Source organism: Cenococcum geophilum (genome assembly GCF_001692895.1).
Source record: "Cenococcum geophilum 1.58 unplaced genomic scaffold K441scaffold_4, whole genome shotgun sequence".
Lineage (NCBI taxonomy): Eukaryota > Fungi > Ascomycota > Dothideomycetes > Gloniales > Gloniaceae > Cenococcum > Cenococcum geophilum.
In genome coordinates, this window is record NW_027137562.1 from 4,146,834 (window position 1) to 4,218,922 (window position 72,089).

The following is a 72,089-nucleotide window of genomic DNA, read 5'->3' on the forward strand; positions in this document are numbered from 1 at the left end:
ATTTTAGTAGAAGGATCTACTCGTTGCTTGCCTCTTCCTTTAGTACGGTTTTAAATATCCCTTAGCGTTTTAGGTCATTGTATTCTTTTTCCATAGCCTTTTAAAAGCCGGTAGTTAGTGGATGCTTTCTTAGATCCTTAAGATTCTTTAGTTTAGGAGGAAGATTGTCCCAATATAGAGATAAGGATCTAGTTCGGTTAATGTCCTTTACTAATCCTATAGCAAAGCCAGCGTAGTAACTAAATAGGGTAGATAAATTGGCTAGTGCTACTATATACACTTAACGTTAAATTTGTTTAGATTCTTCTAGTAAAATAAGGTTAGCAGAAGGTTTAGCTAAGACTTTATTAGCTTATGGAGCTGTATTTAACGGTTCTAGTAAACTACTTAGCTGGGTAAGAATTACTTTAATTATATCTAAGACATCGTCTTAAAGTCCTTTTAATATAGTGTTTGTTTCTAGTAGATCTAGAGATACCGTTCTGCTAAGAGTTGGTAGCTACTTAGTATCCTTTATAAGAGGCTCTGCCAAATCGTTTAATTTAGGTATAGTCGTTTAATCTATATTTAAGGTAGGTCTATATAGGATAGATTTATCCTTAGATTTATCTTTAAGAGGTTTTAGTAGACTAATTATCTAAAGGGTATCCTCTAATGCTTTTCTTAGCAGGTAGTCGATGTTTTAACCCTTGGGGTTATAGAATGAGGTCTTATTAAATATAACATCTTTAGTTTAAATAACTTTGTAGAGACTTAGAATCCAAATTCGGTAGATATTAGTTAAATCGTAGCCAACTAGGTGTCTAATTGATGCATAGGGACCTAGCTTATCTCCCTTTTTAACTTATTTATCTAGCGTATAGGTCTTACAACTATATACGTATATATAGGTAAGTAATGGCGTCTTACCGTAGGCAATTTTGTACGGAGTTTTTTACCCTAGTTGCTTATTCGGCGTTTAATTGAGTGTATAACTAGTAGTAAGGAAAGCTTCTAGTCCTAGAGATAGGGGTAAGGATGCCTCTAGCTATATAGCTCTTAATCGTTCCATAAGGGTTTGTCCAGATCGTTTTGCTCCGCTATTTTGTTCCTTAGTATATAGTGCTCGGCATTTAAAGGTAATACCTTTATCTGCACACCACGTCTATAGGGTATCTCCTATCTATCTAAAAGCTCATTCATTATTACTCTAGAAGAAGATAACGTCTTAGTGGAATTGTATTTTAATTAATTAATAAGTCTCTCGGATATTAGGTAGGATAGTAGCTTTATCCTTATTCTTAGCAGTATATACAAAATTAAATTTAGAATACGTGTAATAGAAGTGTATTACGTATTTGTCGCCGTTATATCCTAGTTCTCCTAGGGTAATAATATTAAAGGCTAGCCGCTCGAATGGTTGAGTGGCTAAGAATTTATATTCTTGTCTTTAAGAGATCTGCTATGTATACTTTACTAAAGAGCAAACTTCACATTCGATTTTAAGCGGTGCTTATTTATTAATTAGCTCTTTAAGCTCTACGCCATTAACGTGCTTAGGAAGCTACTTAATAGCGTTAGGTCCTATATAGCTAAGTATTTTATACTATTTGGTAGCTGTAGCTCTAACTAGTTTACGGGCTATTCTGCTTAGTTAGTGTCTTCTTATTAAAAAGGTCGATTAAGTTATTAAATTAGGGTAGGCTGTTTATGTATTAGTGTCCAGTAGCCCCCTAGTCGTTTCGCATAGCATACTGTTTTGCCAGTTACTAGATAGTATAGTAGGTTTTATCCTAAGTCAAAATAAATATTGTTATTAGTGGCTCTTAAAAGCGCTACGATATTTATAAATATAGTAGGTACTAGTGCTATATAGGATAGCTTCATTTTTAAGTTCCCAGTAGGTGTATTAATAGTAATAGTTACTATTCCGTAAGCTTAAATCTTTTTAAAATTTCCGCTAGTAATTAAGTAGTCGTCTTCTATAGCTAGGTAGGAGAAGGTAAAGTCTTCTTAGTTATTATAGACGTGGGTATCTACACCAGGGTTAAGTATCTAGGTGTTCTGGAGTTTAAATAGAGTTTAACTAGTACTAAATACGGCAGTATAGCTAGTCGGGGTTTTAGAAGGTAGGGTTTTAGAATTAAAATCAATTATAGATTTTGTATTCTTCTTTACTTCCTATTCTCTTTTTAAGATAAGGTTAATAATGCGTTTAATCTAAGGTGTAGATAAGATCTTTTTATCTACTTCCTTTTAGATATCTAGGTTTGGCTCCTATCCTTAAGGGCGCTTCCGTTTAATAATATAGAAGCAGTTACTAAATTAATGCTTAAGGCCCTATACGCATATCTTATTCCACTTAGAATTGGAATTAAAATTGCCGTTAAAATCTAAATTAGAATTTGAATTGCCTAGGGTTGCAAAAGCATAGCTATTAGCAGTGGTAGTAGAGGATACCACTTGCTGCATACGGTGGTGCTCCTTAAATTCCTTAATGAGATCAATAATAGATGGTGTGGCTTCGTCCTTACGTTTTTTATAAATAAGGTCTACTTTTAGAGCTCCTACGAAGCTAGAAGAGATGGGCTTAATTACTTAAATGAAGTCATAGTATGGCCTAAATCCCTACACATCTGGTAGCTTTAATTGCTCTATAAGCTTGTAGACGTTCCGCTAGCTATTTAGCTATTTTTTAATGTTCTGCTTTTTATTATAGGCTTTTAAAGCCATATACTGAATTAGGGCGTTATGCTTTTAACCTAATATAGTAGGAGCTAGAGCTTTCTTAAGTGCTTATAGCCGTTTGTATACTATATTAAGGCCGTTAATAAGTAAAAGGTAGGCTACTAATGTAGTGCGAACGATATAGTTGCTGATATCGTTTATAGCCTATTTTTACTTCTGGTATACGCGTAGACCGCCCTTATACTCAGCGTAGAGCCAATTATAGGCAATAAGTCGGTTTGGGTCTAGCTTAGCTATCAATATAGCATTAGGAAGTACGTCCGCTAGTAGAGGTCGATGCGGTAGTTCTAGCTTTAGAAGCTCGTCTTTTATAGATAGGTCAATATATTACTATACCTCGTTAGTTATAGCTATGTCTTAGATAATAAAGAACCATTAAGTCCAATCCGATGGCTAGTTAAGGATAAGGTTAACTTTTAATTCGTTAGTACAGTAAACCCCCCTTATTACAATATAGGGTATATAACGATATATATCTATATTACGATTTACCCCCCTTAATTAAGCCTTTTTTGGTGTAATATTACGATAATCTGACTTTTGACGATATCGTTAAGCACCTACCACTAATATCGCTATAAGCAGTTTTTAATTCGTTAGATTTGGCCTTTACTTACCATAAGTTCAGCCATTAAATACATTACATAACGATTAAAATTTATTAAAATTATACCCAGACCTTACTCTTTACACTTAATTCTACTATATTTATTATAGGAAGACATAAAAATTCTAAAGCGCAACGCCGTTATGGCTTCTCTAATTATGAGCGTTAAAAAATACGTGCCTACTACTAAAAATACCCCGGCCTACTACAAAGAGAGCTTACTACCTAGGTAAGCAACTTCCTCCGTCGCAAGATTAATTAATCCTTAATATTAGAAATACTAAGTAATAAATTTTAACACCTTAATAGAGTTAAATTGCTATATAAGAGAGGTATATGGGAGCGAAGGAGAGCTGCCAAACATCCTCTTTTAGAGGAGGCTCTCTTTGAGTGGCACCAACGCCTATAGAACTCTCGCATTCCTATTACTGGCGATCTTATACGTGCTGCCGCCACTTAGTTATGGCATCGAATACCTATATTTGCGGAAATGGTTAAGCCAAAGTAGTTATAAGGATGGATGGAAGGCTTTAAAGATTGCAATGGTATTCGCAAGAGAAAGCAGCACGGTAAGGCTGCCTTAGTTAATATAGAAGGAGCAGAAGATCGCATGATAGAGCTTTAAGAGATCGTTGCTTCTTATCTACTAAAGGATATTTACAATATGGATAAAACAGGGCTATTTTGGAAGGCTATACTAGATACTATATTGGCTACTGAGGCTTAATTAGGAACGAAAAAGGAAAAGGCAAGAATCTCTCTTGGCCATTGGCACATTGCTCTAATGCAGATGGTTTAGATAAGCTTCCTCTCCTCACAATTAGCTTATTATAACGACCTCGCTACTTCGCATCTAATCGCATTAATATAGCCTTATTAAATATTATATGGAGGCACAATAAGAAGGCGTGGATAACAACGGTGATTATGCTCGATTGGCTTACCTGGTTTAATAAAAGGATATAGGGCAGAAAAACTCTCCTCTTAATTAACGGCTTCAGCGCTTATAAAGCAGCCGTTTGAACACTTATTAAGAATGACTCTCTTAAGAATACATGCGTTGAGTTCCTCCCTCCTAATTGTACCTTAGTATACCAGCTGCTTGATTAAGGGATAATTGCAAACTTCAAGCTATTCTATAGGCGATCCTAGCTGCGATTTATGGTAGAGCACTCGCTTTAGGATAAGGATCCTATTAAACAGATGCATGTCCTATGGGCCATTCGATGGTCAATCGCAGCTTAGGGGGAAGTTACGCCGCAGACGATTGAGAACTGCTTTATTAAATCTACGTTATTCGGCTCTCGTATTAGCCCGCGGCCTTGCCCTTAAGATTATATAGATCCTCCTGTGGTTAATGAGATACAGTAACTGGTAGAGCAGCTATATACAGTAGGAAGGATTCGCGCTGTGATGGATATTTGGAATTTTATTGAGCTGCCAGGTGAGGAAGTAGAGGATTTACTAGAGAATCTTATTGAGAGTATAGCAGAGCTCTACGCAGGGCCCGATCGCGATATGGAAATAGATGAGGAAGTTATTGATTAACCTTAAATTAAGCTTGATAAGGCGCTTGCAGCCTTACAAAAGCTTCGACTTTATGAGGAGCAGCAAAGCGACTCCGAGAGAGACGTAATTACGGCTCTATCAAGGCACGAGCGTCGAATCCAAGGGCGACGATCTTAAAACACCAAGCAGCAGTTGATCGCGATGTATTTTGGTGTAGCTGATTAATCAATTACGGCTTCGCGGGTGTAGATATAATATCATTACCTAATTTTAATTTTGGGTGCATTTTATATATAAGTATTGAATATAACGATACCCCTTTTATAACGATACGCCTAGCTGCAAAACCCATATCGTTATAAGGGGGGTTTACTGTAGTTATCATTTTTAGGATTTTGACAGGTTAGGCAGGGTCCAATTAGCGTCTTAGCAAAACCTTATTTTAACATTCCGAACTTTTAATTTAATTCGTCAGTTCGTTCGTCGGTCGGGTACGTACGTCAACTGGGGTCAATCGTCCGTTCGTTTAATAGATGAAAAAGCTCGAGACACTTGCAAAGGTGATAGAAGTAGTGACTTCTTAAATAAGGTAGTAGATTAATTGCTTAGCAGGTAGTGCAATCCGGGCTCATAACTGTAAGCTTTTGCAGTTTGGGAATTAAACGAGCAACTTAATTGTAAAATGTAGCTCTAGAGCCTCTCTATATACACGAGGAAGGTACAGATAATAAGATGAAAGGGGAGACTACTACGTAACTAAAACAGTGTGATACGTAAGCGATACGCAGTCGATACGCAGGTGATACACATGCGTTTTGGCATAGTACCGGTAGTCGGTTACAATCTTCGACATGGCCGGTGTCACGTTCGATGACTCTTGGAAAAATAAGCTCGGGAGTGTCCCCGTGTTTCGTCAACTCTCTGGCTACGCCATATCGAATCGCAGGTTCCGTCTTACAAACAAAGGATACATGGGCTTGGTACCTCCGGCGACAAAGGAAGGGGATATTTTATGCATAATCCTTGTAGCCGACATGCCTTTTCTTCTCCGCTCAGTTGAGAGGGACAAACGCGAAGCTGACTGCGGTGTCAAGTCAACGAAGAAGAGACAGAAAATCTACCCGCATATAGGCTTGTCGGCGAGTGCTATATTCATGGGATGATGGATAGTGAAATGACGGACGTTGTCAGATAAAGCACGTAAAGCTATTGATGAAGGGTAGGTTGATCGATCCTCGATCTATGTGTCTCCCGATGTCCGTGTCAGGGCCCTTGGGGCTTTGAGCTAAGAAGAAAAGATTTTACAGCGCACGTGTCCCACGCCTCATAGAGAATACAGATTATCTGACAGACGTAGGTCCGCAAATAAACATTAAGATACGTTAGTTATTTGAATATCTTAGCAGTAATGACGACCATCAATCCGGTTCCCGGGTTCTCTGTTGGAAGGGTCCGAATGGTCCGTGGATCCGTGTGCAAGGCAGCAGTTCTTCAAGCCATCTACGACCCGATCTATGCGAGGCTTGTCCAGAGGATCTGTGTGGCCGAACCTGGGCTGGCGTCGGGACCTAGCGACACTCCAGTGTGGGTATGGAATGTCGCCGCAGGACAAGTAAGCAGACGCTCGAGGGCCATCTGGATTCGGTCTGGAGCATGGTCTTCTCACCCGATGGCAGCAAGCTGGCGTCGGGATCTAGCGACACCACAGTGCGGGTATGGAATGTCGCCACAGGACAAGTCGAGCTAGTGTTGTTATCAATATATATTGATTAGTGTCAATATGAAAATCTTAATCAATATGCCCCCGAACTACCAAGAGTGGTCGAAAAATGGAGTCCATTCCCGCGGATACTTGTTCTGTAGTTTCGAAATGATGCGCGTCTTTTGAAGTGGGCATTTTGCTTCTTTCGAAGAGTGGGCTGGAGTTGAGTATGGGTGCTATTGTGAACAGCTAAGGCACGTTCGGATCGCGGCTTTTAAAAAGGTGAAGCTGACTTTAAGCTGTGAAAGTTCTGACTCGCAGAGTGATTCCCGCGGGCCGTGAATGAAGGCAAAGCTATCGTGCCCAACCAACGAATGTTTATGCCTACGCCGTCGGCCGTGAATGTATTTGGTGTAAGAGAAGATGCAGGAGTTGAATTTCAGATCCGAAGTGATGTTAGCTCGAGATTTCTGAGGATGCTAACGCGACGATGAGACCCGAAGTGTGCAAATGCGACGCTGGAACTTTGTGTTGTGCGATAGTACTGGTTCGGGTATGCGTCCAAGGGCGGAACTTGGTAAGCAAGAACTTGCAGAGTGCTGGCTTCGACTAGATCTGGTAACGTGATGACGAGACCTGAGGAGGCGGTTGAGATGACTGGGTCGTATCACCTGGCGGAGATCGCTCCTCCTCGAAACGTACAGCTATAGCAGTTTCGCGATGAGGAATGCTGGGATCAGTATGCTGTGTTCAGTCGTGGAGGAGTGGTGTGAGTCGGAGGTTGTTGAAGTCGAAGGTAGACGTGGAGGTGAGGTGTAGACATGAAATCGTGATATGCTCCCTATCAATCATGAAGTCGCGTGACATTAGCAAAGGTACATGGTGGATTGGTTCTTTTCGAAGGCTATTGCGCTGCGGTGGATATCAGCTTTACGTTTAATATCGGATTGGAGATTTATATCTCTTAGAGTTTTGCAAATGCCATCGCTGACGATATGTCACAAATGACTCAAGAATTCCGAAATATGATTATAATTACCATTGAGAGACATATAAGAGCACACTCTACCTAAAGGAACCCTTTTTGTACACTCACTGCTGCTTCGACTTCTTTGCAATCCTCGTGCTCCTCCGCGCATTCGCAGTGGAAGCTCCGCGTTTGTGGCCTTGCAATGGACGTTGGTATGCCGACTTCTTGATCCTGCTGGATGCTTCTAGCTTTGCTTTCTTCACATCTCCTTTCTTACTACTCTCAATCACCTGGTTGATGAATCTCACTATTATCTTGCGCTGCCAAGGGATCTCGGGACCAGCAAAAATACTGTCACCATTGAATGTTAGAGCCTTGAACTTCTTCATCGCAACTTCACCAATAAGCATGCGCTTTTCGAGGTGGTTGATCTCTATGTTCAATAGAACGGGTGCGTCTGCCAGGCGGCCCATAAGATGCTGATTTTCCTGAATGTCCTCAGCCACATGGGCGCACGCAAAATTTGGGATTTCTTAGATTTCGAAAACTTCAAGGTACCAGAGAAACCCGAAGACGAGACCAAAGTCTTCATTCATGAACAAATCATCAAATACTGGAAAAAAGAGCTGGCTTCGATATGGGTATCTGATGGATCGAATTCGAGTTCCTTCAACGCTACACTAAAAAGCCGCGAATGGACCCTCCTCATCTCGCGGTGGACATGACGGATATCTGGGCGGAGCTGAAGGCGAAACGGTATGCTGCGAAGGAGCAGGCTGCTGTTTAGTAAGTGTGGACTCATAGAGATCTCCTCCTGACGCAATCGTAAATCGGAGTGCTGATATTAGAGCGTGCTGAGGTGCCCTTGGCTGTACCACCATATCTCTAGTGTTGCCTCGATGGACTGAGAATTCTGATGGTAAGTCGAAGGGATCTGGCTTCGATCCGGTTGGAGGTTTTTTGCTTTTACGTAGAGGCGGTTTGTTGGTTTAGGCAGGTCAAAGGGAAACTTGTAGCTTCTCGATCTCAAGGAGCCTTAATTGTCCACATGGAAGCTATTGTAATCGAAGATAAGCGGCTGCTTGGGACAGGAAATCTCCAACCTAAGATCGGGTTACTGTTAGAATGACTTTTTCTTTTGAATAATTACAAAGAAGTGTCCTCCAAATACCTTATGAAAGCAAGTAGTGTTGTCTTTGGCGTCTCTCACAGATTCCCCAATCGTATAATCGAAAGGCTGTCTAGTATTCCCATCAACACCTGGAATCTTCAGCGAGCTGATCGCCTTCTGCTCGGATTTAGGAAGAGTCAGGATATGAGCCATAAACTCATCCATTGCAATGTGACTAGGCGCTGCATCCATACTGTTATCCGCAAGCATGATATGCCCCAGCTTTTCGATGCGTTCAATTGTTGCAGGCCGTATCCCATTCTTTAGCTGATCTTGAGCAAGCCGAAGAGGTTTTAACCGGCGTCCGACCGGGTGCGCAAGTATCCTCCGAATATCAGCCTCGGAAAACATTACTTTGCTGAGCGGATTCCGCATGACTCCGTCCTGCGCTTCGATCGCCTGAGCGAGCTCGTCCATATCCCAGGCGTAGCTGTCTTCGCTCACGAAGAACTTCTCCTGTGGGATGTCTTCAATTGGGTCCATAAGCAAAGTCTCCGAGTTGACGTACTTTCTGCGCAGGTATTCCCTCTCGACGTGTGCCAATGCCGCAGCGGACGACTGCTGCATGGAATCCGGGAGCACTGCCTCGAGAAGCGTGTTTCGCGCGACCAATCTCTGACGTATGGCTTCAATCTCTAATGGCGGGTTCTGAGATGTGCCCCATCGGAAGAAGTCTTCGAAGTCGGTGATGATCATCTCTTGGGCTTTTTCGGGGGCTGCTAGTATCTCTCGTGCTACTGCTCTGACGGCAAGTGGTTGTGACATGGAAACTGCGGAGGCGACTTTACCATTACTGATGGCTTGAAGTTTGGAGAGCATTTCATCGTCGTCTGTGGGTATTCTGCCAAGTGCTTTGACGGCCTGCAGTTCTTCTTGGAGGAGTTCAGCTTCGCGCCTTAACGATTTGTAACCTTCCTGGAGAGACTTCTCCGCCGTAGGCCAATCCACACGCTCCATACCGAAGAAAAAGACGTAGAAGTTATGGTCCCGGTAACGTAGCGGTATTGAACTGATGAGGATTGGACGATGAGGTTAGAGAGTCACGTGATGCGGGGAGTTCCCTCAGGCCGTCTCAAATTATCATCCGCCTCTTCTTCATGTACTTCAACAAACTCAACACTCTTGTTCACCTTACTAGATATCGTACCCAATCTCGAGACTCTAAAACCTCCCGTGAACGTCATCCAGAGACATCCCGCAATGACTGCTGCCTGGTTGATTGCCTCGTCTGCAAGGCCGAATCTGGGCGTCAGACTAGGTAGAGTCGATATAAAATACTTATCGTGCACGGCCAACTCAGTCTCTTGACTCGTCATGTTGCAGAACCCGCATGCATGGATGCCTCACTAAGGCACCACGTTCGGCTAGGCTTTCGGCATCACATCAATTCTGCCTCGTCTTCTGCAGCGTGCTTCGCGTGCATATAGACTGCTATTGCATTTCGGAATGCCATTATTACGATATTCAAAACGCCCACCGGCTTCTCGAGGGTTGACTAGGGCCCTTCTCACGTGCGTTAAGCTCTTGTTCCATGTCGATGATTCCAGCCTCTCTTCTTACCACCCTACATTTCGAAGTAGCCCCATGATCTATTCAAGCTGTGAGAAATGCGATGGAAGCCGTCGTTAAAGGGTCCAAGACCAAAGGATACCGTACCGGTGCCGGCACCAGTTCAGATCCAGGCACCTGTACATAGCCCGGATGAAGAAAACCGCAGGTGGTGGCATAATGAAATCAGAGTGGCTTCGGACGTTTTGAGCTTCCTTACCTCTGGATTCCCTCTGGTCACTCCTATACACATCCAGTCTCTACAGCAAGCGACGACGTTCTACTTATCGGGTTTCCAGAGGAGCCAGACCCAACCTCTGTCATGGGATGGTATTTTGAGCAGTCTCATTTCTGAACATGCTGTGTTGGGGTTCCACACCTGGGATGTGGCAGTAATTGCGTGTCTACATGCAATTTCACTTCCAGCGGCCACCCGTCACGTTCTTTCACTGGTAAATTTCGAACCTGGAAGATACTTGCGATGTATTACTCTCGCGGCGAGAATTCACCCCAGCGTAGTATCCCACATAGAGCTACAATCGGTGGAATGTCTACTACAACTCAATTCCGGCCGAGGTCGCGACTACGAAGACTTCAGACAGCTATTAGAGGGCCCAGGAATGGCGGCAGCAGCTACATTATTACGTCTAAGCGTTATTCAGGGCATACTTGCGCAGTCCGGAGTCTCGAACCGTCTCAACAGCCAACTACGTTCTGCCCAAAACCCGAAGCAGATCACAAGCGCCATATCAATGATTGATAGCCTTGTGAGAACGGGTGATGCCTCCTGCTGCAATACCTGGCTTGCAGTGCTCAACGCTCTCGACTGCCAGGCTAGTCTCAGTGAACAAATGGATGCATTAGTCAAGGCTATTTCGGTACTATCTTCGCCTAGGGCGCCGCGGAATGATCACAATTCCACGCAGTACATGGTTGATCGTCTTCTCGAGGTCTTGCCAGCAGCTCAGGCAATGTTCTCCTCACAACTTGAGACTGGTATACCGGAGTATATCGGAATGCTCATTTACGAACTCGGGCACGCCGTTCAGCAAGCTACGTGGATGCATCAAGACATTCCACCTAGCTTTCTCTCCCAAGTTCAGCGTTTTCCATCTCAAGGGGCCCTGGAAGCTATTTTCGAGCAACTCCAGGATCTCTCAGGTTCCTCAGATGCAGCTGAAACTCGTCTCAGATCGTACCTTGCATCATCTCTAGGTAGCACAACCGGAGCCGGCACTAGAACAATAGCTGTAGCCGCGATCCGGGAAGAAGTCGAGTTTTGGAAACATCCACCTGACACAGTCCGTGCTGACTTTGCTCGAGCATTATCCAAGTTCCAAAATCTCGACTACTCGCTCTACACAGCTTGCCTTCTTGCAATGCTGGAAGAGGATGACGAGTTCATCGGCGAAATCAAATGCATAGTTTCCATGGACAATGAGGAGTCCTGCCTGAGATTTTCGAATCAACTAGCACATAGGCGTCAGCTCAATCAATTGCAAGATAATTGCTGGCTCATGCTCCTGGACTATCTGGTGAGAAAGCAAGACCGTTCTTACCTTCCTAAAATGGCAGCCTCGATGTCTTTAGATCTCTGGTTAACGACCATCAGAAGTCTCGCCAACCTGTTCGGCCCAATACGCAATGATCTTTCGCAGTCCGGCGATGGTTTGACCAGAGATCGATTAGACTGGTGGGATACTCTCCAGCCATATACGGCCGCCATCCGTCATCTTCTCGAAATAGATGGGCGACCGCGACAGTTTACCTGGATATTCTTTCCAGAATCACAAGACCGAGTGCTGAGCTTCTTACTCACCGTACATGAGGCACAGACCATGACGAGCCACCGAAATCTTTTGGCGCACCTATTCGTGGACCTTGAACCAGATGGCAGCAACCTTGAACGCATGACCAATTGCATTTTCGCGTTGAAGCGCACTTCTCCGAAAGGAAAAGAAATATGTGAACGTGTACTATTAAGGAAAGAAGGTGGTAAAGGTAATGCGTGGTCCATTGTGCCGGTCACTCTGCTACTTGCAGTGTGGATTCACAGGCCACAATTGCAACCCGAAGACAAGGCCGGCCTAGAGGCAATACGAAAATTGAAGAACCTTTCTCCGACGAGCCGATTTCGCTCTTCCGAGTTTCAGGTTGTCTGTAACCAATTCCAGACCGAGTATGAGGCACTCATAGAGCGCGCAAGGGAACTAGAGAGCCTCCGATTTCGAATGCAGTATCAAAACCGCACGCAATTATCTTCTCTTCTTGAGAAACTTGAGATAGAAGACACTAGCAGAGGTAGAGCCGCTGACTCTGCAGTCCCCGATGAGCTTCTCGATTCCGTTGAACTAGTCGGTGATGCAGAGTACGAGATATCTTTCCTACTCACAGGCCTTGATAACCTTCAACGACAAGCTAGAGGCATCCCTGCGACAGCGCGCGTTCTTCTGCTTCGGCTTAATCTTAAACCCAGAAAAGCCGTTATAAAATTGCAAAAGCCGCGACAGCTCGACGTAAATTTCTATCCTAGCGATCAAGGATCTACAGCAGGACACGGCCTCTTCAAACGCTATCTGGTCAACAATCTGGGCTCCCTGTTGAGCCAAGACCGTCCGTCAGTAAAAGCAATTCACTCCGCCACTGAAAAGCTTATAAACGATTCCCCGTCGACATGCCTGTCTTGCGGTGGTGNCATGTCGGTCAAGCTGTGGAAGGCATCAACTTGCTCGGTCAATTGCACCAATGCTCTTCGGAAAGTTCCGCTCGAGATTAGGCTCTATCAACTCCTTGTTGACCCATCGTCAATCGACCTTCTCCTTACCAGCGTCTACCATGCCGCCATAGATGCGAACCTCAAGCTCCTTCCTGGTTGTCCGGTTCCAAAAGCTAATATTAGAGCTGTTATAGATTCCTTCCCACCTTTGGCCACACTACAGTCTGCTACGGATCTTCAAGCCGCCATTAGAGGCAGTGATACTTGGGGCAACGACCGCGAGAAACTCCTCTCCTGGATCTGCCTAAGGTTCAGAGGCTTCATGCTCTCCGCCCCCGACGGTTTCCGGATCCCAAGCATGCCGCATACACAGCAATTCCTACTCCCAAACTCTCACCATGAAAGAGAGCACCTGTTTAACTCGGCAACAGCCTATGGTACCGGGACTGGTGTTGTCTTCCACGGAACACATTGCTCACGTCTTTTCTCCATATTGACAGACGGTCTCAGAAACATGAGTGGCACGGAATATCAAATGAACGGCGCGGCGTCCGGACCAGGGGTATACTGTGCCGATGAGCAGTATACATCGTGGTCATTTTCGGGCACCACGGGGCAGAGCTGGAGGAATAGTGCGCTCAGTAATATGCAGGTCATGTTAGGATGCGAGTTGAAGGGATACACGGCGTCTGGTGTGCATGTAATAACAGATGATACCAGATTGTTGGTGAGATATGTGTTTTTGCTGCCGCCGGGATATCGGACCCCTGTGAGAGCGCATGTAGAGCCGGCGATGAGTGTGGCGTTTGCGAAACTGCGGTCTGGTCTGCTTACTTAAAGGCTCCTTCATTTGCATTGCTCTTTCCTTACATGATTCGCTAGAAGTTTTTCAACTCTTAGTCTTGGTCTCCAGAGGCGATACATATATTTAGGCAGAATCGCATGCGTAATCTCAGTCATGTCTTGGCTTGGGGAATTCTAGCCATGTTTCTTTCAAACCTGCTAAATATCTACGCTACCGCCGCAACTGGGAGATAGTAGAGCTCCCGAGTCCCGTCCTCGGCATCCACGCGTCTTATTGTGCGCCCCGTCATGCGTCCGATTGATTCTGGGGGTGTCTCAGTCTCAGATTCTGGCCTTGGTCCTTCCCATTTGTAAATTGGCGTCCACTTCCTGTACTTGTACATCAGTCTTCGAACCTCATCTAATTTCACGAGTTCAATCATTTGAGCCGGGTAATTTATGCCCTTTGGATATTTCTCGAAAGCCTTTAAAAATGAGTCCATGGATGGTGCTGTCTTCCTTCCATTTTCCGTAATCTCGTTAAGACGCTGGAGGATTGAGTTTGTTAAGCGGTCGATCTCGTCTTCCTCCAGTGCGACAAGTGGGTCATGAGATTCAGGAGCGTTCTCAGGCAGTGCACAAGCGATACAGATCATCAATGGCAGACTAAAGAGCCCATATACCACGTCCCGAGCACGCAGAATAGCCGTTAGATGGCCAGGCGATCGGTTAAGCTGGCCTACGATGACGATTTCGCAGAATGACCGGATCAGTAGAAAGATAAGGGCGGTATCCATAGCCTCGGCCAATTGTATCTGTATCACGTTAGTTTTAATACGACATCCTAGTAGTACCTCGACAAACCTTATAATGATTAGTATGCGAGATGAATCGTTTCTTGTACTCATCCAGTATCGCCAAATGAATAACCACAATGAACATAACTGCAGAAAACGCAACTTCAAACGCACTTCGATCTTTTGAGATTTCATTGATAACACCAGGATCTGCGAAGCCAAGCCATGTAAAATCCAGTGCAAACAGCAAGCATAGTTGGTACACGCCAAGTAATACAAGCAGCGCAAACACGGCAGCGGAAGCTGTATCTTCTCGCCGTAAGCTGTGGTAGCGTCTCATGACTCTGCGAATGCCCCAGACGACATAAATATCGGAGAAGACGCGGAAGATGTGGAGGATAGCCGGGAAGATGATGTAGTTGTATAGAACGGGCGTGCGGCAGTATCGTATCAAGATGTCAACCCAATGAAGTATAAAGAATCTTTTGTCATCACCCAATGAGCAAGAGTCCTATTGCAGATATAAAGAAAGGCCAAAGAATTGAACTTACACGGAGAGAAACACCATACCCACATAGAGCATTAACGCTTGCGGCCAAAGTTTAGGCCTTCTCACTACCGTGATGCAAGTCGTAATAGTCACGAGACCAGCGATTATTGCGTCGAAAACGACTAAACCTAGACCACCGAGGGCGATGGTCCGCGTCGATTCGTGCCATAGTCCATTCATATTGCCCCTCGCGCGAGCGCTTTCTACGAAAGTGAATTTTGTGGATTTGGATGAACTACTAGGATATCACTCGTAGGTATGGATGTGGATTTGACCATAGAGGATCGTTGCAAAGTCGAACTCTACGATCCAGTGCAGTCTTCAATCTCAGCCTTGTCTTCCGGCTGGGCCCTCAGCAAAAACTCCGTTCAGTCTCCAGGTTATTTGAAATACAGAGCTTTCCCATTTCTGCCTCCTGGTATTAAACCTGCCAGAACTCGCCCGCATTATCACTGAGGGAAGTTCCGGACTGTGGTGGAGGCTGTGCCTATGACCTGGCAAGATGCGCCATTCGTTTAAGCGAGGGTCTGGCCCCATCATTTCACCCAATTATATTTTTCGCGCTTCAGCCTTGCAGCAGTCGCCCTGTTTCAGTGTTAAGCCTTAGGAATGGCCCAAGGGCCTCAGCTTTCTACTTTACCCCTCTTCCTCGGGGTCAGTGCTGGCACCGATACGAACCAATACGAACCGATAAAATATCGGTTATCGGAAATATATCGGCAATATGATATTGCCAATATTGGTTCCTTTTGGGACTAGTGGCTACCCCCCATAAGGTCGCTAAAGTTTTGGGGGCTCTGTCGCCTAAGTAACGAGATTTTAGGCGGTCTATGCCCCTAGACCCGCTAAATACCGCCTAAAACCTNAGCAACCTTATNGGCACCCTATNGGGAGAAGACNGCTAGCTCNNTCCTCNNNACGCCTACCCCCTCCTCNACTAACAGCATTAAAAATNNGNGNTAATTTAACTAAAATCCTTAATTTCTTAAATTTTAGAAGATATATTATATAATATTATATAGATAGAAGATAACCTTTAGGTATAGCACAAAATTTTAATATATTAAGAAATATTGCAATATTATCGGAATATCGGCAATATCGGCAATACCGATATTTTATCGGTTCGTATTGGATAAGATTTTATCGGTGCCAGCACTGCTCGGGGTGTCGGCAGGCTGCACGGTGATGGCATCAGAAATGCTCGATTGGACGCCCTCTTAGATGCAGGTGGAAGAGCGGGAGGTGACTCTTTTTCCGTTGTTGCATGCATGTACAAAGACAAATTACGGCTCAGTTATGTCAACGTTGAGGTTTTATCCCTTCACCCGCCAGATTTCGTCACTATGTTATCGATAAGATCCAGCCAATCAGAGCCATAGAATTTAACCACTGCGAAGTTTGACGTTCTCGCACGGACCACCTGCTCCGGGGACGCTGGCGGGTGAAGGGATAAACCCCGACGCCCCTCCCCCCGAACTAAATATCCGGTGGCGCGCAGCCTTTCTTTACCCTCATTGGTTCCAGGAAGCCAGTCTCAGACTCTTCGTTTCCTTGCTTGGACTTCGTATAATACTAGTCGATTGCAAAGCTAAAAGTAGAAGGTGGAAGTTTGCAAAGCGGTCATGCCGCTTATTATTTCAAAGATACTCGTACATAATCATATCTGACACGTCACGAAGGAGTTACCGATACCCCTTTCGATAATAGTAATGACATGGTAGTGCATTGCTAGAAACAAATACTTGTGCTAATGCCAGCTCTTGCTCTCCATTCTCTTGAAGCTTACGACTGATCTACCGGGAAGATTTCGCAAGGCACAATACACTTCTTCGAGGTCATATCCGATTTCCCATCCCCAATCTTCTGAAGTCCCGGGACAACTACTAGATCCACCGAATAGACAGCTCCCTTGCAATCTTCCCCATCTTCGATATCTTGGAAGTCTGCTCCAATCTCTACGCGTTCCCCGGATTTCGGGAAAGAGAGTTGCAGCTGTGCGGGGTGGACACCGAACTGAATGGCAATCTGGCTGGCTAAGGTCGCCATTTGACGGACTTCGTCCTGCAGCTCTCCCCGAACTTGGCTGTTGGACAGCTTGGACACTTCGAGGAACATCGCCCAGATGCGATCGATGGTGTGCTTCGTGTTCTCGGCGCTAAGTTGTGCGACGAGACTTTGAGAGTGCGAAGAGTTACCAGTCAATGCCTCGTTGATGGTCTGGAAGGTTGCAGAGCGCCATGTATTTGCGGTTTTGTCATGTCGAAGTAGAGCAATAGCTTCGTCCTCCGAAGCTATAAGAAGTTAGATGGCAATATAAACTACAATTTGTTCATGATCAAACTTACGCGTCCGCTTTTTGCCATCAAACAACCCCCTCCAGGTAAGGTAGACGTTCGTGACCTCTGTGTGCCCTTTTCCAGGTCCAAAGGCGCCAAAGCCAAATGGTGTAGAGAAAAATTGTTCTTGCAAAATCTTCCAAATAGCGGTCTTGAGAAGGTAATGCGATCGTCCACTTCCGACACGTCCTATGAAACCGGTGGGATCAAGCCGAGGACCAAGTGTCCGACCTTCTGGGACTAGGAACTCTCTGTTTCGAGGAGACGTTGTTGAATCGATTAATTGCCTAAGTTCATTGAACTTGAACTTCAGTTTATCGTCCGGCCATCTTTCGTTGTCACTCTGGCTGACTAGCAGCTGCGCGACAAGCTTCTTCATGTCTTCGTTGAGCCGGTTCACTTCGTGCTCATGCTTCGAAGTCATCTCAGCTACCCTTATGTCATGATCATTCTTTGTTCTCCGTTCGGTGTCGCGGTGTGCATCGTTCAACGTCTTGACGGTCTTTGAGTGATCCATGGTCATCCTCGCAACCAAATCTTCATGTTTCTCTAGCGTATTCTGCTTCTCCCTGGCATGTTGAGAAAGTATCCTATGCTTCTCGGCTTCCATATGCTGGATAGTCGAATCTGCTTGCTGCAGTTGAGATTCTCTCTCTTGTAACCGAGCCTGGGTGCCTTCGAGTCTCTTCTTGAGGTCGTTGGCCTGGGCTTGGGAGTTTTGATATGTTTGTACATATTCGTCCAGCGAACGCTCCACTTTGCGCTTGTCACTCAGGATCCTTTTGCCCCATGAGAAAACACCGTCGAGGGTCTTGTCTCGCTGCCCCAGAAGATTGGTCGGGGCATCGACATCGCGGAGGAAGTGGTCGATTCGCTTTTCGTACGCTTTTCGGACCGACGAAGCACTTTCTTCGGGTCTCGATTTGAACAATTCCATGTTCGGTATGGTACAGAGATGCGAGGAAGAACTCACTGAGCGATGAAAGAGCCTAGTCGATAGAGTGGAGTCCAAAGCGCAGTTGAAGCCGCGATGATCTGGTTTGGAATAGTGGACCCGGCACTGGAAGCTCGCCGATTTCGTATCTCATGCGTATTTTCAGGCAACTGGTGGCATATGCGGGACTTTCTTCTTTCGAATCGAGGTGACGTTGCTCTACATGAGGCAGCTCATGCAGGTGCATTGTATTGGGCTGTTCAGCCTTCGCCTAATGTCGACTAAAATGGTCTACATCTCCTCAATTCCGGTGGTTAGCGCAGCCACTTCCGCACGGCCTTTTTGTAGGGAGATTTTGGTATTTTGCTGTTTAGGGGAAAGTTGACAAAACACGCTACGCAAAGCACCCTGAGTGGTCTGCACTCAGCCCTCGATAAGCTTCCCGCAGCGGGGTCTTTGATGCCTGCTTTCCCTCCAGAAGCTTCAACTCACGTGATATTATCTGGACTCCCAGCTCCGCTCTTGGGCGAAGTCTCTAAATCTTTGGATCTCATTTCACGAGTATCTCACGAACGAAATGGCAACTCCTAACCAAGGACCACGTATCGTCGTTGGTCTCGATTACGGCACCACAAACACAGGTAATGGATCTACCCAAGCATATCTTAATCCTTTCTCAATCTAATGTTCAACCACCAGCACTCGCATACCTCAGTTTAGATGGACAAACTACACCCTCCGTGGCCGATGTGCAAGTTTTCAGAGATTGGCCTGAAGGAAACACGCAGAAGGTTCCATCGGCATATTCATACTCCGACTGCATCTGTTCAAAACGATGCAAGCAATGGGGACACAGCATCGATGACGACTCCCTGGTTATGCGATGGACAAAATTGGAGCTTGAGCCGCGCACCACGCTGAGAGAACTAGAAGTGCTCCGAGACTTGGCAAAAGGACTCGATCTCGTCACGGACCTCCATACCCAGGACGACGCATCTGTGCCGCGACACTTATCGAGGGACGCTGAAGAGGTAGTCAAGGACTATCTATCTAAAGTCTCAAGAAGATGGTATCAAGACATTAAGAGCAAAGGTCAATTCACTTTGGACCGCGTTCCGGTTGATATGGTCGTCACCTATCCCGTGGATTGGTCCTACGAGGCCATGAACAAGACCTACCGCGCTGTGACCGGTGCCTTTCGAAAAGGAATGTACCCGACGCTAAGAGATATCTATTTCTCAACGGAACCAGAAGCGTGTGCCCTCAATACAATCTTAGAGTTGCTGGCGCAGGATCGCCATTCACTTGTTCCGGGAGACTGTTTTGTCCTTTGTGATGCCGGAGGCGGCACTATTGATTTGGCGTCGTACAAAGTGGAGCAACTCACTCCATTAAAGCTCACAAACGTTGGAGGAATATCGGGAGCAAAGTGTGGCGCAACTCGGGTCGACCAAGCGTTTTTGGAGTGGTTGCAGCTCAAATTCGTCAATCAAATTTCGGAACGAGATGTCACCCTTGCAGGCCCACTTGTTCTCAAGCCACTGGGAAATTTGCTCTTGAAGCGGTTCCAGAACATCAAATACCCGTTTGATGGGAGGCTGGTTGTCGATATTCCGCATCCCAGAAATATTGGAGGTGTTAGAGTGGTGGTCAGAGGGCAGCAAGAGGGAATACAGAACGGGCAAATTAGTCTCACTGCGTAAGAACCGAACGACCCTATTTCCTGTGTAGGAAACGCTGACAATGCATAGAGATGAAGTCAAATCGTTTTTTGAGCCGAGTATAGCGGGAACCGTGAAGTTGATCCGGCAACAGGTTGCTAAAATCCAGCATCCACCAGATGGAAGTGACCCTGGCCAAGTAACTGTAAGCCTTGTATCCCTTTGCAATTACCTCTACGACTAGTCCCATAGATCTGACCTTTCTGTGCCAGAATGTCTTTCTTGCGGGTGGCTTCGCAGAGAACCCATACCTGTTCAGCGAAATCAAGAGTCGATATGCCGATAAGACAGATATTAATCTATTTAGAGCGACGGACTGGTGCGTGTGTTCTTCACAAGATATAATGAGCATATCTAACATACCCAATAGCTGGAGTGGCGTTGTGAAAGGAGCCGTCCTACGAGCAGTAGACATTGGAATGAAACTCAACATCAAAGGCACAGCATGCCCACGAAACTACGGCATCTGTATCTCGCGGAGGAAAGACAGGACATTAGACCGAATTACATGGCTCGTCCGAGAGGGTGATCTCATACCCTCCGACAAGGGCATTGAAGCGACATTGGTTGGTCAATGCCGAATCTCGAGCTTAGATCTCTTCCATGCAAGGCTTGCGAGAGTGGTTTTCGTGGCTACGGATATGGTGAATCCCCCGACAACGCTGTCGAAAATTGATCAAAGTATGTTTAAGCCCCAATTCCCTTCTTCACGCCACACAGATCGTTTCATGAACTTATGGTTAACACATTTACAAAATGAAGACAAAAATGAGGTCGTCTATCTGAACGTAGACGACATACCACCTGTCGCCCCCCAGCGTCGCTCCTTGGACGTGCAGATCCGAATACTGAACGAGGTGAAAGTGCGGGTGAAGTGTAGTGGCCATACTTTAGCATCCTATGATACTACTTTATGACTGTGTCATTGGCCTTCGTCAATAGACGACCAGTGTAGAAAATGGAAAGTGGAGAATCGTCTGCCGAAATCCGGCACACTTGCGAGATAGCGAACGCTTCTGACGTCACCTCGATACCCAAAAGATAAAGCTAGGGCTACTGGCCATTATTTGAGCGTTTTGAGCGAAGATGGAAACTCCCAAAATAACCGGTGTTTGAAAACTAGGCGTACGCGTATTCACTGTAGATAGATAGCACCGGTCTAGTAATTGGAATCTAATGAAAACGATAACGATCCTGATCTTGATCCAAATAATGAGATCTGTTATAGTCTCTAGAGGACATAATTGGATCGTTAGTACGCTGCGGACGCGTGATCACGCAGTAGCATTTCCAGATATCACGTGCCGTGCACGTGATGGTCCCACATGTCACTCAAATCCACCTTATTTGTCTTTGAAACAAGAATGTGAAGAGTTCTGCTACTTAATCCAGCGGTTCTCGGTTCTCGGCCTTCTGTGGCAGCGTGCATAGCTCGTACCGGATAGTAAAGTTCGCAAACCAAGCGAACTGCCGCATGGCGTTCCGGGCTAAAAAAAAAACAAAAAGCAACCGACATTCAATCGCCAACCACAGCAAAAGGCGATAAGGTTGACAATGCAGCCCCCGTCAACCATTTCCGGACTCAATATAGATGTTTAGCATCTGCGGTCTTCCCTCTTAGCCTCGTATCTGCCCTGCATGACTTGGCAACATGCAGAGACCCCGCCATTGCATTCATTGGTTCATCGCTAACGAGCACCCGGATTGCAAGCGCCTCTGCATAATCGACGGCTTTCAAACGCGCCCACTTCCACTCACGGTGGAAGTCTGAAAGTCTGCCAACTGCTCCGACATCTCCCCACTCTCGCGCTGTCTTTTACTGCCAGGCGGTTGGGATTTGATCCATTCCCTTTCTCCGCAGTCGCTCAAACTCTTGGCAGACCCCCAAAGCCCAAACACACCGAAGTGCCCGGCGCACACTCACCAAACCGCTTCTCAGGCAGTCCTTCTTGTTATCCCTACTCGTACGACTACGACTGTGGATACGGTTACTACCATCACCCTTTCTCCCAATCATCGATATAAATTATACCCAATGCACCGAAATCTCCTGCATGTACTCCTGTGACAACACCTGTGTGATCCTCATCGACGACATTGACCGAGAAACTGCCGGCTCCGCACACTACTCTATCATCGGCCTGACCCAGAGCATCTCCTTCCTTATTTCCCTCCTCACCACCATCTTTATAACTATGGGCTGGTTCGGATCTAAGCTAAAGAAGAAGCGGGCCAGCGACCAGCAAGTTGCGACGGTCATCAAGGGGATGTACAACCCGCCCGGTTCGACCGAGAAAAAGAAGTTATTCGAAGTAAACCTCGAGGAAGAGTACAATGCCGCAAAGGACGTCGCGCACTGCTCGCAGCTGCTGCGGCAAATGTACAAGCTGGACTTCGCGATCTGGGGCATGGAAGGCAGCTCGGCGGCGGAGATTCCGCAGCGTGAAGAGATGAAGGATCGGGCGAATGCGCTGTTTGAAGAGATTAGGGATATCGTGGAGAATTGGAAATCACCGGGGGGACTGGGCAGTGTTTGGACAGCGGACGAGGAGGAGCTTGTGGATGAGATTAGCAAAGAGGTCTGTAGGTATCCGGTTGAGAGGTATGAGTTGGGTACTAGGGCGGCGGCGAGGAGGAGGTGAGCGATATTTAATTTAGCAGGAAAAATGATGACTTGTTTAATTCCGCAGATCCTCGTTTAGGTGATTGATGATTAACGGTGCTTCAATACCATCTAAGAGAGCCTGGGAGCGCATATTTCGTATTGTCGTCCGACGTCTCTCTCGCGTGGGAAGCCCCGGCGTGTCATTGGAGGAGGCGAACCGTTCTAACACGAATTCGATGGTTTTTAGATACTAGATAGATCGGTGATGGAGGGGTGTTTCTAAAGTGCAGAATGCCCAAATACCGTGCGCAAGCCACCACCGGTGCCCCGGTGGACCCGATCCCCGATGTTTACTATATGGGCGCGCCATTGTCAACAACGGAGAACGCGTCCTCCCTTACCATCGACCATTGCCTCTCATCGTCGCCATCAATTTTAAAGCCAGAGCCCTCAGCCAAACTTCTATACCGGCCGATATCATGGTGTTTTCAGCTCTCTCAGCATGCCGCCTATTTGCACCTTATTACCGCGCCTATTAAAATTAACAAATCTACCGTTGAACCTTCCTATATTAACTACCGCCCACCTGCTTCTCCGTAACCCCCCCCCCAACATTAAATAATAGCGGGTGGCTTTGTTCTTAATTACCTTAAAGATTAAAATAGCATAGGAGGAGTAGTAGAAGGGCTAGCCATATATAACGAACTTCTGGTCGCAGCAAAAGAATCTAAAGTTTAATCTAGAGACCCTAACGCGCGAGGACTATTACTACTATTAACAATGGCGTACGCAGAGTGGAAGCAAAGGAAATAACATCTATAATCGTCCTCTTATAATTGCGGTAGAATGCGGTATAAGATTTAAGCTTAGCGAGTTCTATTTATCCAATTACGCAGTACCTAATTATGTTAAAATTACCCCCTATGGCAATTACTCTTAGTATAAGCATAGAATAGAAAAAGCGGATAAATTTAAACGGAATAGGAAGCTAATAGAGTTAGCTGGTTCTAAAATACAGAAACGGTATAAGCTAAAGGATATTAAAAACGCGATTAAATTAAATAATGACCTAGCTGCGTACGCTAAATTTAAGGACCCTAGTAGTACTTTTTTTAAGCTTAAAGACGTCTATAACGCTAGCGCAGAGTAAAAATTAAAGAACACTTATTCTGCACTACTTAGTGCTAGTTTAGAGGTTAATATATAATAGTTGGAGCTTGTAGAGTTTTTTAAGGGAGGTAAGTTTGCTATATAAATTTCCTAATTAGGCTATTTCCGTTAACTCTAAGTAACTTTAAAAAATCTCTACTAATATTATTAACTAAATAGAGAGCTATAACTGTCGAAATGTAACTACCTAACGTTAAGACGGTATTATAAGTATAGGTATAGTATGGGCAGACATGTCACGGGACACCCCCGTGACACCTTATATACGTCGTCCACCTGCTTCCACCAACTCAGCAACCAGAGATCGACCACGAGACGGCAATCTAACAGCAATCTGCGGCAATCTGACGGCAATCTGCCGCATTCTGCCATATTCCACTAAGTTCCACCAAATCCTGCCAAGTTCTGCCAGGACCACCACCTAAATCCTATTCTGCTCCGTGCACGAGTTGACCAAGCAACCAAGTCCACTGTACCCTTTCTTCCCGTTTTCCTACCTTCTTTCCTTACGCAACGTCTTGACCTCCTTACACAGTTTATGTACATAGCTTAATAATATCTACCTTGCTATATATTATCGCCGCTTATGCTTACTCCGTGACAAGACGCCTCTAGGCTTAAAACCCTTACCCGCTATAGTGCTTGGCTTATAATAATAGACACTACTTATAATATAAATTCAGTTAATTGGTACCTATTTACACTTATAGTACGCAACTCCTATAATAGCTATTAACCTTATATATTCTTCCTTATAAGTTACTAAGATGCTAATATAATATTAACCTATTTAAATAAGGTTATTAAGTGGTAAGTTATTGTCTGTACAAGTAGAGGTTGTAAATTGCATTACGCGCAGAGCGTATGCGGTAGGGGCTGTATGGCGTAGCGTAGGTCACCTGACCACCTACGGCCCGATAAATAGCCCGACCTTTACTACCCCTTTCTTTCTCTTTTAGTAGACGACGACAGACACGAATAAACCAAGAACTAGTTACCTTATATTGCAATTGCAGTACCCCCCCGGGTGATACCGACAGTTATCTTTTTAGTTGCGGTAGGCCTCCCACTTAATCCCTTATGCAATACTTAAACCCCTATTTTATGCAGTAAAATTATCTAATCTAATATAGGTATAGGGGCTATAGAGGATAGAACCCTTAATATTTTATTACTAACGATTCTGCTACTAACGTGTTTTATTACTTATCCGGTAATATTAGTCATCTAATAACCCTAAAAACTACTAAAAAGTAGAAAAACTGCACCTTAATATCTTAATAACGGCTTAATAATAAATTCCAAAATTTTATAATTGGCCTTTTATACCTATATTAAGACTTTTAATAAAGTTCTAGTATAATAAGCCCGGCCATTATTAAAATATTGGGTTTTAGCCCCTAATTTTAAGCTAAATTGCGATGTTTTTAGAGCTACTTAATAGATTATTTTTTAAATCTAATAAGAGGTTTAAAATATATATAAAAGGCTAATTATAAAATTATAAAATTTATTATTAAGCCGTTGTCGAGATATTAAGGTGCAGTTTTTCTACTTTTTAGTAGTTTTTGGGGCTACCGGATGACTAATATTACTAGATAAGTTATAGAACGCGTTAAATAAAAAGCCATTCAAGAGGCTTTTCTGGGTCCTCCTATATTTACTAAAGTAGTTTAATACCTTCTCTGCCAAAGACACTTTAGTAAGACTCTTAAACGTAAATTTAGCGGCAATAAATGACATTGCGGCACTACCTTTTAGCCCTTATATATTGGCAAACGGAAAAAGGTTATATAAACTTAATCAGTATAGCTATTAAATCTCTGCCTACACCTAACTATAAGGCGGGCTTAGATTACATTTAAAAGGAGTTAATTAAGAAGATACTGTTTTAGACGTAGTGTAAATAAGAATATTTAATAATATTAATTTAAATTAGGACAATAAATGTAGTGGAGGCCTAGCATAAAGTTCTAAAATACTCGTTTAGGAAGGAAGAGCTCCGTAAAACCTTACTTACTAGCTATAATAAGTACATTATAATTACTGTAAAGGATTACAATATACGCGTTCGTGCTGCGGAGCTTAATTTTCGAATAAAGCGGCACCCTATAGTCCTTAAACAGCCCTAGATAGAAAGCCTTCCTTATCTAGTATAGTTATTAATTATTAACGAGAACGACTATAATAACTCTTATATAAATAGCGTAGGTATATATTTAGGTTATATTTATAATCTAATATAGAATAGGTACTACTTAATAGTCTAAACACGTAATTTTATAATAAGGTAAAGTAACTTCTAGTGGTTATAAAAAGGATCTAATTAGGATATAGACTAAGAATTTTCTCTAAAATAGGTAGATAAATATTTTTAGTAGAATAGAGGTTGTATAAAATATAAGTTATATTTTAGATAAAACTATATTATATCTATAATCTAACCTTAATAGATTATTAATAAAGTCCTTAGTAGCCCTAGCAGCTCTATCTAAGATTTAGATACTACTATAATAGCTATATATAGCACTCTAGCAAATAAAGCGGCAGCTTTTAGGCCATATTTTAATCTAAACTTAGATAGTAGTAAGGGTGAGGGTTTTAGCACTTCATCGGGAAAATATTCGCAGGATGAGATTCAAGTAGACTTTGATTTTCGCGTTTCACGTAATTAACATGCAATTTGACCAACTCGACACGCAATTAACTAACTTAACACGCATTTAACTAACTTAACACGCAATTTAACCAACTTAATACGCAATTAACTAACTTAACACGCAATTTAACTAACTTAATATGTAATTAACTAACTTAATACGTAAATTTAACTAACTTAATACGCAATTAACTAACTTAATACGTAATTTAACTAACTTAATACGTAATTAATACGCAATTAACTAACTTAATATATTTAAAAGTTAAATAATACGCAGTTAACCTACTTAGCAACTTTAAAAGGTAACTATATATTTCTTAACATGTAATTAAGGTAAAGTTATATACTATATATTTAACTATTATATATTATCTAATATAATCTTATACAATCTTATATAGTCTTATTACTTAGAGGCTCTGCACAAGGCTCTGCACGAGGCTCTACACAAAGCTCTACACGAAGCTCTATACGAAGCTCTACGTACAGAGGCTCTGCACAAGGCTCTGCGCGAAGCTCTGCGTGAAGCTCTGCATACGGAGGCTCTACACGAAGCTCTGTATCGGGTCCCCGCTATATTCCCAATAGCGTCTATACGTGTCTCTGCCTATATAGCCGCCTTATTTTTTACCCTTCCTTCCTTCCTTACATCCTCCCTACCTAGGGAGGCACTAAAATGGCAGCCAGTAGAGGACCGTTGCTAGAACTAGATGACTATTGCTAGAACTAGATAACCGTCGCTAAAACTAGACGACCGTTACTAGAACTAAACAACCGTTACTAGAACTAGACAACCGTCGCTAGAGCTAGACGATCGTTACTAGAACTAGATAACTGTTATTAGAGCTAGACGACTATTGCTAGAGCTAGATAACTATTGCTAGAACCAGACAATTGTTGCTAGAACTAAATAACTATCGCCAGAATTAGACAACCGTCGCCAGAACTAGATAACCGTTACTAAAACTAGACAATTATTACTAAAACTAGACGACTATTACTAGAGCTAGATAACTATTGCTAGAACTAGACGACCGTTACTAAAACTAGATAATTGTTACTAAAACTAGACGACTATTATTAGAATTAGATAACTATTGCTAGAACCAGATAACCATCTCTAAAGTTAAACAACTATTGCTAAAACTAGACGACTGTCGCTAAAGCTAGATAACTATTACTAGAACTAAATAACTATTGCTAAAACTAGATAACTGTCTCTAAAGTTAGATAACTATTACTAGAACCAGATAACTATTGCTAAAGTTAAACGATAACGACTAGCTAGTAAACACTATAAACGATTTAATTAATTAATTAAATTAAGGTAGTATAGATAGGTAGGTATAAACAGGGAGATACTAATAAGTAGGTAGATATAGATAGGTAGGTAAATATAAATAGGTAAGTAGATGTAGATAGGTAAGTAGATATAGATAGGTAGGTAATGCAGACAGGTAGGTAATATAGATAGGTAGGTAATATAGGCAGGTAGGTAAGTTAATAGGTAGATAGGTAGAAGAGAACTATCGCTATATTATATTAAATTATCTAAAATAATAATATTTATTTTGCTAGCCTTATAAATAGCTTTAAAGTAGCTTTTATTTATTTAAAATATGCTATTAGTATAAAAGAGGTAAATATAATTATGGTTGCCAAATGCGCAGATTACTGGTAGGTTGCGCGTAGGTTACGCGTAGGCTGCGCGCAGGCTGCGTGTCAAAAAAACACAATATAGGCTAGTCGGTCGAGTTGCCAAATAACCTCAACTGCGCGCCAATTACGTCAACCACTAGCCATTAAGGCCATTGAAAGGGTACTATATTTTCCCGATGTTATAATACTACTCTTTAGCTAAATATTATAAAGGGGCGCATTTTTGGTGCCCCCGCTTAATATACTAAGGTATAGTACTTTAGACTTAATAAGTGCTTAGGGTAGGTTCTGTTTTTTTAATATTAAGGTAATATCTAGTATATATCTAGCTTATATCTAAGGTATAACCTAAATATAGCTCTATAGCAAATATTTCCTTATCTATATTTTACTAGCGGAGATTTTTTATAGATAGGATTATACTATTAGGAAAACTATAAGTTATAAGTGCTATATATTTTTATTATATCTTAAATCTAACTATAATAGAATCCAAATGCCAAGTATACTATTTGTATTTAGGAGAAAAAATTTGTAAATAGTTATAGAGGATTAATTAAGTATATTAAGTCGCATTTCCTAATAAGATCCTAGATATATTTAACCCCTAAAAGTAAGGTAAGTTTAGGCAATTCTAATTACTATATAACTATAATTTAACCTTAATATAGCTTAACCATACTATACTGTTTAAGGTTATTAGCAAGTCTAATAAATAGAAATATTTTTTATGCAGGACTAGTAATAAGAGTAAGTTTACTAGGTATATTTCTATTATATCTTAAATTTAATATAAATAGTATGCTTATTTTACTAGGCTATATATATCTAGTTTAACAATATATACTTATAGTCTTTAATTATATTACTAATATATTTATAATCTAACTATAAATAGAACTTTGTTTTACCTAATAAGGCTACTAGAGGTTGCAAATAACTTTAATAATAGGGAGACGTTTAATACTAAAAAGGAATACGTTATGTAGACTAAATAGGTTAAAGCGTTTATATTTAAGTTATATTATAGGCATAGAGTATTGCGCGGAGTATTAGGGTTAGGCTTTTTCTTAGATATTATAATATCTTTATATCTAGGTAATAACCTCTACGCTTTATACTTATAAATTTAAAGGTTTATATTAACTAAGTTTTTATTTTAATTTTCTAAGCTCTAATTCCATCTTCTAATTTTATAGTTTTATTGCTTTTGCTTTTGCTTTTATATATAAAACCTAGTGTCACACGGGAATGCAGGTGTATGGTGGTGTGAGGACTCCATAAGGTGGAGTAGTCTCAAAGGATGAGAATATATACAACAGGCGAAAGCAATCACGTGATCTCAGGAAGCTCCTGTGGATGTCCACGTACTCCCCCCCCCTACCAACACCTAGGCTTCTTACTTACGAATATTTAATTAGGATTGCTATAGCGTTAACTATTATAAGAATTAAGCTTATTAAGTAATAGTTATACGAAGTAAAGACTATAAGCTACTTTTACGTCCTAGATATAGTTAGCTTATAAGCTGGATATATTAAGGATATATCTAAATAATCCTACCTAATAGTGAAATAGGCCTAGGAGAAAGCGAAACCTAACTATTATTTAATACCGCAATAGAGGAAACTAAAAGTGTAAGGTGATAAAGTTACCGCGCCTATATATATTGTTCCGCACAGTTATACCTAGTATCTTACTAGTTACTTACTTACCTTTTAGGGTTTGTGCCGTGGCTACATCAGCATTTTGTTGGGGTGCCAAGATCCTGGAGGCCTCCTGCCAGGATTTTGATTTTCCTGATCGTCCTGGTCGTCCTGACAGGCTCCTGCCAGGATCTTTGATTTTCCTGATCGTCCTGTCAGGCTCCTAACAGGAAACTAGTATTTCCTAATCGTCCTGACAGGCTCCTGACAGGAAACTAGTATTTCCTGATCGTCCTGTCAGGTTCCTGGCAGGATACCCCCCCAAAGCAACACCCTATGCACACCCCTCAAGCAACACTACTAAGGCTCTGCACGAGGCTCTGCACGAAGCTCTACACGAAGCTCTGCACGAAGCTCTACAGAAGCTCTGCACGAAATTCTGCACGAAGCTTTGCACGGGGCTCTCACGAAGCTCTACACGAAGCTCTACACGAAGCTCTACACGAAGCTCTACACGAAGCTCTACACGAAGCTCTGCACGAAGCTTTGCATGAGGCTCTACGCGAGGCTCTCTGCGTACAGAGGCTCTGCACGAGCTTCTGCACGAAGCTCTACACGAAGCTCTACACGAAGCTCTACCCGAAGCTCTACGTACGAAGGCTCTGCACGAGGCTCTGCGCGAAGCTCTGCGTACGGAGGCTCTACACGAAGCTCCGCATGACACACATTACTATCGGGTCCCCGCTATATTCCCGATAGCCTACACGTGCCTCTGCCAAGTTATCCCTTAGTAGCCACCTTATTTTTTACCCTTCCTTACATCCTCCCTACCTTAGGAGGCACTAGAACGGCAGCCAGCAGAGGACCGTCGCCAGAACCAGACGACCGTTGCCAGAATGAGATGACCGTCCTAGAGCCAGACGACCGTTGCCAGAACCAGACGACGACCGTTCGAACGACCAGCCAGCAAACACCACGAACGATTCAATCAATTAATCGATCGAATTGAACCAGAGCTTTAATATCGGCCCGTCACCGAATCGAACCAAGGCCTCCTAGGGAGGCACCCCAGACGACTACCGTTCGAATGTACAGCCAGCGAACGGCCATAGAGAACGATTCGAATCAATNAGAGCCTTCGATCAGGCCGACTCCTCCCCCAAATTAAACCAGACACTGACGCAGGCAGGCAGGTAGGTAGGTAGGTAGGTAGGTAGGTAGGCAGACAGGTAGGTAGGTAGGCAGGTAGGAGAGGGCCGTCGCCAGAACCAGAGACCGTCGCCAGAGCCAGACGATAATCGTTTAAACGACCAGCCAGCGAACACCACGATCATTTCAATCGATCGATCGAATCGAACCAGAGCCTCAATATCATCCCGTTACCGAATCAAATCGAATCAAGGCCTCTTAGGGAGGTACCCCAGACGACCACCGTTCAAACGTACAGCCAGCGAACGCCCATAGAGAACGATTCGAATCAATACAATTAATCGCAATCGAATCAAGCAGAGCCTTCAATCGGGCCGACCTCTCCCCCGAATTACAGATACAGACAGGTAGGCATAGACAAGTAGGCACGACAGGCAGGCACAGACAGGTAGGACAGGCAGGACAGGCAGAACAGGCAGGACAGGCAGGACAGGCAGGACAGGCAGGTACTAGGCCTAGTTAGGAAATCAGTACACGGCCGGCGGATCATCAGGAACACCGCCAATCGACGGTTTAGAGCCTCTGCGAGAGCCTTACCCTCGTCTCCTTAATCAATCGCTCGACGCCCGAGTAGACACAGACACAGACACATAGACATAGGTGGTAGGTAGGAAGGATCGATTTAGATTATTTAAATTGCTTAAAGCATCGTGTATATAGAATAGGGCCTAAAATTAACCAGATTTTTATATTTTTAACTGCTATAAATACTGGAGTATTAATATACCTCATTTTAAAATCTAGAATTTTAATTATTTTAATTATCCTAATTATCCTAATTATCCTAATTGTCCTAATTATCCTAATTGTCCTAATTATCCTAATTGTCCTAATGGTCCTGATGGTCCTAGAGGTCCGTTTAGTCCGTTTAGTCCGGGCGGCCTCCTAATAGGCTCCTAACAGGAAACCGAGTGTGAGGGTCTCCTGGAGATCCTAGCAGCCCTAACAGGAGCTGTTAGGAGCCTGTCAGTACTATCAGGAGGCATAAACATTTTCCTAATGTAGGTAGTATAGAGCCTATTATCTTATAAAAAGATATTAGCTTTATAGAATTTGGTAAAATCTAAAATATAATATACTAGAGTAAATAGAAGCAATAGATTATAAGTACAATTTTAATTATGCGCCTTATAAAGTTCGTAATTGCGACTATAGGCGTATACTAGTTTTATAAGATAATATATTTAATATAATAAAATTAAAATTAAAATATTTATCCTCTTTAATACTGATAGATATAGCATTAGCTTTTCCTTTACTAGTATAGGCCTATTTTCTTAATTTTCTAGCTCTTTTAAAACTTGTAGAACTATAGTAGATTATATTAGCGATATATCCACATTAGATGTAACGGGACTAGCCCAGTTACAGTAGGAATGTCTCGGTGAAACACTCGATAGATAAATTCCGACGCTTTAACCAAATTCTGTTATACGTGCGCACGCATCGACCACTAAGCCCCTAACTATTTAATTATATAATTCTCTTGTTATTCCTTTCTCTTCTTTACGCAACGTCTTGTTTTTAGCAAGAGCTATATACCCTTAGATTTAGATAGAATTTATATTATTCCTTTAAATCTTCCCTAAAGTCTCTTCGCGCCCTTATATTACGTTGCGTTAAAATAATTACTATTAAAATAGTAAACGAACTTAAACCCTCTGCGTTAACTATAAGCATTATAGCCCTAGTTAGGAAATAGTTAACTATAATATAATAGTCCTTTATAGATACTTTAGCCTAATAGCGAGTAATATTAAAAGCTTAGTACTAGCAATTAATAGGAGTAATCTATAAAGAACTCTGTAATCTTAAAGCACTTATATTAGAGACCCTAATAGCAACACCTATAATTAAAATTAAAATAACTGTATATAAACCCGACCTGTTAAATATAAACCTTAAACTAGTAATAGCAGCTTAACCTATACCTATAACAAACCTAGTACCTACTATAAAAATTAAAAAGCTCCCTAACCCTCTAATATTTAATAGAAATTAAAATAACCTATATCCCTTTATAACTAAGCTTTATCTTAAACTTTTAATAAACTATAACTAATACCCTACTAAAGCTAGTAAGATTAGCCATAGAATGTCTTATTTAAGTAAAGATACTGCACAAACTATAGACCCATTCTTTTATAATAGCACCTTTGTTAATTTAAAATTTTTTATCTCTTTATTAAAATGAATATATAATAACGCTAGCCGTAAATATATAGCTATTACTAAACTTAAAAGCCTATAATAACGGAACCGAGACTTTACTAGCTTCTTTTTAGAATTTTTAGGCCTTATTAGTAAACTAGATTGGAATAAAGCCGCTAGAGTTACTACTCTTTATTAAGCTATTTTAGATAAAATTAGAGTATAGTTAGTAGGTAGAGAACTGCTAAAGAACTTACCCGAATTTACTATAATATATTAATAAATTAATAAGGACCTTTAATATAATAAATAGACTTATTTCCTAAAGCTAACTACACCTTATATTTAAAACTCTATAAACCTAGTATATACCCTAAAGCGCAATCTATCTCTAAAACTAAAAAGCCCTATATATAACCCCATAGACATTAACACTACTTAATCCTATATACCCTTAGGAACTAATAAATAAAGAATATAAGCCGCAAATAGAGAATGCTTTAGATATAGTAAAAAGGGATATATTTAAAGAAATTGCTAAACTTACCCTTTTAAAAAGGTCCGACGTAGTTCCTCTTAGTCCTTAAATTTTACTTATTTTATAAATTATACTTAGTTGCTATAAAGTATCTTACCTTTAGTTAATTTAGAAAATAAATTATTTTAGGGCTAAGTTACGCCTTAAAATAAGAAGTAGAAGAATATAAATATCTAGGCTTTTTTAGCGCTAATATATAATACAACTCCCTTAATATACTTAGCGAAATTTAAATACTTAGAAAATAGAAGGAAGTATAAATCCTTATAAATAGCGAAGCTACTAATATAGGCTTTATTAATACGAACTATATAAAAACTTAACGCTTAAATTTAATAAAACTTAATAAGCCTTAAAGCCTATAAGGCTTTAATAGTAAGCCTTTAATACATAGTAAACTAACGCATTACGCTCTTATAAAGATATAGATAGGCGAATACCTTAAATACGTTTCCCTATTTATAATACCCTTAAAGTATTATAAGGTGTATAATTACAGCACCTAGTGTACGAACGCGTAAATACGCGTTCGTGTACTAACTACCTACGTGCTAACTAATTAGGGGGGAGGCGCGTTAGTATATAGACTACGTAGTCTACCTCAATAGAATTAACAGTCACCATCTAAATAAGCATACGATACTATACGTATTTCGTGCCCGTGGATACAACTCACTTGTGCTATTAAGTTAGTACGAACACTAATTAGTAAGCGCGCATAGATTAGCAATTACTTAATACCTCCCCCCAAGCGATATATACGACAGTAACTACTTATTTAGACTCCTAGTACGACCTACTAGAAGGTCGAAAGTTAGGGATTACGGACTTATCTCTAACTCTATATACTTATTTAAGTCTTAGTACGGTTTACCGGAAGTTATAAACGCGAATACAGACCTATACAGAACCCCTATCCTTAACCCCCTTAAACCTTAAACCTCTTCGGACCTTTTACGGAAAACTCTTACCCTCCTATAAACTATTACGGACCTATTAATTGATTTTACGGACCGTTATAAGACCTCCCCCACCCGTTATAAGCTACTACCGCCCGCTATGTACCACACTATACTATAGTATGGCAGACATTAGCAAGCAAGTTAGTAAAGGTTAAAAGAAGTGGAAATAAGGAGTCGACGTTACGTCTATAAACGACGTTAACGACTATATTAGTTTTAAAATCCTTAAATATAAACACTTTAAGCTTATAAATAACGACCTATGGGAGCAATACCAGAAAGACTTTGCGGACTTTACAGAAGCTATTCTTAAGGCCTGCAACCCTATTACTATCTGTAAACTATAAACCCTTTTACATAACTAAGGTATATAGGTTAAAAGGAATAAATAAGTTACTATTATATAGTCCTTATACAACACAATATATAAGAATAACTAAATGGAATGGACTAAAGAGGAAATCCTAGACCAGTTCTAAGAAACTAAGAAACTCTTTATTTCTTCTAAACTTAATATAATCGCTAGCCTTATACCTAACCTACTTAACTAAATTCGTCCTATAAACCTAAGCGGCTTTAGACTTAACCTTATTAGCTAAAATATACCCTACTCTTAAGTTACGGATTACAATACCCCTATAAACCAAAATATAAACTAAACTACCCCTACTATTTAAGTCATAGACCCGTAAGCTATATATCCGCAAGCTATAGATCTATAAGTTATAGATCTGTAATCTACTTAAGTAAAGACCTATAGCAAGAAGCTAGCTAACCTAGCTAAGCTCTATACCGACGAATCTAAGTACAGCAGTAAAAATAATAATTTTAACTTTAAACTAACTATCTTTACGGACCTTTGCCAGAAGGCTAATATTCCTAAATAAGAGTTTAGCTAAGCCTACTCTACTATGCTGCGTGGCCTAGCACTTAACTACTACTACACTAACCTTAAGAGCAACCCCTTTAGTGTCCCCTTTAATAAGCTATATAAAGCTACTTATAACTACTTTAAAGAACCGGAATATAGGCGTAATATCCTTACCTAATAGAATGCGACTAAGCTACGGACCGTAATTAATAAGAACACTAAAAAATCGACTATAAAGTGCCTGCAAATTCTCATTAAAGACCTCCGGCACCTATAGCACGGCCTTAACGCTAAGCTTTAAATAGACGACTTCCTGCATAATAAACTTATTACGGCCTACTAGGAAGTAGAGCCTTATAAGTACGCCTACTATAAGCCTGCAGATACCTTAGCTGGCCTTATTAATAATCTATGCTCTTCTATTATAACCTATAAAGTCTTAAACCTACTAGGCAGCACTTAAGCCTTTATTACGGATATTTAATATCCGTAAACAGACTTAGACGTCTACTTTACGGACCGCCGCTACCGCTAGCAGTACCCGTACCGACTAAGTCCTACCTATAACCCCTATAGTAACCCCCGTATAAAAGTATACCCCTATAAATAAACAAGTTAGAAATGCTTTATATATGGTAAGGAAGAATATTAGTCTATAAGGCATACCCAGAAAGAACGTAACAGGTCTAAGAAGAGATTTAATAAATGGATTAGCTAGTTTATCTTAGAATATAAAGGAGAGGAAGAAGAGGAGCCCCCTAATAAGTTAATAGAAGCCCTTATAATTAACTTTAACCTAGATAACTAGGAATAGGAGACCCCAGAAATATTCCTAACTACTTTTAGACCTTTTACGGACAGCTAAGCCTTTAATATTACGACCGTATTAGCCGACCGTTCCTTTATATACTTAGTTACGCCCAAAAACCATTCTATAAGCACCCCTGTTATAGACGTTATAGATTATAAGTAGGACCTATTTGCATATATTACTATAGAACGCTATACCCCTAAGGAATTCTACGGTGTTATAATCGATATAGGCGCCTCTAAGAAGTCTACTATAGGCTACGGACAATACCTCGTATATAGGACCACCGCAAATAATAATACGGACATTAATATTACGCAAACTGGGGCTATAAACGTCTAATTTGGCATTAGCTTAACTGCATTAATTAGATTAGTTGTAGTTAAGACCCTAATTGGCCTAGTTAACTTCTATATAGTAAAAGCAGACACCCTTTTCTTACTTTGCCTTACGGATATAGATAGGTTATAGGTTTACTACAACAATATTACGGACACCTTAATCGGCCCTATAACTGCCCTAGGAAGTAAGTATATTACCCTACCAATTACACAACGATTTAGACACCCGTTCCTTATATAGGGAGAGACTTTACGGACCTATATTTAGGAATCTTTTAACTATAACCCGTGCTACCTTACTAGTATGGAGATCTACTATCTATACCGCTGTTTCGGCTACCTATTAGCTAAAAAGCTATATAGAGTCCTTAAACGCTCTAGATACGATAACGTCGATAGGAAGGCAGTTAATTACCTAACTAAATACTGCTTCTTTTACCAGAAATACGGACGTTCCCTAGGCTGATTTAAGTTTACCCTTTATAAGGACCTTAACTTTAACCACTTAGTATATATAGACATTATGTATATTAACGGCAGCCTAGTATTATATATAATTAACAAGGCAACCTACTACTAAGCCGCCTGTTAGCTGTAAAATATATCTATAAAGTATATTTAGGATATTTTACGGACCTGCTAGATTAACACGTATGTTAAACCTCCTGAGTATATCACCTATAATACTAATAGGAACTTTATTAGTAAGGAATTCCAGTAGTATACTACGGCCATGGCTATATTAATAAAAGCTGTTCCAGTTAAGGCGTATTAGTCTATTAGGCTTATTAAGCGAGCTTACCTAGCTCTACGGAAAGCTTATTAGATTATTATAGATAAATATAAGGATATTTAAAAGGAACTAGCTTTATAGATAGCTATAAAAGCCATTAATAATACCGCTAGCCCTAACGGACTAGTACCTACCCTCTTAGTTTATGGAGCCTACCTAAAGATAAGTAACCTAGGCCCCCCTACCCCGTTTATTATGGAACGAGCAGCTATAATATGGAAGGTAATAGCCGAAATAGTTAAATTACGGGCCAAACAAACTATTAATAACGCTCTATACTACCGCAACAGACCTAATACAACCTTAGTATATAACCTCCCGCTTAACTCTAAAGTTCTTATATAGCATAAAAGCGGCAGCTGGAATGGACCCTATTACCTACTAGCCGTAGAAAACGAGACGTGCTACGTATAGCTTCTTAGTAGGCTAACTAGCTTTAAAAGCACGTCTATAAAACCCTACTTTCGATCTAAAAACACCTATAACGTTAAACTAGACAAACTAGAAGCACCCGCCGAACTAAACAAACTGGAAGTACCCCTACCTACCTTAGAAGTCCCCTAAGAACTTACTAAACCTACTAAACCTACTATAAAGCGTGGCCGAGGACGCCCCTAAAAGTATCCTATAACTAAGAACCCTATAATAAAGAATTACCTAACCTCCGTAGGTATATCCGCAAGATAATCTCCGCCTATGGATATATTAGTCCTAGTATAGGAAACCCCTTTTACGGACTTATGGCGTAAAGAGATTAACGGACTACTTAAAAAGGGCGTCTTTGCGGTTATAATGGAAAAAGATATTCCGCAAGGCGTCCGTATATTTAACTTACGCTTTATTAACGAGATTAAGTACCCTAGTACTAATAAAGCTTTTAAAAAATTAAGGCTTATTATATAAGCTTATAATAACTAGGGAAAGGACCTAGTCCTTACGTAATCGCCTATAATTTAACGAGTTAGTTAACGAATTATACTTATACTTATGCCTGGACTATAGCAAACTAAACCCGTAGCTCTCTACTTACGGGACATCTCATAAGCCTATATATAGTCGAATACCTACCTAAGTAGGGACATCTTTATACGACTACCCTATAAGCTTAACCTATAACCAGGAATAATTTTATGGGTTATAAAACCTCTTTATAGGGTACTAGAAGCTAGAAACTACTAGTTTAAGACATACTACTAGCACTACGTCAGTAAACTTAAAATAGAATAGTTAATCTACGACCCCTGCCTTCTATACAGCCCATTAAACGGCCTTAGTATTATTAGACTCTAAATAGACGATATCTTATTTCTAGCAGACCAGACCTTTATAGACGCTAAAGAAACTAAACTATAAAAGGCCAAGTTCTTAGCAAAGCTGTAAGAGTAGTTAACTAAGTAGAATCCGATTAAGTTTAATAGAGGCCTAATTATATAAAAGGGCAACCTAATTAAGCTAACTTAGGAACGCCAAGCTTAAAACCTAAAGCCTATTATAGTAAAGCCTACGGACCTTACTAGCTCCCATGGAGAAACCCGCAAGACCGTAAATATAAAGGACTAATACATTACACAGCGTATAAGAGGCGCCTATATTGCCACAGTCTATTAACCCAAATCTGCCTACAATTTATCCTTTACGGCCCAGGCAGTAGATCTATAAGAAGAAAATATTAAGCAGCTTAATAAGCGCATTTAGTAGCAAATTGACAATACAGCAAGGGGACTTACTTTTGTACCACTAGACCTAAGTTTCCTTAGCTTACTGGCATTTATAGACGCCTCCTTTATTAATAATAGGGACCTATTATTATAAATTGGCTTCGTAATCGTATTTATAAACTATAATTAGGACGTAAATATACTACACTAGTCTTTAATTAAGTGTAAATAAGTAACCCGCAGTATACTAGCCTCTAAACTATATATACTAGCTTATAGCTTTAATATAGCAGCTGTAATTAAATTAACGGTCTAGAAGATTCTATAACTGGAGTAGTTACCCCTGGTTTTATGCACCAATTTAAAGTCCCTCTATAACTACCTAGTTAAACTAGGTACAATATAAGAGAAGAGGCTTATAGTCGACCTAATATACTTATATCAGGCCTATAAACGACGTAAAATTATAAAGGTTAAATAGATTAGCGGCGGAAATAACCTAGTAGACGCTATAACTAAGGCAAAGCCGTATTAAGCCCTTAAAACCCTAATTAACACGAATAAGCTTAATCTAAAAGTTATAAAATAGGTAGAACGGGACTAACAGAGTACCTACGGTACGCCTACGGCCTGTTGGAAGGCCGTACGGCTTATTATACGGCCTATTCTACGGACTATAAGCTATTAGGTAGAAAACGGTGGAAAGCTATAATAGAACTTAGTAGACTTACGTAACCTGCCAAATTCTGCCATATTCTGCCACAGTGGTCGAATTTACTAATTATAATTTTCTATACCGGGTACGGAAAATCGCTATTGGCTCGCTTAGCACTAGCGTCTTAGCGGCCCTTAAGATCTAACTTACGGCTCGTCTATTGCCCGTTAAAAGGCCGTATAGTTTATTTTAAGGACTATAAGCAGGACTTACGGCCAGCTTAGGGCACCGTTTAAAAGGCAGCCTAGAAGGCACCTCGGGAGGAGTTTCTTATATATTTTCTTATGTGTTTTATGGTTTTATTAAGGCAATTACGGAGGCTATATATAAGTGGTTTTATTTTCCAAGTACCGCTAATATATAATTATAGTACCTGGTATATAAACGCGTAAATACGCATTTGTATACTAACTACCTACGTACTAACTAATTAGGGGGGAGGCGCGTCAGTATATAGACCACGTAGTCTACCTTAATAGAATTAACAGTCACCATCCAAACAAGCATACGATACTATACGTATTTCGTGCCCGTGGATACAACTTACTTATGCTATTAAGTTAGTACGAATATAAGGTAATACTTAGATACGGATAGCTAAAATAATATAACACTTTAATTAGCTAGGTTAAAGAAATACTAAAATTCTGTATAACCTACTGCCGAAGTTATTACTTAAAATACTACTTACCTTATAAATATGTATATAACTATTTAAATTTAATATAATATAAATTACCCTTACTATAAACCTTAAACTAATATAATAAAGTTATAACTGCTAATTGCGGTAAAAAATGCGAAGATAATATATTAAAACTCCTTAAAAATTATATAATATAAGCCGCACCTTTTTATTTATTAGTAAGAAAACAAGACTATAAGATCTTTACTATAATACTAAAAGATATTAAAAAGGCGTTAGAATTAAAGTAATATATTAACCCCTAACCCCTTATNCCTAAAGAATATTATAATCTAATTAATACGTTTAAAAAACGATTTATAGATTAACTACCCCCGTATTAAGATAAGTATAATTTTAAGATAAGTATAATTTTAAGATAAGTATAATTTTAAGATAAGTATAATTTTAAGATAAGTATAATTTTAAGATAAGTATAATTTTAAGATAAGTATAATTTTAAAGATAAGTATAATTTTAAGATAAGTATAATTTTAAGATAATTTAAGATAAGTATAATTTTAAGATAAGTATAATTTTAAGATAAGTATAATTTTAAGATAAGTATAATTTTAAGATAAGTATAATTTTAAGATAAAACTTAAACCTAGTATAATACTAAAGTTTGGCCCGCTATATGGTATATCGCGAAAAGAGCTGCTTATAATATAATAATACCTTAAAGAGCACCTAGAGAAAGGATTTATTTACCCTAGTTAATTACTATTTACCTTACCTATACTATTTATTAAGAAACTTAAAGGAGGCTTAAGGTTCTATGTTAATTATTAAGCCCTACTACCGCCCTATTGCCTTAGAAAACACCCTTAGCAAGATCTTAGAAAGGGTAATAGCGGAACGCATAGCAGATACGGTAGAGGAATACGCCCTACTACCACAAAGCCAAATGGGGGCAAGAAAGAACCGCTCAACACTATCAGCACTTACGCTACTCGCTACCACCATTAAATCTACATGGGCGATGCGAAAGGACTTTGTAGTATTAATGCTTAGCCTAGACATTAGTAATACCTACAATAATATACTCCACGAGCGTCTCCTATATATCCTTAGGGCAAAGGGCTTCCCAGAATGGATTATATAATTTATCTAAGGGTTTACAGGCCAGAAAGAAATATTACTAGTCTTTAGTAGATACCAGAGCCCCCCTATCGCAGTTACAACAGGAATACCACAAGGATCACCCCTCTTACCTATACTCTTCCTTTTCTTTATAAGCAACCTACTTAACTCCTTTAAGGAAGGGGCGACCTAGGGGATAGGCTTCGTTAATAACATAAACCTAATTACATACGGGCCAATAGCCGTAGAGAATTGCAGAATACTAGAGAAAGCCTATAACACTTATATAGAATAGGTAAAACATTATAGAGTCTAATTCTTACTAGAGAAATACCAGCTAATCCATTTTATAAGAAAACGTAACTAATCTACAGATCTCTAGCATATAATTCGCATTTAAGGCTTTAGGGGTTAACTAGTTTAGGGCCTAAGGGTATTAGGAGTATAGGTAGACAGCAAGCTCCGGTAGAGCGTATATACGGCGTAAGCGGCCCGTAAAGGCTAAGCACAGTTTATCGCTTTATCTAGGATTATTAATTCCACATAGGGTCCATACTTCTAGAGGTTACGCCTATTATATATAGCAGTCGTCCGGCTAACCATAATATATAGATCTAGTATTTAGGCCATTAGAGAAACTAAGAAGGGCCCCCCTAAATCACTCCTTAAACCACTTTAAAAGGTCTAAATAGCCTACCTNTAAAGTATTATAGGCGGGTATAAGCAAACGGCTACAGCACTACTTAAAAAGGAATCCAATATTCCCCCCCTACAGTTATATATTAAAGCCGCTATAATATAAAGGACGCAAAATAAACGCAACTTTAATATTATAAAGTATATTAAGATATACCTAAGTAAACTATAGAGGGACCCTAGGGTGCCCTATAGGAGAATAAACCAATAACCCTAAAGTAGGAAAGAGATATTAGAGAAATAGGTAAAGAAAGTAGAAGAAGAATGGTGCCGCTTTAGGGCCTAGGCCTATATAGAGGAGGAAGGGAGATATATAAGAGGTTAGTAAAGATAACAGCAAGATAGAGAAAGGAGCTAAAGTAAAATACGTAAGAACGCTAGGAAACTATCTACCGCAATATAATACTAGTTGGACTAACGCTAGAGAGGTAAATAGGAGTTAAAGGTATAGAGGCTAACTTAGGCAAGATAAACCTAAGCTATAGTATAGTTAATACTATAGGGGGTAAATACCTAAGGGCTCTAAGAAGGCCTAACAAAGGCAGAAAATATAATAGCAACACTCTTAAGAATAGGAATAATAGGACTAAAAGATTGGCTTTACTAAGTAGGTGTCCTAGTAGGTAACCTAAGATATAAATATAGCTGGCTAAAACAAACACTAAAACACGTAATACTGCTATGCCCCCTACGTACCAATTGAGAAATAATACTCTTAGTAGCTGGTATAGAGAACTATAATACACTGCTCTTAATATAAAAAGGCCTTAAGGCGGTCACCTAGTGGCTTATTAGTTAAAATGTGCTAAATTAGTTCTGGGTTATAAGGGAAATAGTAATAAAAGGTAAGGGGGCGAGCAGTAGGTGGCCCCTAGTAACTCTATAGTAGTAGAGTAATAGTTTATAATACTAGCGCGTCCGTAGGCTTATTACGGCAGCAGTGGTTNCTAAGGAGGTTAAACAGTAAGGTAGTAAAGCACTATAGGCGACTTATAGGCGCTAAGTAGGCGAGCCCCAAAAGGCGGGGAGATAGATTACGGGGTTTTCTCATTTTTCTTAAATAGAGTTTTCTCCCCATATATAAATAAGGAGTAGTCCGCGTGGGCCCAATAGGGATCTAAATCAGACGTTAAGCAATGAATTATTATTATTATTATTATTAATTATTAAGCCCTAAATATAATTATAATTCGAAACTAATATTTAATTCCTCTACTTTAAGAAACGCTTAATTACTTAGTAAAAGTATAATACTTTATAAAGCTTAACGTAATTGCTGCCTTTAATTAAATCTATATTTATAAAGGAGATAAAAAGTATATAGCTTTCCGTATATAATAGGGACTTTTTAAATACCTAGTAATGCTATTTAGTATAAAAAACGGTCCTAGTATGTTTTAGTAATATATTAATAATATCTTAATCTATTTATCTTTACTTTCTAAGTATTAAAAGCATGTCTAAATGGTCCTTAAACGCCTATAAGATATAGGCTTATAATACGATATTAAAAAAATATAAGTTCTACGCGTTTAAAGTTATATACTTAGGCCTAATTATATCCCGTAACGGAATTAAAATAAACCCTAAGAAAATTGCTATAATTATAAACTAGGAAAGTCCCAGTAGTATATAAGATATTTAAAGATTTCTAGAATTTGTAAATTTTTATTATTAATTTATTAATTACTTCTTAAAAATTGTTTAGCTATTAGTAAACTTAATGTTGGTCACATAGGGTAACTCACCAATAACGACTACTCGAGTAGGGTTACAGTGATGTTGGTTGATAAAGCTTTTTTGATTGGAATGAGGAAGGGCGAGGAGCTTAAGGCTCCTCGCCACGCTAGTGCCGCGGCGACACGTGATGGCAACTTGCCATCACGTGACGGCAGTTTGCCGTACGTGACGGCAAATTGCCTCATTCCCGACACTTAATAAGAAAAAATATAAGATTTAAATAAACTACTAAATATAAATAAGCTTTTAATAACCTAAAATATTATTTTATAACTACTTTAATTCTTACCTACTTTAATCTAGACCTTAAATATATTATTAAAACAGACTTATCTAATTATATACTAGGAGGAGTATTATTACAATATAATAAGAATAGCAAGCTACGCCTAATAACATTTTTCTTCTAAAAACTTACCCCTGCTAAATTAAACTATAAGATATATAATAAGGAACTGCTTATAATTACTAAATGCTTTAAATAATAGCGTCTAGAACTTAAAAGATTATTGTTTTTAATATGCGTATTAACAGACTATAAAAACCTGCAGTACTTTATAACTATAAAGCAATTAATATAACGCTAAATTTATTAGGCTAAATATCTCTTATAATTTAACTTTAAGATTACGTACTAACCTAGTAAACCTTGAATTTGTATATAATTCCCCTATAGTAGGGCATTTTAGCTATATAAAGACCTATAAGATTATCTAATAAGTATATTACTAGCCTATAATATATAACTATATATAAAAATATATTTAAGTATATAAAATATGCGTATATAGGACAACCTCTTATATCCCTTAACACGGCAGGGTCCTTTGCCAAGTTCGCTTATATTGACGACTAGATTCAATTGGATATTTATATTAACCCAGCTTTTCCAATTAGTTGATTCTTATCGATAACCTAAGGACCTAAATTGCCGTGTCAAGGGATAAAGAAGTAAGGAGTACTTTAACTATTACTAATTCCAATGCAAAGATGGCGAGATATTTTAATTAACTTTATAGTTAACCTGCTTAACAATAATAGGTTTATAAATATTATAGTAGTTATTAAACATTTTATAAAAATGCAATATATAATTCCTATTGTATAATTATAGCACCTGTTGTACTAACCGCGTGCTTACGCGTTTGGTGCACCAACCACCCACTTACGCGTCTGGTGTACTCCTAAAGCACTAACTAATTAGGGGGAGGTCGCATCAGTATATAGACTACGTAGTCTGCTTTAATATAATTAACAGTTACCACTATCCAAACGAGTATATAATACTATACGTATTTCGTGCCCCTGGATACGACTCACTTGTGCTATTAAATTAGTATAAATACTGATTAGTAAGCGCGCACAGATCAGCAATTACTTGACACCTCCCCCAAGTAATACTCGACAGTGACTACCCGTTTAAACTCCTAGTACGACCTGCTAGAAGGTCGGAAGTTGGGGATTACGGACTTATTACTAACTCTGTATACTTATTTAAGTCTTAGTACGGTTTACTAGAAGTTATAGACGCGAATATAGACCTATACGGAACCTCTATTCTTAACCCCCTTAAACCTTAAACCTCTTTAGACCTTTTACGGAAACCTTTTACCCTCCTATAAACTATTATGGACCTATTAATTGATTTTACGGACTGTTATAAGACCTCCCCCACCCGTTATAAGCTGCTATTACCCGCTACGCACTATACTACACTATATAGTATGGCAGACATTAGTAAGCAAGTTAGCGAAGGTTAAAAGAAGTGGAAATAAGGAGTTAACGTTACGTCTATAAACGACGTCAACGACTATATTAGTTTTAAAATCTTTAAATATAAACACTTTAAGCTTATAAATAACAACCTATAGGAGTAATACTAGAAAGACTTTGCGGACTTTATAAAAGCTATTTTTAAGGCCTGTAACCCTATTACCATCCGTAAACTATAAACCCTTTTACGTAACTAAGGTGTATGGGTTAAAAGGGATAAACGAGTCACTGTTGTATAGTCTTTATATAATATAATATATAAGAAAGACCAAATAGAATAGACTAAAGAGGAAATCTTAGACTAGGTTAAAACTATTAAAAAACTCTTTGCTTCTTCTAAACTTAATAGGATCGCCAGCCTTATACCTAACCCACTTAATTAAATTTATCCTATAGACCTAAGCGGCTTTAAAGCTAACCTCGCTAGCTAAAATATACCCTACTTTTAAGTTACAGACCACGCTACGGATTATAATACCCCTATAACCTAAAATACGGACTATAATACCCCTGTAAACTAAAATACGGACTAAATTACCCCTATTATTTAAGTTACAGATCCGTAAGCTATATATCCGTAAACTATATATCTATAAACTATATATCCGTAAGCTATAGATCCGTAAGTTATAGATCCGTAACTTACCTAAGTAAAGACCTATAGTAAGGAGCTAGCTAACCTAGCCAAGCTCTATACTGATAAATCTAAGTATAGCGGTGAAAATAACAACTTTAACTTTAAACTAACTATCTTTATAAACCTTTGCTAGAAGGCTAATATTCCTAAATAAGAGTTTAGCTAAGCCTACTCTACTATACTACGCGGCCTAGCACTTAACTACTACTATACTAACCTTAAGAGTAACCCCCTTGGTGTTCCCTTTAATAAGCTATATAAAGCTACCCGTAACTACTTTAAAGGACCGGAATATAAGCGTAATATCCTTACTTAATAGAATACAACTAAGCTATGGACCGTAATTAATAAGAACACTAAAAAATCGACTATAGAGTGCCTATAAATTCTTATTAAAGACCTCCAGCACCTATAGCACGGCTTTAACGCTAAGCTTTAAACAGACGACTTCCTACATAATAAACTTATTACGGCCTACTAGGAAGTAGAGCCCTGCAAGTACGCCTACTATAAGCCTATAAATACCTTAGCTGGCCTTATTAATAATTTACGCTCCTCTATTATAACGTATAAAGTCTTAAACCTATTAGGCAGCACTTAAGCCTTTATTACGGATATTCAATATCCGTAGATAAACTTAGACGTCTACTTTACGGACCGCCGCTACCGCTAGTAGCACCTATACCGACTAAGTCCTACCCGTAACCCCTATAGTAACCCCTATATAAAAATATACCCCCATAGATAAACCAGCTAAAAGTGCTTTGTATACGGTAAGGAAGGATATTAATCTATAAGGCATACTTAGGAAGAACGTAATAAGTCTAAGAAGAGATTTAATAATCGGATTAATTAGTTTATCTTAAACTACAAAGGAAAGGAAGTAGAGGAGTCTCTTAACAAGTTAATAGAAGCCCTTATAATTAACTTTAACTTAAATATTTAGAAATAGGAGACCTTAAAGACGTTCTTAACTACTTTTAGACCTTTTACAGACGGCTAAGCCTTTAATATTATAACCATATTAGCCGACCGTTCCTTCCTATACTTAGTTACGCCCGAAAACTATTTTATAAGTACCCCTGCTATAGATATTATAGATTATAAGTAGGACCTATTTGCATATATTACCACAGAATGCTATACCCCTAAGGAATTCTATAGTGTTATAATCGATATAGGTGCCTTTAAGAAGTCTACTATAGGCTATAGACAATACCTTGCATATAGGACCACCACAAATAATAATACGGATATTAATATTACGTAAACTAGGGCTATAACCGTCTAATTCGGCATTGGCTTAACTGCATTAATTAAATTAGTAGCAGTTAAGACTCCAATTAGCCTAGTTAACTTCTACGTAGTAAAAGCAGATACCCCTTTCCTACTCTGCCTTGCGGATATAGACAGGTTATAAGTATACTATAATAACATTACGGATACCCTAATTGGCCCTATAACTACCCTAGGAAGCAAGCATATTACCCTACTAATTATACGACGATTCGGACACCCATTCCTTATATAGGGAGAGACCTTACAGACGTATATTTAGGAATCTTTTAACTATAACCCATGCTACCTTACCAGTATAGAAATCCACCGCTTATACCGCCGTTTCGGCCACCTATTAGCTGAAAAGCTGTATAGAGTCCTTAAATACTTTGGACACAATAACATTAATAGGAAGGCAATTAACTACCAACTAAATACTACTCCTACTGCTAGAAATACGGACGTTCTCTAGGCCGATTTAAGTTCACCCTTTATAAGGATCTTAACTTTAACCACTTAGTGTACGTAGACATTATATATATTAACGGCAGCCCAGTACTATATATAATTAATAAGGCAACCTGTTATTAAGCCGCCCGTTAGTTATAAAATATATCTATAAAGTATACCTAGGATATTTTACGGACCTGCTGGATCGATATATACATTGGACCCCCGTAGTATATCACCCACAACGCTAGTAGGAACTTTATTAGCAAGGAATTCCAGTAGTATACTACGGCCATAGCTATATTAACAAAAGCCGTTCTAGTTAAGGCGTATTAGTCCGTTAGGCTTATTAAGCAAGCTTACCTAGCCTTATAGAGAGCTTACCAGATTATTATAGACGAATGTAAGGATATTTAAAAGGAACTGGCTCTATAAATGGCCGTAAAAGCCATTAACAACACTGCTAGCCCAGACGGACTAGTACCTACCCTCTTGGTCTACGGAGCCTACCTAAGGATAAGCAAACTAGATCCTCTTACCCCGTCTATTACGGAACGAGTAGCCGCAATACGGAAGGTAATGGCCGAGATAGTTAAGCTATAGGCCAAATAAACTGTTAATAACGCCCTACACTACCGCAACGGACCTAATACAACCCTAGTATACGACCTCCCACTTAACTCTGAAGTCCTTATATGGCGTAAAAGCGGTAATTAGAATGGACCTTATTGCCTACTAGCCGTAGAAAACGAGACGTGCTACATATAACTCCCTAGCGGGCTAACTAGCTTTAGAAGCACGTCCGTAAAACCCTACTTTCGGCCTAAAGATAACCATAACGTTAAGCCAGATAAACTAGAAATACCCGTTAAACTAGACGAACTAGAAGCACCCGCCGAACCAAATAGACTGGAAGCACCCCTGCCTTTAGACAAACTAGAAGCACCTGTGCCTGCTATAAAAGTCCCCTATAAACCTACTAAACCCGCTAAACCTGCCGTAAAACGTGGTCGAGGACGCCCCCAAAAGCACCCTATAACTAAGAACCCTATAATAGAGAATTACCTAACCTCCGTAGGAATATCCGTAAGGTAATCTCCGCCTACGGATATATTAGTTCTAGTATAGGAAACCCCATTTACGGACTTATAACATAAAGAAATTAACGGACTACTTAAAAAGGGTGTCTTTGCGGTTGTAATAGAAAGAGACGTTCCGTAAGGCGCCCGTATATTTAATTTACACTTTATTAATGAAATTAAGCACCCTAGTACTAATAAAGCTTTTGAAAAATTAAGGCTTATTATATAAGCCTATAATGACTAAGGAAAGGACCTAGTCCTTATACAATCGCCTATGATTTAACAAGTTAGTTAATGAATTATACTTGCACTTATGCCCGGACTATAGTAAAGCAAACCCGTAGCACTTTACCTACAGGACATCTCGCAAGCCTATGTGCAGTCTAATACCTACCTAAGTAGGGACATCTTTATACGGCCACCCCCTAAGCTTAACCTATAACTAGGAACAATTCTACGGGTTATAAAACCTCTTTACGGAGTACTAGAAGCCGGAAACTATTGGTTTAAGATATACCACTAGCATTATATTAGTAAGCTTAAAATAGAACAGTTGACCTATAACCCCTGCCTCCTATATAGCCCATTAAACGGCCTTAGTATTGTTGGACTCTAAATAGATGATACCCTATTCCTAGCAGACTAGACCTTTATAGACGCTAAAGAAACTAAACTATAAAAGGCTAAGTTCTTGGTAAAGCCGTAAGAGTAGTTAACTAAGTAAAATCTAATTAAGTTTAATGGAGGCCTAATTATATAAAAGGGCAACCTAATTAAGCTGACTTAGGAACACCAAGCTTAAAACCTAAAGCCCGTTATAGCAAAGCTTACGGACCTTACTAGTTTCCGCGGAGAGACCTATAAGACTATAAATATAAAGGACTAATACGCTGTATAGCGTGCAAGAGGCGCCTATATTGCTATAGTCTGTCAACCTAAATCTGCCTATAATTTATCCTTTACGGCCCAGGCAATAGACCTGTAAGAGGAAAATGTTAAACAGCTTAATAAGCGTATTTAGTGGCAAATTAACAATACAGTAAGGGGACTTACTTTTGTACTACTAGACCTAAATTCCCTTAACTTACTGGTATTTATAGACGCCTCCTTTGCTAATAATAAAGACCTATTATTACAAATTGGCTTTGTGATTATACTTACAAACCGTAATTAGGACGTAAATATACTATACTAGTCTTTAATTAAGTGCAAATAAGTAACCCGTAGTGTACTAGCCTCTAAACTATATATACTAGCTTATGGCTTTAATATAGCAGCCGTAATTAAATTAACGGTTTAGAAGATTCTATAACTAGAGCAGTTACCCCTGGTTTTATACACCAATTTAAAGTCCCTTTACGACTGCCTAGTTAAACTAGGTACGATATAAGAGAAGAGGCTTATAGTTAACCTAATGTGCTTACGTTAGGCCTATAAATAACGTGAGATTACGGAGGTTAAATGGATTAGCAGCGGAGACAACCCAGCGGACGCTATAACTAAGGTAAAGCCGTGCTAAGCTCTAAAAACCCTAATTAACACAAATAAGCTTAATCTAAAGGTTATAGAATGGGTGGAACGTGACTAACGGAGCACTTATGGTTTATTTACGGCCTGTTAGAAGGCCGTATAGTTTACTTTACGGACCGTAAGCAGGACTTACGGCTAGCTTAAAGCACCGTCGGGAAGGCAGCCTAGAAGGCACCTTAGGAGGGATTTCCTATGTATCTCTTTTGTGTTTTACGGTTCTATTAAAACAATTACGGAGGCTATACATAGGTGGTTTCATTTTTCAAGTACCGCTAGTGTATAATTATAGCACCTGTTGTACTAACCGCGTGCTTACGCGTTCGGTACACCAACTACGCGTTTACGCGTTTAGTGTACTAACCACCCGCTTATATGTCTGGTGTACTTCTAAAGCACTAACTAATTAGGGGGAGGTTGTATTAGTATATAGACTACGTAGTCTGCTTTAATATAATTGATAGTCACCACTATCTAAACGAGTATACAATACTATACGTATTTCGTGCCCCTGGATACGACTTACTCGTGCTATTAAATTAGTACAAACACCTATAGACTTAATTAATATAATATTAGTAGCACATTAATTATACCAAGTTCACTTAGTTTACTTACTTCACTATATCGTTTACCCTATCGTCCTCTAACCTCCGCTTACCTAAATTAACAGGAGCTCTTACTATACCCGGCCTAAAAAGACCAAAACCAACTAAAAGAACCCTGAAAAACACTTAGAGAATCCCCCTAAGATGTATGCATCGTAGGGAAGGCATACGTTGACCAACGGTGGTTCGCACTCGCGCGCGACCGCTAGATCCACGCCTAATAACGGCCCTTTATAACAAAGATGGGTAAATACCACACTATAAAGCGGAAATACCTCTATTAAGAAGGCATCTAATGAAATATAAAGCCTACTAAACGTGTCTAGTATCTAGAATTATAGGGGAGTAATTATTAGCTATAACGAACTAATGCAGCTAGTAGAATAGCTCCGCCAGTTTAGTAAGCCCTAGGCGCCCCTCTAGTAAACCCTTAATTAAATTCTCTAACGGCTAAGTAAAATTAAAAATAAATAAAACTCCCCTTTACTGGCGAACTACACCTAGGCCGCTATAGCTGTACTTCTATAGTATAGGGAACCTACCCCCCTTAGGATAATAACTAGGTATATAATTATAATATAACTAAATATAGAAAAAGCAGAGGGGTTTAGGGGATAATTAGAAACAGAAGTCCTTATAAAGATTCGTAAAGAGGTCTATAACGCAGTTATAGTCTAATACCTTAGGAGCGGAGATATTAGAGTTACCCTAAAGGACTAATAGGTAAAGGAATAAGCCGTAAAAGTAGGGGATAGGCTAGGAGAATATATTAGTATAAAAGTGCTCTATAAAGATTACCTAGTTAAAGTCCTAGTGGTTCCTATAAGCCTTAGGGTAGAAAAGGGACGCTAGGCGGATAATATAGCAACTATATAGGAGATAGTAAAGCAAACGGAACGCCTTATACTAGGTCTTAAGATCACCCAAATCTAATAGCTTTAATAGGAAAATATAAACTAAGTAAATAATAAGAATAATAAGAGGATATAAGGGTCGCTAGAGACTTGCTAGAGAGACGCTAGTCGAACGCATAGCTCCCTTATTACTAGTATATATATACTAGAAATATAAAAACTCCTTATCTAAAAAGGAATAATTATAAATAGCCTTATATATAACGTAAGGCTCTATAACTATGGACTATACCTAGAACGATACTACTGCTATATATAATAGGGATACACCTAATCTATATACGCAGTATAGGTGTGCTGCGGCCACTATATAGGCCCCTACGATATAAAATACTATTTAAATTAAGACCAAACAAAATGTATAAACTGCCACTAAAGTATATATAAGGCGTAGGAGAGAGAAAACTGTATTAAATATAGAAGATGGAAGGTAAGGGCTTAACAGCTATGGGAATAACTATACACTAAGTTATATAAATAAAAATAATAGGCGATAAGCTAGGGAAACGTAGGTATCTTTCTAGCGTTTTCTACCTTTAATATTAGGGGGCTAGGCTAGCCATCCTAAGCCTTAATGGGCCAGAAGCGGCGCCGTGCGATATTACTAGACTAAATAGGGATATAAGGGTCACAGGGGATATAAGGGAGAGGACGCCCTATAGGAAAACCCCTATAGATAGCTATAGTAAGCTTAAGACTAGAATAATTAAGAATTAGATTTAATGTGGTAAATATAATATTTGCAGCTAAGCTATAAAGGGCCTATAGTTAACTAGTAGGGGAAGAACCGGAGATAATAACAGATTTAGATATAAAAGCGCTAGTAGGAATATAAGATATAGGAATGGAAAGCTCTATATAAAATAAGTAGCGACTAGGGTATAGATATAAGAGATAGAAGTTCTAAATATCTTAGAGAAAGTGGAAATAGAAGAAGCGAGGTATAAAGAAAAGGCGAAGGACCCTCGCCGGGGGTCCGCCACCTATCTATTATATAGTATAACTATGGCAACACAAACTACCGTCTTATAAGGCCCTTACTAGATAGTCTAAACCTAGAGAAATACTATATCCTTACTATATAAGAGCCGTACTATAATACCTATATATAATTAATATACTGCCCTTAAGAATTCTAGCTCCTATATAAATCAAAAGCAGCCACTTATATGTGCTTTATAATTAGCAAAGCTATTAGCCTATCTTTATAGTTATAGCAGGCAGTTAACCTAGATATTATAGTTATAATAATCTAGACATATAGGGGACTGGTATAAATTATTAATATATATAACCTTAGGGTTAAAAGGGTCCCATAAATAGAGAATATTATATTAGTAATAAGCTTACTAGAAACCGAAGGTATAGAGTCTATCCTACTAGGAGATATAAACCTCTACTACCCGCGGTAGAAGGGTATCTATATTGCTGCTAAATAATAGGCAGAGTGCCTACTAAGAGCTATAGATACCTAGAGCCTTAAGCTAGCTACCCTCTTAAGAGCAATTATATGGTAATAAGGAACCTTTAAAAGTATAATTAACCTTATATTTATAGATAAAGGCCTATACTAGAGACTTGAAAGGTGTAACCCTAAAGAAAAATAGGCACTCGCTTTAGACTATATCCCCATCTAAATATAGCTAGATTTAGATATTAAGGCGTAACTAAGTAGTAAAAGATATGTAATAAGGAAGCTTAAGATAGACAGTTTCCTTAATATAGTTAAACAATAACTTTAAGACCTAGAAGAAATCCACCTAATACTAAATAAGCAAGGCTTATTAGCTACCCCTAAGGAAATTAACTAAAGACTAGAAAGGATTTAGGTAGTAATTAAAAACGGGCTAAAAGAGTACTGCCCAGTCTTAAAACCGGGCCCCTACGCGTAATACGTATAGTCTGTATAATACGCGGTTCTTATTACTAGCTAATAATAAGCAAAAAGGAAATATATAAGTAGCTACAACCCTAAAGATAAGAGATAATATAAAGATATAAAAAAACTAGTTAAAGAATACCCTAAAGAAAGAAGTAAGGAATAACTGGAGATGGTTTATAAATAAGCATACTTTTAACCCAAGCCTCCCCTATAATAGGGGCCTTTAGGCTATAGTAAAATGGGTAAAGAAAAAGGTAGGGCGCCTAGTAGAAGACTTATACTTACTACCCCTATAAAGAGCAGGGGAACTATAGGCTACTAATAACAATAATAAGAAGGCAAAGATCCTTATAAAAAGGTTTTTCCCCTAACTAGCTTTAGCAGACCTTAGTAATATTACGGGTAAAATACTAGTAACTTGCCTAAGGGTTAACAGCGATATAATAATAGAGAAAATAGCTAGAACTATTAGCCGCCTTTTAAATAATATAGTACTAGAACTAGATGGGATTCTAAATAAGGCCTTAAAAACCTATAGACTACTTATAGCACCCTAGCTTATAAATATAGCTAAAGCATGCTTTACTATAGGCTACTACCCATAACTCGGAAGATTTATAACGACGGTTATTCTATAGAAAGAAGATAAAGCAGATTACTTAATCCCAGAAAGCTACCGCCCTATTGCCCTAGAAAATACCCTTAGTAAGATCTTAAAAAAGGTAATAGCGGACCATATAGTAGATATAGCTAAGAAACACGCCCTACTACTATAAAGCTAAATAGGGGCAAGAAAGAACCGCTTAACACTATTAGTACTTATACTACTCGCTGCCACTATTAAATCCGTATAGGTAATACGAAGGGACTTTATAGTATTAATACTTAGCCTAAATATTAGTAGTGCCTATAATAACGTACCCTATAAGCGCCTCTTATATATCCTTAGGGCAAAGGGCTTCCTAGAATAGATTATATAATTTATTTAAAGGTTTATAGGCTAGAAAGAAATATTACCAGTCTTTAGCAGATACTAGAGCCCCCCTATTATAATTGCAATAGGAATACTATAAGGATTACCCCTCTCGCCTATACTCTTCCTTTTCTTTATAAGCAACCTACTAAACTCCTTTAAGGAAGGGGCGACCTAGGGGATAGGCTTTATTAACGATATAAACCTAATTATATACGGGCCAATAGCCGTAGAGAACTATAGAACACTAGAGAAAGCCTATAACACCTATATAGAATGGGCAAGATAATATAAAGTCTAATTCTTACTTAAGAAATACTAGCTAATCTACTTTATAAGAAAACGTAACCAATCTGCAGATCTCTAGTATATAATTTATATTTAAGGCTTTAGGGGTTAACTAGTTTAGGGCCTAAGGGTATTAAGAGTATAGATAGACAGCAAGCTCTAGTAGAGCGTATATACGGCGTAAGCAGCCCATAAGGGCTAAGTATAGTACATTACATTATCTAGAATTATTAATTTTATATAGGGTCTATGCTTTTAGAGGTCACGCCTACTATATATAGCAGTTTTTTGGCCCACTATAACGTATAGATTTAGTATCTGGGCTATTGGTAAAACCGAGAAGGGCCCCCCTAAATTACTCCTTAAACTACTCTAAAAGGTCTAGACAGTATGCCTTTAGAGTATAATAGGCGGGTATAAGCGAACGGCCGCAGCACTCCTTAAGAAGGAAGCTAATATCCCCCCCTATAACTATATATTAAAGCCGCCGTAATATAAAGGGCGCAAAATAAACGTAACTCTAATATTATAAAGTATATTAAGATACGCCTAAATAAACTATAGAGGGACCCTAAGGTGCCTTATAGGAGAACAATCTAATAACCCCAAAGTAGGGAAGATATACTTAAGAAACAGGTAAAAAAAGTAGAAGAAGAATAGTATAGTATTAGGGCCTAGGCCTATATAAAGGAGGAAGGGAAACGCGTAAGAGGCTAATAAAGACAACAGTAAGAGAAAGGAGCTAAAGTAGAGCATAAAAGAACGCTAGAAAACCATTAACCGTAATATAATACTGGTTGGACTAGCGCTAGAGAGATGTATAGGAGTTGAAGGTATAGAGGCTAACTTAGGTAAGAGTAACCTAAGCTATAGCATAGTTAACGCTATGGGGGGTAAATACTTAAGGGCTCTAAGAAGGCCTAATAAAGGTAGAAAATATAATAGCAACATTCCTAAGAATAGGAATAATAGGATTAAAAGATTGGCTCTACTAGGTAGGCGTCCTAGTAGGTAACCTAAGATGCGAATGTGGCTGGCTAAGATAGATACCAAAACACGTAATACTATTATGCCCCTTACACACTAACTAAGAAGTAATACTCTTAGTAGCTAGCATAGAGAACTATAATATACTACTCTTAATATAAAAAGGTCTTAAGGCGGTTACCTAGTAGCTTATTAGCTAAAATGTACTAAACTAGTTTTAGGTTATAAGAGAAATAGTAATAAAAGGCAATAGGGTAGGTATTAGGCGCCCCCTAATAACTCTATAGTAGTAAAGTAAAGTTTGCAATACTAGCGCGTCCGTAGGCTTATTACAGCAGCAGTAGTTCCTAAAAAGGTTAAAAAGTAAGGTAGTAGAGCACCATAGGTGACTTATAGGCGCCTCGTAGGCGCCTTATAGGCGAGTCCCTAAAGGCGGGGAGATAGATTACAGGGTTTTCTTAAATAGAGTTTTCTCCCTATATGTATATAAGGAGTAGTCCGCGTAGGCCTAATAGGGATCCGAATCGGACGTTAAGCAATAAATAATAATATAATATTAGTAGCCAAATATTTTATTAAGTACGTCTTTAAGCTATATAGACTTCCTAATTTAATAATATCTAACTATAAAAGCCAGTTCGTTTTAGACTTCTAGTAAGCCCTATATAAATAATTAAGTATATAAATACGACATTTAACTATATTTTATCTAGAGATAGATAGTTAAACTAAAATTGCGAACGTAATTATAGAATAATACCTATAAATATACTACTTCTACCTATAAGATGACTGGGAAAAGTAGTTACCTTTAGCTAAGTTTACTGTAAATAATATAAGAAATAAATTAATAGGCGTAACGCCGTTCTATATAACCTATAGATAAGACCCTTGACTTAAATTTAAACTATAACCTAAAATTAATACAATAGGACCTATAATTAAGAGAATTTAATTAATTAACGCGTATAACTTTACTAATTAAATAAAGCAGTTAACGGAACTATTATAAAGTAAATTAGCGTACGCTTAAACGGTATAGAAATGGCATATAAATAAAGAATAAGCTTCTATATAGGACTTTAAGGAAGGTAATATAGTTTACCTAAATATATAAAACCTAAAGACTTAATAACCCTTAAAGAAACTAGACTGGAAGTTTACGGGCCTATACTAAATTAAGAAGAAACTAAGCCTATACACTTATAAGCTTAAACTATTAACTAAAAAAAAAATCTAACGTTTTATATAAACTTATTATAACCCTTAAAAGGTAAACCTATAACTCGCGAAGTGCTACTACCTCCTATAATTGTTAATAACGGTAATAGTTCTTACTTTATTAACTCGATTAATAATATATAATAAAAAATACAATCTAAATAATTTAAACTTCTTACTAAGTAGGAAGGATATAAAATATAAAACTAGGAAACCTATAACTAAATTAAGGCCAACGCGCCATCCTTAGTAAAAGAATTCTATAAGAACTAACCTTTATAGCCTACTTTAGCTAAATAAATACAATATAAAAGTAAATAATTACCACCTAACACAAATACACGAAAAATAATAATAAGAACTTAAAATATATTATAATGTTTGTAATACGGTTATATAATATATAAGATATTAAGGAACTTTAACTAGCGATTAAAATTATTTAATTAGTTAGATTTACCTTGCCAAAACCTACTATAAAGATGTTAGTTCGGCTTACTGCCTTAACTAAGCTAATAGCGATTTTCTATACTAGGCATAGAAAATCCTAATTAGCCTACTTAACAATTAGAACTGGTAAAACCCTATACTGCTACCTAATCCAAAAACATAACACGCAATAAGTTATAAGTCTTAACTAAAATTAAATTATTTGGACCTTTAGCTAAAAGGGGGGGTATTATAACGGGACTAGCCTAGTTATAGTAGGAATGTCTTAGTAAAATACTTAATAGATAAATTCCAACGCTTTAACTAAATTCTGTTAAATTTTACCAAAGTCTATTAAAGACCGCGTGTGTATATACGTACGCATCGACTACTAAGCCCCTAACTATTTAATTATATAATTCTCTTATTATTCCTTTCTCCGTTTTACGCAACGTCTTGTTCTTAGCGAGAGCTATATACCTCTAGATTTAGATAGAATTTATATTATTCCTTTAAATCTTCCCTAAAGTCTCTTCGCGCCCTTACATTAGAGCCGTAATAAATCTATATATTTACGCTTCTTTATAAGAGCTATTCTTTTAGTAATAAATATAGTTCGCAATATATATATAATTCTATACTAATAATACGCCTTCTATACTTTTATAACGTATCCCGCCTCTACGTCACTATACGGCCAAAAAGATACAGAGTGCTTGCGAACTTATTGCAAGCGCGGCGGGATCTAATATATGTACTCTTACAACTTTAAAATTAAAAATATTAATTCTCTACCTACTATAATTATTACTATAATACTATATTACGGATATAAAAGATATATTAATATTAAAATAGCAGCTAGAAGGCTTAATTAACGCCTAAGATTATTTACTTAAAAATAAAAGTATTTAACAGCGTTAATATTTTTTACAATTATAGAGAATATATTACTATCCATTTTACTATAATATAGATTTATTCTAGATGTAACATATATATATCGCTTATATTAACACCAGTTTATAAATTTATAGTTATTATTATACTTTTCTATAATCGCGAATATTAGAATATAGATATAATATAGATTAATTAGGGATATAATATCTCTATACCTTTAATCGCGTCTAAAATTTTATAGCATTACTTATAGCTTATAGTATCTATAATTAAAGATATATATTACCTAATACTATCTTAGCCTATATTTCTAGCTTTAATAACCTAATAAATACTATAAAGAATATAAATTTGGTAATATATAATTATAGACTTTATATAGCCCTACTAGGTCTATAAGGGGTTAATATTTACTAGGTAAAGGCTAAGCCCTAATACATATTAGTAGTGTCTTTAATATATATATATAATAAAATACCTTTTACCTACACCCTATCTATATCTATATCTATATCTATAAATATTACTTTAATAAGTTAGATAGCCATAATTCTTATCTAAGTGGAATATAGTATAGAAAAGTTATTAATATATCTCTATTAATTAGCTTATAGCTTAGTTTATAAAAACTCTTATTAATATAATAATTATAACCTTATTAGAATAAAGATATAACTATAATATAACTAGGTTATATAATACCTTTATTAATTCTAGAAATACTTATAGCAATTATAACTTTATTTAACCTAGCTATACTAACTCGTTTAAATAATATATTAATTTTAATCGTTTTTAATATTAATAGTATTTCTACCTAGCCCTTTTAAAAGTATATAATTATTAGCTTACTATTTTAGTGGAATATATTTTATAATACGGATGCTTTTTAAATATTACCCCTTATATATTCTAACCTTACAGAAATAATAAAAGCTATTACTTTTTAATTATATATTAAATTTTATTAAGATTTCCTAAGCTTTAATAAAGGGTTAAAAGGCTAGTAATAATATTTTTTTATAAAACTCTTTTATTAAAGGGCTATATATAAAAGAACCTATTGGTTATACAGGGTGACTTACCAATAACAACTACTTGAGTAGGTTATAGTGATGTTAGTTAATATATTTCTTAATTGGAATAAGAGAGGGTAAGGAACTTAAGGCTCCTCACCACGCTAGTGCCGCGGCGACACGTAATGGCAACTTGCCATTATATAACGGCAACTTACCTTATTCCCGACACTAGTAACTCTTCTTTTATAGTTGCTATCTATATACAAATACTACTTAACTATTATAACAAATATAAATCCTCCTTACTTACTATTACTATTATAATATAAGTCTCGCTGTCCTAAAATTTGCCTTTTAGCACGCGGTGCTTTCTTGCTAAGGAGTTATAGGTAGACATTATATTAGGGCCGTTAGAGCCGCTAAGGCGCTAGCTATAAGCGAGCTAATAGCGATTTTCTATCTTGGGGATGGAAAATCCTAATTAGCTAGTTGGAATTAGGGTCTATAGATTATTATACTCCTACTCCCTTTTAACCCAACCTTTAACTTATATACGTAAAGTATTTGTGTTAATAAACGCTTCTAGAGCCTTATTTAAGTTTACCTTCGTTATTATATCTACCGGGTTATCTTAACTGTTAATCTATTAAATCTTAAAGAGTTTTTACCGTTTATAGGATTAATAAAGTGCCATAATATCGATTATAAGGCGCTTCTCCTTTATAGTACTAAGCTTAACTAAACACTTATAGAGGGAGTATAAGTTGGTATATACGATTATAAGGATAATAGGAAGTTCGAGTTAATCTATAATTATCTTTAGGGTAGTTCTAATGGTAATTACTATATTAACTCCGCTAACTATTCTATATATCTCTAACGCTAGAACGCTTTAGGTAACACGCTTACTCTTAGTTAAGCTCTAATAAATAAGATTACTATAGATTATGAAGTTATTCTCTCTAGTAGATTTATTTATAATAATAATCTTATATCCTAACTAGGAGCTAAAATCCTTATTATTTATAAACAATCTATTAACAAATATAAAGAGCTTAGCGGTAGGAAGATTAATAGGCACGTAGAGTAGTCCCTAATTAAGATGGTTTATTTACTAAAAAAGGCGTTTATTTAGGGCAAGAATATTATCCTTAGTTAGTTTCTAGTATTAGGCGGCAACAGATAGATTAAATAAAGCCTTAGGTTAATAGATAAAAGCAATATATACTCTATAAGCGCGTTACTCTACGTATCCTTACTTTAGAGAATTAACGTTAATAACGTTAATCTTCTTGCCTTAACCCTTCTGGTGTAAAGTAATAGAATCCTCGTTTAGGGAGAGGATGCATTTATTAAAAAGTAATAGTATTGTTAAATTAAGCTTTTCTTTTAGCTTTGCTATAAGATTTACCTTTACTAGCTTATCTTCTTTAAGAGCTAAGAATTGGTTATCTCCCAAAATAATTATATTATTAATTTATATACTAATAATTCTAAATAGGGTTCCTATAGTTATAATAAGGAAGCATAAATTAAATATAGAAGTAGTTATTAAAAGCTTCTCCTTATAATGCTTGCTGTAGGTAGCCTACTAGTAAGTTCCTACCTCTGCAATTCTATATAATGGCTTAAGCACAACTATAACTATATCCTTAGGATACTAGTAGCGAATTTGCTCTGGAAGGTATGCTAATATTAAGCGCTAAAGGTGCGTCTCTAATTAGGTATAGGCCTAAGTAATATCTTATAAATAAACCGCTATTCTATTCTTTATTAAGGAGGGAGCTAGTATAATAATAACTCGCTAACTAGCTCGTTAAATTATAGGAGATTGCATAAGAATTACCTCCTTACTATTATCGTTATAGCCTTAGATAATAAGCCTTAATTTCTTAAATAGGGCGTCTATAGCTTTGCCTTTAATCTTATTAACTATTCTTAACTTAAAGATGCAAACTTTATTAAACTTAGTAGGGTTATACTTCTTAAATTTAAAGACTCCTCTTATAATAAGACTATTAATCTCTTACTTATTGGATGCTTAGAAAGGAGCTCTAGGGGTTATAATATAACCTTCCTTTTAGAGCTGTTTTACAAGCTTAAAGTTAGTCTTCTCCTTAGCTATTATAAAGGCCATTAATAACTTAACTCTATTCTTAATGGCAGTAATAAATTGCTCTTTAAAATTAATAAGATATTAGCGATTTTATAATCCCTTTAGGCGACCTCTACCGCGTTGTGGTTGCGGCGTATTTACTATAATTATATTAAAATCGTGGTTGCCTTCTAAAGCACATTAATTATGGCTCTCCTTTAGGGCATTTTCTATGGCATCCTATAAAGGCTTAGAACTATTATCTTTATAATAAGGCTTAATAATAGTTAAACGGAATTAAGTGGGTCTGTAAGGCATTTAAATAGTATAAGTTTAACTATTAATTATAATAAGTTAATATGGGCCTAACTACCTTCCCTTTTTATGCTATACGCGTACCTCTAACTAGAGTGGTAGATTAAGCGTAGTTAATATATTTAGGCTATTTCTTATTCCTAGTATATTATTAACCTAGCGTATAGCGTAGAGACGTTGTACCTCCTTTATTGCCTTATAAATAGCCTCCGCTTATTATATAATAAAGGGAGATAGTAAAGAATTATTAGTTATTTAAGGGTAGGCGCTAAAAACTAGTAACATGGGTATAAGTTTATTTGGGCCAGCGGAATTATTAATAGCCTTAATAGCTATTTATAAGGTAAGTTTTTTACTTATATTCTCTAGTTTTAAAGAGATAATCTTATATATGCGGCGTAATGGCGCGTAATATTGTTCCACTTTTCTAATACTATTATATGCCTTAATAGGGACTTCCTTAACCTTAATTGCTATTACTTTTATCTATTATTAAAACTCTATAGATAAGAAGTTTTTTTCTATATTATAGACGATTTAGTTAGGGGGTTTTAGGTAAATATTAATCTAGTATAATTAAAGGGTGTCCTATATATTTTTAGCTAATATATCCTTTAAGAAACGTATGGCTTAAAAGGAGGTTAAGAAGTTAATAACTTAAAGTACTAGCTTGCCGCTAAGATATATAACGTTAACAATAATATAGAAGTTAAAGTTATAGTTATCTTTAAGGGTAAACTTAAATCGGCTAGGGGACTTCTGGTTTATTTAGTAGTACTTTATAAGATACTTAATTGCCTTAACCTTAACTTTATAGCCTACTTGCTAAAGAACCCTAAGTAATTAGTAAACGGATAGGTGGCTAAAATGACGGTATAGTTAACGTAACTCTAACTTAGTTAAATGGCTTTAAGCAATACTTTTTTCTAGTTAATAAAGGAGTAACTAGGGGTAACCCTATTTGCGTATAACGGGCACCCAATTGTCTCCCTAAACAAGTATATTCTTAAGGTTATTAAGCTTAACGCCTAATCTATTTATATCTTTAATGCAAAATAGAAACGGGGTATTTGTAGGAATAATATGGAAAGTAATATACCCTAAGGGGGTTTGGACCCTAATTGTGCTAAGAGAGATCGCAGTACCCTTACTAAAATAAATTGTGTGTTGGCCTACCGTTAAATAGTTAATCTAAATAGAGCTATTAAGCTGCTAAAGGGCTTAAACTTAAGGTTCTCCTACTATAGATACTCCTACGGCTCTAGTATCTAGTATAATACTATAGAAGACGTTTACCAAGTATTTGTTATTAAAGGAGAATACAAAACTCTTCTTTAGCTTATTAAAGATATCTAACTTCATAATAGAATAGAGCGTAGATTAGTTATTAAGAACAGTAACGGTTTATATACTATTTACCTTACTATACTTAATAAAGTATTGGTTAGGGGAGTAATCCTTAATTTCCATATCTATAAGGAGCTGTTTGGCCTTATTAACCTTACCCTTAAGATCTTTTACGCCTTTATATTAAACCAGGAAGCTTTAGAAGTAAGCTATAGTAACCTTACAATTTCTAACATTTCTTATACTCTGGCGAAACTTATTATATACCTCCTTTCGTTTATTAAGAGAATGCCTAGTTAACTAGTAATTCGGTTTCTTATAAACGTAGCATTTTTTTTAGCAATCGCTTCAAAATAAACCTCTATAAGAACCTCCACCTTTACCTTATAATTGTTAATTGTACCCTTTACTATATTGCCTACCACAGCCACTATATGTTTAATTAGTCTAGTTATAGTTATATTAGTTAGGCGGGTTAATTAAAGTAGGTTAGAGTTAGGTGTTAAATTGCTATACTTCTTAAGAGCGTAGAGCGGTGCTAATAGAAGATCTTAATTAAGTATATACTCCTTCGTAAGTATTTACAGGATTAAAGAAAGTAAGGTTGTATTCTTTAACGCCTTAGTATACGCTAATGACTTAATTATATAAGCTAAAATCCTCTTAATATAATTTAGATAAACTACGCTAAATTATCTAAAGTTAATTAAAAAGCTTTTAAAGACAATTAAGCTAAGGGACACCTGGGTTTTTAGTAATAATTCTTAAAAAGGTAATCTCTTTCTATTCTAATATATACTGCTACTTATTCTCTTCTATTTCGAAGTGGCATCTTAATATATATATTATGCGGTTAAAATCGTATCCTTTTTCTGCTAAACAATTATAATAAAAGGTATTAGCTTAGCTCTTAAGTATAACAGAATAGGCGTTATAGTATTAATTAAACTCTATTCCTACCTTCTAGCAACAGTTATAGAAGATACGTATTTTTAAATTAAGAACATTATATAATTTCCCGCTAAACTTCTTCTCCTAGTCTAAATAGAGCTTCGTAAGCTCTATAAGTAATTTTAAACTACCTCCGATTTAAGATTAAGATAGAGGTGGGGTTTTTATTATAGGCTATAGTGGGAACGTAGGTCTAGTCGCTGGAGTCTAAAGGTCGTTAAATTGCAAAGTAATAGGATCCTATACCTACTCTTATTGGGGTATAGTATCTAACGTTAAGGTCACGGGTTAAATTGGATATAGAGGAGTTAAAGGCGGAGGTAGGTTTGTCTCTAGAGGTGTATTACTTAGGTTTTATTATAAGTTAAGCTTCCTTATAGTGCGTAGTTGGTGCTTAATCTCTTATAGAGTCTATTTATACTTTTCTTTTACATTAATAACCTGCTCCTAAATGTTGTCTCTAATAGTACCCCCGTCTATAGGTATAAACACTCTATACTTCTGTAAAAAGTTACGGAAGTTTTATATAATATCCTTCTTTATAGAAGTTTATGTTTCCTTTATCCATCTAATAAAGTCCTCCCTTACACAATACTATAGCATAGTGTCGTTATATTCGCTATCTTTATAGTATGCCATACGGTATAATAAGAATCCGTTTAGGTCCTATTGCTTAGCGTTTATAAAGTTAATTATATTAGTATTCCATATTTTCGGGTTAATATCCTTCTTATACTTCTTTAGATAGGTTAACGCCATAATAGCAGACGTGTGTAGGTAGATTTAGGTATTAATTATGATTCTAAGATCTGCGAAGGTATATAGAGGGTGTTAAGGTAGTTGTTTAATGCGTTTCGGACGTTAACTTAGGACCCTAGGTTTAGTAACACTTCTAACCTAAAGTACTTAACTAAATCTTTATAAACGCGGTTATTCTGCGTAATAGACGTAACTTAGTATCTCCTAGTACTTAGTGACACTTCTATTACTAGTTTTCCGTAAGTTTAAGGTAGTATAGTATTACCGAGATCTATTCCATATAAGCGCATATAGCACCCCTATACAAGACTATCTCTTCTATTCGAAAACCTAGCTGCTCTGTAGTTAACTATATATTTAACCACTAATTAGTGTTAGTTATATAGGGTGACTCACTAATAACGACTACTTAAGTAGGTTATAGTGATGTTAGTTAATATATTTCTTGATTGGAATAAGGGAGGGTAAGGAACTTAAGGCTCCTTGCCACGCTAGTGCCGCGGCGATACATAATGGCAACTTGCCATCACGTGACGGCAGTTTGCCGTATATGACGGCAACTTGCCTCATTCCTAACAGAACCTAATAGAATAAGGATAGAGTCTTAATAGAGCTTAAATACAATATACCTAAAGTAAGTCCTAGCCCTAACTATCGCTAAATTTATTATTAAAGTTCTTTAATAAGCTGTATTAGTACCTTTAATAGAGGCGCTAGAGGATGCGTATATTTATTATAAGAAGTTAAAATAATATAAGGGCAATCTTTAATATTATCTAGCTATATATAGTTAAACTCTATATTATATAGGGCTAGAACCCATTTCCTAAATTTTTAGACGTAGTTATAACCTAGATATATTATAGTTATATTATAGTTATATATCTATTATAATAACTTACTATAATTCTCTACTCTTTTTTCCCTATACTTTACTGCTATATAGGCTTCTAGAGTACCCTAATAGCCTTAGTTAAGTAAATCTCTTAAATATTTTAATAAGTATTTTAAAACTAAAGAAAGAGACTTTTAATAGTATTTTGTATAGTTTTATATTTAACTTCCCTTAGTATAATATATGCTTACTATAGGTCTATCTATAAATAACTAGTTATAGCTTAGTTATAGTAGTAATATATTTAGAATCTATTAAATACTAATTATATACTTTATAATATAAAGATATAGCTTATAATTAGCACTTTACCCTATATAGGTAATCTAGTGCTAAAATATATAATAAATACTATTATAAAGCCTATATTTACATTAATAAGAATAAATAATATAAATAAATATCTTACGTATTTATATATCTTTATTTAATATTATTTTAATTTAATTCTATTAAATTACTAAGGAAATATATAAGAGTTTATGACGTTTATATTATACTTTTTCTTATAATATATGTATTCTTTCCTACCCCTCTACTATAATTTACTTATAGTAAAAGTTTTATAGTTAAAGGTCTAAATATTTGCAATAAAACACGCCTAAATAAGATATCTATCTTCTAAAGTACTTATAGAGGCCAAGGAGAGGGTATATTATACTTATTTTATTTTTTAATATATATAAGTATTATATCTTTCTATATTAGAACCTAGTTATATATAGGATCTATCTAAAATATAATCTCTTATATTTTTTATCTATCTTAGTAATATTTTTATTATTTAGTATTAGAAACACAGGGTGACTCACCAATAACGACTACTCGAGTAGGGTTACAGTGATGTTGGTTAATTCTTATTAATAGGAATAAGGAAAGGGGTGAGGAACTTAAGGTTCCTTATTACGCTAGGGCCACGTTAACACATAACGGCAATATGCTTTATGCGATAGCAACTTGCCTTATTCCCGACACTAGCAACTCTTCTTTTTATGGTTGCTATATATATATATACAAACAGATAGTATATAATAATACTAGATAATATGTAATAAAACCAGATAATATATAACAAAACCAGACAATATACGACAATACGGTAGTTAGTAGAATTTAGTAGATAACGTAAAGACGGGTAGGCCGCTAAGACGCTAGTAGTAAGCGAGCTAATGGCGATTTTCCATACCGGGCATGGAAAATCCTAATTAGTTAGTAGAAGTCCACACCGCTACCTAAATTAATTAGGCGTGGCGCTCTTAGCAAGGATCTAACTAATTAAACAACTTTAACCGGCGGTCGAAGTTCTATAAGATCTTAACTTCTCTAAATTTCCCTCTTAACCTAACCTTTAACTTATATATGTAGAGTATTTATATTAATAAACGTCTCTAATGCCTTATTTAGGTTTACCTTCATTATCGCATCTACTAGGTTATCTTAGCTATTAATCTATCGGATCTTAAAGAGTTCTTAACGCTTATAGGACTGCTAAAGTACTATAATATTAATTATAAGATGCTTCTCCTTTATAGTACTAAGCTTAACTAAACACTTATAGAGGGAATATAAGTCGGTATATATAATTATAGGGATAGCGGGAAGTTTAAGCTAGTCTATAATTATCTTAAGGGTAGTTCTAATTATAATTGCTATATTAACTCCGCCGACCATTTTATATATCTCTAACGCTAAAATACTTTAAATAACGTACTTGCTCTTAGTTAAGCTCTAATAAATAAGGTTGCCATAGATTATAAAGTTATTCTCTTTAATAGATTTGTTTGTAATAATAATCTTATATCCTAGCTAGGAGCTAAAATCTTTATTATTTATAAATAATCTATTAATAAATATAAAGAGCTTAGCGGTAGGAAGGTTAATAGGCACGTAAAGTAGTCCCCTATTAAGATAGTTTATTTACTAGAAAAGATGCTTATTTAGGGTAAGAATATTATCCTTAATTAGTTCTTAGTATTAAGCGGCAATAGAGAGATTAAAGGAAGCCTTAGGTTAATAGATAGAAGCTATATAAGCTCCGCGAGCGCGTTGCTCCACGTATCCTTACTTTAGAGAATTAACNTTAANAANNTTAATNTTCTTACCTTAACCCTTCTAGCGTAGAGCAATGGAGCCCTTATTTAGGGAGAGGATACATCCATTAAAGAGTAATAGTATTACTAAGTTAAGTCTTTCTTTTGGCTTTGCTATAAGGTTTGCCTTTACTAGCTTATCTTCTTTAAGAGCTAAGAATTAGTTATCTCCTAAAATAATTATATCGTCCGTTTATATGCTAATGATTCTGAATAGAGTTCCTATAGTTATAATAAGGAAGCAGGGATTAAATATAGAAGTAGTTATTAAAAGCTTCTCCTTGTGGTGCTTGCTATAGGTAGCCTACTAATAAGTTCCTACCTCTGCGATTCTATATAATGGCTTAAGTATAACTATAATTGTATCCTTAGGATATTGGTGACAAATTTGCTCTGGAAGGTATGCTAGTATTAAGCGCTAAAGGCGCGTCTCTAATTAGGTATAGGCCTAAGTAATATCTTATAGGTAAACTGCCATCCTATTCTTTATTAAGGAGGGAGCTAGCGTAATAATAACTCGTTAACTAGCTCGTTAAATTATAAGGGATTGCGTAAGGATTACTTCCTTACCATTATTATTATAACCTTAAATAACTAGCCTTAACTTCTTAAATAGGGTATTAGTAGCTTTGCCTTTAATCTTATTAACCATTCTTAACTTAAATATACGGACTCTATTGAACTTAATAGGGTTATATTTCTTAAATTTAAAGACTCCTCTTATAATAAGACCGTCGATCTCCTATTTGTTAGATACTTAAAAAAAAGCTCTTAGAGTTATAATACGGCCTTCCTTTTAAAGCTATTTTATAAGTTTAAAGTTAGCCTTCTCTTTAGCTGTTATAAAGGCCATTAATAGTTTATCTCTATTCTTAATAGCGGTAATAAATTACTCTTTAAAATTAATAAGATATTAGCAATTTTGTAATCTCTTTAGGTGACCTCTACCGCGTCATAGTTGCGGTATATCTACTACAATTATATTAGAATTGCCTTCGCCTTTTAAAGCACGTTAATTATAATTCTCCTTTAGGGTATTCTCTAGGGTATCCTATAAAGGCTCGGAGCTATTATCCCTATAGTAGGGCTTAATAATAATTAAGTGGAATTAAGTAGGTCTATAGGGCATCTAAAGAGTATAAGTTTAACTATTAATTATAATAAGTTTATATAGGCCTAACTATCCTCCCTTTTTACGCCATACGCGTACCTCCAATTGGAGTGGTAGATTAAGCGTAGTTAAGGTATTTAGGCTATTTCTTATTCCTAGTGCGTCGTTAACCTGGCGCGTGGCGTAAAGATATTATACCTCCTTTATTACCTTATAAATAGCCTTAGCTTATTACGCAATAGAGGGAGATAGTAGAGAATTGTTAGTTATTTAAGGGTAGGCGCTAAAGACTAGTAATGTAGGTATAAGCCTATCTAGGCCAGCGGTATCGTTAACAGCCTTAATAGCTATCTATAGGATAAGCTCTTCGCTAGTACCCTCTAGTTCTAAAGAAATAATCTTATATACGCGGCGTAATAGCATATAATATTGTTTTACTTTTTTAACACTTTTATATGCCTTAACGGGGACTTCCTTAACCTTAATTATTATTGCCTTTACCTATTATTAAAACTCTATAGATAAGAAGTTCTTTTTTATATTATAAACGATTTAATTAGGGGGTCCTAGGTAGATATTAATCTAGCATAATTAAAGAGTATCCTATGCGTTCCTAGCTAACATATCTTTTAAAAAGCATGCGGCTTAGAAGGAGGTTAAGAAGTTAATAACTTAGAGTACTGGCTTGCCGCTAAGATATATAACATTTATAATAATATAGAAGTTAAAGTTGTAGTTATTTTTAAAAGTAAACTTAAATCGGCCAGGGGACTTCTAGTTCATTTAGTAGTAGTAGTAGTACTTTATAAGATGTTTAATTACCTTAACCTTAACTTTATAACCTACTCGCTAAAGGACCCTAAGTAATTAGTGAATAGATAGGTGGCTAAAACGACGGTGTAGTTAATGTAACTCTGACTTAGTTAGGTGGCTTTAAGTAATGCTCCTTTCTAGCTATTAAAGGAGCAACTAAGGGTGACCCTACTTGCGTATAACGGGTATCCGACTATCTCCCTAGATAAGCATATTCTTAAGGTTATTAAGCTTAACACCTAATTTATTTATATTTTGGATGCAGAATAGGAATAGGGTGTTTATGGGGATAATATAGAAAGTAATATATCCTAACGGGGTTTGGACCTTAATTGTGCTAAGAGAGATTATAGTACCCTTACTAAAGCGAATTGTATATTAGCCTACTATTAATTAGTTAATTTAAACAGAGCTATTAAGCTGCTAAAGAGCTTAAACTTAAGGCTCTCCTACTATAGATACTCCTACGGCTCTAGTATCTGGCATAATGCTATAGAAGACATTTGCTAAGTATCTGTTATTAAAGGAGAACGCGGAACTTTCCTTTAGCTTATTAAAGATATCTAACTTTATAATAGAATAGAGCGTAGATTAGTTATTAAGGATAGTGACGGTTTATATGCCATTTACCTTACTATACTTAGTGAAGTATTAGTTAAGAGAGTAGTCCTTAATTTCTATATCTATAAGGAGCTGTTTAGCCTCATTAACCTTACCCTTAAGATCTTCTTTGCCTTTATATTAAACTAGGAAGTTTTAGAAGTAGGCTATAGTAACCTTTTAGTTTCTAACGTTTTATACGCTCTAGCGAAACCTATTATATACCTCCTTTCGTCTATTAAGAGGGTATCTAGTTAACTAGCAATTTGGCTTCTTATAAACGTAGCACTTCTTCTAATAATTGCTTTAAAGTAAACCTCTATAAGGACCTCTATAATTGCCTTATAGTTAATATTAATTATACCCTTTACTATATCCCCTACCACGTCCACTATATATTTAATTAGTTTAGTTATAATTATATTAGTCAGCCGGGTCGATTAAGGTAAGTTAGAGTTAGGCGTTAAATTGCTATACTTCTTAAGAGCGTAGAGCGGTACTAATAGAGGATCTTAATTAAGCATACACTCCTTTATAAGTACTTGCAGGGTTAAAGAGAGTAAGATTACATTTTTTTAATACCTTGGTATACGCTAATAACTTAATCGCGTAGGTTAAGGTCCTCTTAATATAATTCGGATAAACTACGCTAAATTATCTAAAGTTAATTAAAGAGCTTTTAAAGATAATTAAGCCGAGAGACACCTAGGTTTATAGCAATAATTCTTAGAAAGGTAGTCTCTCTCCACTCTAATATATATTACTGCTTATTCTCTTCTATTTTAAAGTAGCATCTTATCTCATATATTATTCGGTTAAAATTATATCCTTTTTCTACTAAATAATTATAATAGAAGGTACTGGCGCGGCCCTTAAGCATAACAAAATAGGCGTTATAATATTAGTTAGGTTCTAGTTTAACCTTCTAGTAATAGTTATAGAAGATACGTAGCTTTAAATTAAGGATATTATATAGTTCCCCGCTAAACTTCTTCTCCTAGTCCGTATAGAGCTTTATAAGCTCTATAAGTATTTTTAAGGTACCTCTAAGTAGTATTAAACCACGTTAAAAT

General features: G+C 37.6%; 6 protein-coding genes across 6 annotated transcripts; 3 read left to right on the forward strand and 3 right to left on the reverse strand.

Moving 5' to 3' along the window:
- Window positions 1-8,570: 8,570 nt before the first annotated feature.
- K441DRAFT_539553 (uncharacterized protein) lies at window positions 8,571-9,643 on the reverse strand (the record flags this gene model as incomplete). The annotated part of the gene is made up of 2 exons (XM_067642562.1): window positions 8,571-8,618; window positions 8,687-9,643. The coding sequence occupies 2 exons, from the start codon at window positions 9,641-9,643 to the stop codon at window positions 8,571-8,573; spliced, it is 1,005 nt and encodes a 334-aa protein (XP_067508935.1).
- Window positions 9,644-9,798: 155 nt separating this feature from the next.
- Window positions 9,799-13,747, forward strand: K441DRAFT_692989 (uncharacterized protein; the record flags this gene model as incomplete). Its single annotated transcript, XM_067652609.1, has 2 exons — window positions 9,799-13,677; window positions 13,736-13,747. Exons 1-2 carry the CDS (start codon window positions 10,294-10,296, stop codon window positions 13,745-13,747), a joined length of 3,396 nt encoding a protein of 1,131 aa, XP_067508936.1. The 5' UTR covers window positions 9,799-10,293.
- Window positions 13,748-13,874: 127 nt separating this feature from the next.
- K441DRAFT_215656 (uncharacterized protein) lies at window positions 13,875-15,532 on the reverse strand. The gene is made up of 3 exons (XM_067640561.1): window positions 15,082-15,532; window positions 14,598-15,012; window positions 13,875-14,548 (listed from the first exon to the last, which is right to left on the reverse strand). Exons 1-3 carry the CDS (start codon window positions 15,258-15,260, stop codon window positions 13,961-13,963), a joined length of 1,182 nt encoding a protein of 393 aa, XP_067508937.1. The 5' UTR covers window positions 15,261-15,532; the 3' UTR covers window positions 13,875-13,960.
- Window positions 15,533-16,673: 1,141 nt separating this feature from the next.
- K441DRAFT_692991 (uncharacterized protein) lies at window positions 16,674-18,602 on the reverse strand. The gene is made up of 2 exons (XM_067652610.1): window positions 17,429-18,602; window positions 16,674-17,374 (listed from the first exon to the last, which is right to left on the reverse strand). Exons 1-2 carry the CDS (start codon window positions 18,354-18,356, stop codon window positions 16,866-16,868), a joined length of 1,437 nt encoding a protein of 478 aa, XP_067508938.1. The 5' UTR covers window positions 18,357-18,602; the 3' UTR covers window positions 16,674-16,865.
- Window positions 18,603-18,706: 104 nt separating this feature from the next.
- K441DRAFT_652982 (uncharacterized protein) lies at window positions 18,707-21,272 on the forward strand. Its single transcript, XM_067647447.1, has 6 exons — window positions 18,707-18,994; window positions 19,053-20,052; window positions 20,105-20,219; window positions 20,287-20,393; window positions 20,445-20,755; window positions 20,837-21,272. The coding sequence occupies exons 1-6, from the start codon at window positions 18,931-18,933 to the stop codon at window positions 20,989-20,991; spliced, it is 1,752 nt and encodes a 583-aa protein (XP_067508939.1). The 5' UTR covers window positions 18,707-18,930; the 3' UTR covers window positions 20,992-21,272.
- Window positions 21,273-22,128: 856 nt separating this feature from the next.
- Window positions 22,129-22,776, forward strand: K441DRAFT_673746 (uncharacterized protein; the record flags this gene model as incomplete). The annotated part of the gene is made up of 2 exons (XM_067650675.1): window positions 22,129-22,653; window positions 22,765-22,776. 2 exons carry the CDS (start codon window positions 22,129-22,131, stop codon window positions 22,774-22,776), a joined length of 537 nt encoding a protein of 178 aa, XP_067508940.1.
- Window positions 22,777-72,089: the final 49,313 nt, after the last annotated feature.

Excerpts from the sequence above, each read along its gene's own strand:
- K441DRAFT_215656 (XM_067640561.1), bottom strand. The coding sequence starts at position 15,260 with ATGAATGGACTATGGCACGAATCGACGCGGACCATCGCCCTCGGTGGT. Across the intron at positions 15,013-15,081 it reads GGTATGGTGTTTCTCTCCGT|ATTCTTTATACTTCATTGGG; the intron begins GTAAGTTCAATT and ends TGATGACAAAAG. Across the intron at positions 14,549-14,597 it reads CGCATACTAATCATTATAAG|ATACAATTGGCCGAGGCTAT; the intron begins GTTTGTCGAGGT and ends AACGTGATACAG.
- K441DRAFT_692991 (XM_067652610.1), bottom strand. The coding sequence starts at position 18,356 with ATGGAATTGTTCAAATCGAGACCCGAAGAAAGTGCTTCGTCGGTCCGA. Across the intron at positions 17,375-17,428 it reads TGATGGCAAAAAGCGGACGC|CTTCGGAGGACGAAGCTATT; the intron begins GTAAGTTTGATC and ends AACTTCTTATAG.
- K441DRAFT_652982 (XM_067647447.1), top strand. The coding sequence starts at position 18,931 with ATGGCAACTCCTAACCAAGGACCACGTATCGTCGTTGGTCTCGATTAC. Across the intron at positions 20,053-20,104 it reads GGGCAAATTAGTCTCACTGC|AGATGAAGTCAAATCGTTTT; the intron begins GTAAGAACCGAA and ends GACAATGCATAG. Across the intron at positions 20,756-20,836 it reads GCTGTCGAAAATTGATCAAA|ACAAAAATGAGGTCGTCTAT; the intron begins GTATGTTTAAGC and ends TACAAAATGAAG.